The following is a 60,948-nucleotide window of genomic DNA, read 5'->3' on the forward strand; positions in this document are numbered from 1 at the left end:
TAAAGAATCAGTCCTGTAAAGGCCGCAAAAAGGGCTGATTGGCTTTTTAAAAATGGAATAGCGTGCTCATCGACAGGAAAATAAATGTGGAGAATCAACGAATTTGTACATTGAAAAAAAAGGGGATAAAGAAAATTTTAATCCCTTAAATTTGAATGAATTATTGATTTGATTTTTAAAATTTATTTTTTATCGGAATAATTAATTAGCTAGTGCTTATGTATGATTTGAAGGAAAAATAACGCCATAAGGAAAAATTATGTGTGGTTTTGAAATTTTATGAATTTAATCAATAAAAATTCAACTTAATAAATTAAATGATATTTAAAACAAATTTGAAGCACGAAAAATTTTATCATCTAAGCAAAACATGCCCAGTTCCAAACAGCAACAAGACCTTATGAGAAGCTTATTAATTATAAGATTCGTGCTAGCTAGCCACTGTGTCTTAGGCTCATGCCTGGATTCGCAATCTGAAATGGACATTACCCTTTCAAGTTATGTCTTTCTCTTTTCTTTTTGACTCGAAAATCGTCTATTCTTCAGGACCTCCACACACACACACACACACAAGCACGTTTCGTCCTACTGTTTACCACATAACTACTATTTCCAGGAACGCATGAGAACGAAGTTCAGAATTCTGCAGATAACAAAGAAAACGACGCATGGTTTGATTCTTGGATAAGTCCATTTTCTTTGTCCCTCATCCTCCTGCTCTGAAAAGGATTAAACGATCTCTATTAATATTGGATAAAAAAAAAAGATACTCTTGGAATAAGTATCTATTATTAGGGGGGGAAAGCAACTGATTTTGCGTTTAATTTTTCTAAAATGCTCCGTGCGGGTATATGATGGTTCATAAAATGAAAAATTCAAGAAAATAATTAGAAATGTCATATTAACTAGAAATACTTAATTATACAAATACTAGGAGTCATTTTTTTTAACCAAAATCCCCCCGTTTATCTATTTAAGATTTTTGAATAAAATATGTTAACTGATTGCTGTATTCCAAACTTTTAAAAATTATGATAATTTATGTGATTATAAATATTCATATCAATATCAAGTGTATGCTGCTATTTCTCTTTGCTCGCTATAATGGAAAGCAATGGAATGCATTAAAGAAATAAAGATAAAAATAGAATTATTTCAATGTAGAGGGAGAAATAAGTTAATCATGTTCATGGGAAAAAAAGAGTAATTTAGCTCATCAAATTGAAAATCATAATTTATAATATTTGTAATGGGTATAATAATTTTTACATTTGTAGTTTGTATTACTGAGTTTTAATTTATCATGTTTATCATGAAAGAACAGGTAACTCAGTTCATTTTTTTCTTACTTTTTTATTTCGCTCAATTTCTATCATTTTTTAGCAACCAAACAGCTCCTTAATATATGAGATGAAGAAACCTGAACTATTATCTTGGAACGTTAAAATTTTATCTGGCCTATAAAGTTATTAAAAATGCCTATATTATACACACACATATACGTATATTAATTAGATCAAGCTCAATTTTAAAAACATATTGCTGTTCGCATTTTAATTGTATGAAAGTAATATTTTTCTATCGGAAATGCTTACATCACCCTATCTTGAATAAGAGAGCCTGTTGGGAGAACACTTGTATGTAAGGGGGAAAAAATAGCGTTTGTTTTTCTACAAAAAAAAAAAAAAGTGTTTAGTCTTCCAAAAAATAAAAAAAATTAAAAGACTGTAAAAGTACAGCCAAACAAGTTAAATGAGACGACCAATTCCAAAACAAAGGTTCACTTGCTATCTCTATCTCATGTACGTGGCACGGTGGAAGACAAGAATATTTTAGGTGGGCTTTACCGGCCTATTCACCACAGTGATGAGTAGCGTAGTGATATCTTATAATAAAATTTGAATCATTCATATTTTAATTTAAATAATTTAAATTTAAAATATTATTATATATTTTTATTTTATATTCATTAAAATAAATATCTATAAATTTATAAAAATTATAAAATAATTTCAATAAATTTTTTATTTTTAGCATGTTATAGATTTAGTTTGGAGGGTCTAATTTAATACTAAAATTTTTATAATTATTTTATATTAACTATCCAGATATATTTATACAATTTAGATTTAATCTGATGTTAATTAGACTACACAGAGTACATTTAAATAATCAATATACATCAATTAAAAAAATTTAATATTAAGTTAAACTCTCTAAATTTAATCTAGGCCATATTAAAATCTTAAAATAATTTCAATAAATTTAATAAATAATATATATAATAATATTTTAAATTTGAACCATCTAAATTTAAATGTAGATAGTCCATATCTTGTCATAGGGATGGGTACCAATGTGATGAGCAAGGACCAGTTCCATGGGCTTCAGGGCTTGCACATGACTCAGAAATTATCAATGCAAATTTTTATCAAAAAAGTTTGACCCTGAGATAAAGCAAGATATCTTAAATCTATACTACAAAATCCACCTAATATATACATTAATTATAATATTCGAGTAGTTCGGCTGATAATGTTGACGAGATCACAGCTTGTTGGTTCTCACTTCTCAGTGGTCCTTGAATGCCAACCTATCGTCAGTAATGACGATTTTGCTAAGAGATTATTAAGTCAAACATTATTATAGATTTATAGTTCATAGCATCTCCCTCCTCGCACCACACACCTTGCTGAATTTGCCATTATTTAATGCTAGGAGTCTCCTAATGCAGGCTATATGTTTCGTAAATATCATGGCACGTTTCAATTTAATGCCTCTTATTTATTTCAGTTCCGTGTAATAATTAACCATCAAATATATTTTATCGAAAATTAAATGTAAAGATTTTTTATAGAAATTAAATTGATAAAATTGCTTAAAAAATAAATACTACTTTTATTCTTTTTTATAAGAAAATACTACCCTTATTCTTATAATAAAATGTTTCAAACATTTTCGCGTAAATTACGAAAAGTTGATATACAGATTTATTTCTCAAAAAAATTCAAGTATTTCAATTACTCTCGGCTTTACATTATGTCTTTTGGAGTAATTTTTTTATATTACAGTAAATCTTTTTTAATAATTCAAAGCAGCATTTATGATTATTATTTTCTTCAATTTTATCCTTATTTGTTTCAAGAATTTTAAATGATGGGCAAGTTTACAAAAATAAATGAAGAATAAATTCGATCTGCATGTACGTAGTTAATGACCTTAGAAGACATGTATTGTGAAACGAAAGGAGTTTATATTTCTATTCATTTTCATTCTTTTTGAAAGAGATTGTCAAATCTTGACTCGAGTCATCAAACTACTAAAATTTTATTGAAAAGAAAAATCATTTAACATTTTAACATAATACTTAATAAATTTTATCAATTTTATCTTTTAGAATAAAACTTATAATTCAATAATATATACGGTCTGAGGGGGTATAAATTGCTAGTTGCATCCCAAATTTCAGCCCCGACAACGCTTATAACTTTCACATTCTATCCCCATTATTTCCCAGTTGCTGATCGAACACGTCAACTTAGGGCCTGTTTGTTTTCAATATTAAAAAAATTTTTTTTTTAAATTAAAACTTATTTGGATTAATGTTTTTGATTTAATTGTTTTTAAAAAATTTTAAAACAAAAAAAATAGAAACAACTTCAAGTTGTTTTTATTTTTTATTTTTAAAATACATTACATTTTATTATTGAAAATTACAGTTATTTTTATTAATTGTTATTATAAATTATTATCATTAACTGTTTATAATCATTACTATCAGTCTATTTTTTTAATTACAAAACTGTTTTTAAATTACTATAACCAAACAAATTTTCATTTTGTTTTGTTTTAAAAAAAATTGAAAATTATATCATGAAATAATTTTTTTAAAAAAAATGGAAACGAAAACCAAGCAAGCTATTAGTCACTTACGCTGGTGGTGTTGTTGTTGTTTTTTTGTTTTTGGTTAGGAGTGAAAAAAATAAATGAGACTGAAAGTCTATTAAAATTAAATCCTTTGACTTTCATATTGATGAATTTACACTACCACAAAAAAGAATATATACATATATATATATATATATAATAATTATTTTTACTTATATATAACAATTTTTAACCATTGTATATTCCAACATTATGTATTATTTTCACTAGGACAGGACGGCCAATTTTTATAGGGATCGGACTAATGATGACCATTGAGATTAGACGGCTGACTTTCACCAAGATCAGACCAATGGCGATGACAAGGACTAGATAGTTGACTTTCACTAGGCCTAGACCAACAATGACGATAATCAAACAGCCAAATTCCACAAGGATCTGGACCTACTATGACGACCGGGACTGAATGACTGACTTTCATGGGCCAGTCTCGATGGAAGTTGACTGTTCGATCCCAGTGGAAGGCAGCCATCCGGTCCCCATCATTGCTGTCAATCCGGTCCCATTGGAAGTCAATTATTTGATCCTTATCGTAGCGTTAGTCTTGCCCGATGGAAGTCGGTCACCCTGTCTCAATCATCACTAGTGCTATAGTTCTAGTTGACTTTAACTGTCTAATCCTAGTAGAAATTGGCCATTCAAACCTTTGACTTTGATCCATCTTTCAAGTTTCTTTTAAATTTAAATATAAAATTTGAAATTTGAAGTTTTACTTTATATTCAAATAAATAATTTTAATATTATAATTTAAAATTTTTTATATTATCTAAATAAAAAATTTAGAATTTATGAATTTCAAATATGAGATTTTAAAATTTAAATTCTCAACTTAAATCCACCCATCCAAACACAATATATAGGTAGCTGCAATTATTTAAAAGTGCGGACAAGCCTTAGACTTGGACAAGCTTTAGCAGAAGAGAAAGAACAAGAGAAAATCGCAATGGCCACTTTAGATTTGGTAGGTGCAAGAAACTTCAACAAAAAGGGAAGCATGGACACTTCAGATCTGGATGACTTCAAAACCTTTGGCTAATAACTAACCTTTTTCCAAGTGTAAAAATCCTTTTTCCAAGCTGTATAATGACTAAATTGGAGGACGAGAAGATTGTAACAGTGGAGGAAAGAAAATGCCAAATTGAGAAAAAATAGAAGAGAAAGCTTGACGAGCAACAATGGAGGGGATTGGTAGACGTCAATGAGCCACGGCATGCGAGACCTAAGCTTAACGACAACAGCAAAAACAACGAATGGCACATGGTGTACTTTCAATAGTTAACAATGGGGATTGGGTGAAAATAATGATTCTCGGTGAAGGGGAATGTCTTTGTGATGAATAAGAGAGGTTATGTGGGAGGAAGAAAGAGCCCTAGGGGCTTCGAGATATAACAATGCATGAAAATAAAGGAAATTAATTTTTTTAAAAAAAATTATATAATAATTATTTAAAATAACCACTATACAATCTTAAGACTATATAACAGCTATTTATAAACAACAGCTATATAATCTGTGGGTTTAATTTTAAAAAAAAAATCATGCGCAACTATTTCAAGTAATTGCTATACAGTTTCAGAAACTAAACAATTGCTGTATAATTTCTCAAAAAAAAAACCCAATAAGATCATATAATAATGATTCATATTAACCGTTATATAGTCTCTTATGTAAAATCTCTCATAGAATGGTTTTTAAAAGGGTGTTATATGTACAATATTTTTTAATAGTATTATGTGAAATTTTCTTTTTTAAGAGAGAGAAGATTTTATGTTTTATATTTTATAGTTTCAAAGGATTTGAATCCGTATAATATATATGTATATACTTAGCTGTGTATTTCTTCGTGTATGCGTTGCTTTTAAACTGTTTGATCACTTTCGTGCCGTATTGGTGAAAGTTAGTTCACCTATAACCTGGAATCCAAAACAACGTGCTAAAAAATATTCATTAATAGTATTTTTTATTATTAATTTGTAGGAAAAATTATACTCCTTCATTCATTGATACCTGCTCAAGTACACAATGACCTTTTTTTATGGGAGAATTTCAATTAAGGACATGAGAGGAGACTTAATTTTAGATGAATCTAAAAATATTTTAAAATTTTAATTCAATCTAAGGTAGAAAAGGCAAAAGAATCTCGATCGTGAAAAATTAAAATACCCTTCACATATTATGCAAATTCATTAGTTGTTAATTTTTTTATTATGTTTGTTAATTTATCAATATCACTTGTAAATTACATCCATTTGTCAGACAATTAATAACATTAGTTGTTAATTTATTAATTTTACTTATTAATTTACTAACATCAATTATAAATTATAAGATACTTAAGTAATTCACAATTGATATTAGTAAATTATATAACATATCTCCTTTAAACTCATGCTACACGAGCGGTAGAGCAATTATGTACACAACATGGTAAAATATGCCGCAGCTTATCACCATTAATAAACCAAACACAATTCAGGAAATTGAAAAGGTTAAAATAATTAACTTATAACGATATTCTAATTCTAACTATTAACTCGCTTTGGAAAATATTCTAACCTAACTAGTTTAACTACCCTTCACCTTCTATACATTCACTCTATTACGAGAATAATATTAAAGATATACTTAATGGTCGGCTTGTGTATTAGATACATTTTTTTATAAATATGTACTGACAACTCATGAATAATTCATGTTATTATATATTATATATATTGATCTTATAATATCCCACCTCATATATATAGAGACATATACATATAAAATTATTTCATAAACCAATAGACACACTCACCTTTTAGTCATTAATAATTTACTACATATACGAATATTTCAAAAGTTTTATTAAATAAATATATATCCATCTCATCGTTAAAGTATCTACATCATATTATTCATTTTTTGGGGCCACTTACATCAAATTGTTCGCTAGTGAATAAGTGGAAAAAAAAAAAGTTCATCTTTTGTAACAGAAGTAAGATTGTAAAAATATATTTGCTTTTACAAAAAAAAAACACATTTAAGTCTCATTGGTTGTACAAAATTTTAAAAATGAATCACATTATTCATAAAGAATAAAAGTACAACTTGTTAGCATTTTTTATTTTGATAAACACAAAGAATAAGTTTCATCCACGGTGGAGAATATCTTTTTCAAGATATAACCTACTAGAATTTTTATACTGCATAATAATATGATAAATATATAATTATATAAATTAAAAAGAGTCCTCTTTAACTTTAAAATAAACTAAATTTATATTAACAATAAAAAATTTAAATTTAAATTTTTTAAAATTAATGAATTATATTAGCACCAAGTAGAACAATTAATATTTAAAGGGTAAAGTAGTAAATTTGGCTACAAATTATTTTTTGAGAAGTATCTAGTAACCTAAACTGTCAGATGGTGCAAAATAAACCATGAATTTTTAAAAATGGAGTATCAATAGCCCGCCGTTAATGTGGGGCCCACAATGACACGTGGCACAACACGTCAACATGGTAAAGGAGTAAAGTTAGCCATGAATTATTTTTTAAGAAGTATTGGGTAGCTTCTACTATAAAAAAAACTATCTAACACATTCTCCTTAATTTTGACCAAACACCATTTATTTTCATACTTATGAGGCCCACAAAGCATTAATCTCTCCAATCTTCTTGCCTTCATTCTCAATATAAATTCCAAAAGAAGAGGTTCAATGAGTTCTTATCTGGAAACAATCACAAGGACGATGCTAATAAAGTAGAAGCTTGATTTTACTACGCATAAGAAAAGCTTGATTCTAGCTTAATTTATTTATGAATTATTTCTTCTACTTTGTTAGCATCGTCTTCGTGAATGTCTTCAATAAGAACTCTTTGAACTTCTTCTTCTCGAGCTGAGATTGAGAACGAAGGTAAGAAGATTGAAGAGGTTAATGCTTTATGAGTCTCATATGTATGAAAATAAATTGTATTTGGTCAAAATTAAGGGAAAGGTGTTGGGATGGTTAGCTTTTTTATAATAGAAACTGCCCTATGCTTCTCAAAAAATAATTTGTGACTAAATTTGCACCTTCACCATGTTGATGTGTCGTGCCACGTGTCATTGTAGGGCCTACATAATGTCCGTTAGTTGAAGTTAATGGCGGGCTATTGGATATTTTATTTTTAAAAATTCGTAATTTATTTTGCACCATTTGATAGTTTAAGCTATCAAATACTCCTTAAAAAATAGTTTGTGGCCAAATTTACACCTTTACCTATATTTAAATTTAAAAATAAATCGAGTGCATGTTTTAGGCATAAGGTTTTACTTGTATCATCTCACTTCTACTTTTACCCTCCATTTAGAAGGAAAGAAATGTTAAGAGGAAAGAAAATAAAGAGAAAAAAAAATTAGAAAGAAAATATTATTAATTCTCCCTGTTTGGATAGAAAAGAAAAAATATAAAGAAAAAAATGAATAAATATCAATAATGTCTATAATGCCCTTCTATATCATGTTTCATTATCTTTTTAAAAATAAAATAAAAGCATAAATTATATTTAAAATTTTATTGTCATATTATTATATTTTAACATCAAATAATTTACTAAAAATATTTCATTTTTATATTTTAAAAATCAAAAGTGGGCACTTTTTAAAATTAAATATAATAACATAAAAATATATATTATCGTAGCATTTAGATAAACAAAATGAAAATATGATCTAGATAAACAAGCTTGCTATGTGTCTCATCTTCCTTCACCATATGGCTCATCATCATCATCATATTCTTCATTGAGGTCATCTAGTCAAAGATGGGTCTAGCAGAAAAATAATTAAGAGACAAAGGAAAAGGTAAATAGAGGGAAAAATATTTTATTTTCAAAATCTCTTCAATTATGGAGAGAAAAATTGAGAGGAAAGTATAATAAGTCTCATACCTTATTTTATTTTCTCTCCCATTTTCTTCATATGTTTTCTTTCCTCCCATATTTTCCCCCCATCCAAACAAAGTATTAGTGAGTGAGCCATCCTCAGGCACTAGAAGTTCAATATTTTTTGTTTTACTGGGTTTGTGGAAAAATTAGGAAAATATCAGTCAAGAACCATTGTAAAAAAATTTATATCAATCAAGGATCATAAAATTATGAATTTCAATGTATTTTTTTAGTCCTTATTTGAAATTAATTTTTTATGTGAAATGACTAAATTTCTCTAAAATTTAAAATAATAAAAAGAAGTCATCTCCACTATCACTAATGTCAGCCACTAAACCATTGCTGGAGACCTTGTTGGCAATGAGATCACTAATGCCCCAACCACTAGAGGGTTTACTGGCAGCTAGTCATCAGACCTCTAGTACTAGTGATACTTTATTCAAGGATAATTGGTAAAGGTAACAAAGAAAGAGTTTGTTCTTATAACCTTTTGGCCACTTATAAAGCTTAATGGCCATTAAGCCTATCTAATTATATATGGAATATATACATACTCTGTAACATCTAAAGTTTTAATTTCCTAATTAATTAAATCTAATTAGGGTAATTAAGTAAGTCGAAATAGTGTGTGGTCAGAGAAGTTTAATAATCATATTTGATACTATTTTAGCCCTAGTTGTGGGTCCAGTAATGAGGCGAGCCACTCGAGCATTAAAAGAAGAAGAAAAGGAAGAGGTGAAGTTGTTATGCCATACGCCACAGTGCGTAGATCGTCCACCACAGCGCACAGCCATCTCTGAGCAAGGGAGGACCTCTCTGTGCCATGCACCGCGGTGTATTGTGCGTTTCCATAGCGCATGGCTATTTTCTACAATTTATTAGACGCAAAATGAGACAAAAATAGAGAGAAGAGAAAAGAGAGAAAGAAGAGGCACGCTAAAACTTTATTAAGGTTTACTTGGGGATGACTATAAAAGTATTTTGGATAAACACTTAAGACAAGTATCATACTCATTAATCTCCTTATTTCTTTCACATTTATGAGTTTATGGTTAGGAATTGATAGTGGAAGTAGGATTTCGGTCCATACAGGTTATCGGTCCAAATTTATTGACCCAAATGAAATTAATAGGAGAAGATTAGAGTATTTAAATCTAAGTATAATGAGTTTTGATGTTTTGAGTTGTTAGGCACTATAAATACCAAAAAATCTCTTTTAATTGGGTGGTTGGAAGTTTTATGATGCCATTAATGGGGATTTAATAGCTCATTAATGCTATTGGAGGCTAAAGGTAATTATTAAACCCAATGGTTAGGTTTCCCCTCTTATAGAGTGAATGTTGGGCAAATTAGAAGTAGAGATTAAAGGCTTAAATGTTGAGTTGGTTATGTTAATGGAATTTAACTTGATTGATTGTAGTTTTACCTCTTAGTCACCTGTTTGAGTAAAAATTCAAGCTTAGAAGCTAGTTAATTAAGGGGTAAATCTTTGACCTCTCAAAAGTTTGAGATAACTGGGAAAAAACTCTACTTTGAATAGTTGTATGTTAATTGATTGTTGAACGTGAATGGTGAATATTACATGCATGAGATTGATTTTTATGTAAAACTATACATTAGTTTTCAATGAATGTATGAAAATTTGATTGAGCATAATGCTATTTTGGCTTAAAATGCAAAATACAAAGTCAAAAGGATTTTACTATGAAAATGCTTATGTTTTGAAAAATGAATGTGATGATGAGTAGAGATATTTATGTGTTAATCATGAAGTAAATTTGAGAAAATGATGAGGTTACATGCTTGGGTAACGTAAAGTCGTGAGCCCAACGTGGTTGTTATAATAGTAAGTAAATTAAAGCGAAAAAATAAACTTAAGTAAGTAATGATTAAGCATGATCAGTGAAGGGAGTTTGCCTAGGGATTTGGGAGTAAAGTAAATCCATATGGTAATTAGGTTGGCCTTCAATGCACGGGGGCTATAGCCTTGTCCTATTGTTTGTCGAGGGACTGTCATATATTTTGTTAAGGGACTAAAACCTAACTATCTCCACTGGCTCAATAAGGAGAATAGCCTAGGGTATGAGACACCCCAGGGATTTGAGAATGGGAGAAGCCGTGGTCCAAGAGTGAGTCTTGTAATCTTTAGCCGGGTCACACCTTACAATTGGTGAGTTTGGGTGGTCCAGTCACACGGACAGAGCCCTGATCAGTATTATAACCCACGGTTTCAGCCTGAGGAAATAAAAAGGATATAAGGTTGGGTTGATCATTATCTAAGTAAATATATGATGTGTCACACGTGTTTAATGGTGGCAAGTCGCAAGAGTATGGGTCATGTCACATATTTAAGAATATGGTGACAATGCACCTAGTTACGTGAGTTAAAAAAGCTGTAAGTGATAAATGATAAATTATGATACATGTGAATGTGTTTTGCATATTTGATTTCCTTGTACATGTATTTGTTTTATAATTGATATATATAACTGTATAAGGTAGGTTTAACCTGAGTTACTGAGTGGCTAAACTCATCCCTCTTATTTAATACTTTTCAAGCTCTAGCTATGGTGTTAAGAGGGAGAAGACTAAAGAGGTAAGGAATTACCATATTCTTACGATATGCCTCTAGTTTAGTTTTAATTATGTAATAGTATATGGCTTGCAAATTCTAAGATGTATATTACTACACTTGCACTATTTTTTATTGCTAGAAACGTTAGAATTGTATTTTAGGCCCTTAACCTTTGTGTATGTTAATATATATATATATATATATGTGTGTGTGTGTTTATATGACTAAAATACTAGTGCAAGTATAGAAGTGAAGGTTTGAGCATGTTTTGATTGATTTGAGTTAAATGTAATGGCAAATTACCTCCCCCTTTATTTTTTTAGTAAATTAGGGTTAAGGAGTGAATTTTAGTTATATTGATATTTTGATGCTTGTGACGTGTTGTGCTAGTAGTCTTAATTTTATTGGACATGGTCTAGGTGTTAGGAAAAGCTTTTGGCACTTGTTGAGGGTTTTAGACACTCATTTTGTGTAAAAGTGTTGAAAAGTGGTTAAAATATATTTGGGTGTTCAACTTCCTAATGTGACTTGTTTTGGAAGTGAAACCCATGCCATTAGCTAGTTCATATAAAAAGCTTTTCGTAGACACTTAGATCACATCATTCGGACGGCAGACAGTCAAAAGTTTCCCCAATTCTACTGTTAAATGGCAGCAGAACCAATGAAATTTTGTGCAACACGCTGTGGCACATGGCGCCTGACACAAAGAGCAACACGCCGCTGCGCATGGCTCTGAATCACAGCATATGTTTTGTTTTTAATTGTTTTCAACCTCTTTCACTTCCCTAAGGTATCTCATGCTTTCAAAACTTATTTTTACTCTAATATGAAAGATTTTAATTAATTTTGACTCGTTTCTATTTAGAAAACTTGAAATCCCTTATTTTTAAATTGAACGTTGGTAATTAACTAGTTGAGCTAAGTCTCTGATTATCAGGTGTTTTATTGGATAATTTTGTTTAGTGGAGTGAGAATGTTACCTACTCTTTCGTTAAAAATATAAGGCATTTTTAACCGAATCTCACCCTAATAAAGCAGTTACTTACTTTTAAATTAACCCTATCTTTTTATATTTACCCCTATTAAATACCCTACAATAAATATAAAGTCATTGTCAATAGGGCACTTTTGAAAAAAAATACAATGATTACACCTTAAAATGCTAAAAATGTCTTATATTTTTGAACATTCAAACATTCAACTCTTCAAAAAATACTTTACATTTTTTAACGGAGAGAGTATATAACAACTCAAGTTTCTAAAACTTACATGTTATAACATAATGATGTATTGTTAATTCTTAAATAACATTTGTTATTTTACTAACGTTACTTGTTAATTTAACATAGTCAATTACAAATTGAGAACTTTAAAACTTCATATATTTTACTTGTTAAAAGTCTAAATGGATCATTGTTAATCACATATGTTTTGTTGTCAAAATTAAAATTGATACTTATTGATGAAGAACTGAAATATACAATTATGCACATCCTGTTAATTTTTCTAACTTGTTAAAATCCAAATAAATTATTGTTAATTTCAAATAATTTTGTTATTGAAACCTAAATGAAAACTTATTGATGAATAATTAACACATACAATTAAGCACATCTTATAAGTTTTTCTAACTTGTTAAAACCTAAATAGATTGTTGTTAATTTCAAATTAGTTGTTATTAAAACTTAAATGAATATTTATTGATGAAAGACTAACACTTGTATAATTAAACACATCCTATCTATTTTTCTAACTTGTTAAAACCCAAATGAATTATTGTTAATTTTAAATGAGTTGTTGTTAAAATCTGAATAGATATTTATTGATGAAAGACTAACACTTATATGATTAAAGACATCCTATCCATTTTTCTAACTTGTTAAAACTCAAATGGATTGTTGTTAATTTCAAATGAGTTGTTGTTAAAGCTAAATAGATATTTGTTAATGAATAACTAATATGTACAATTATGTCAATCCTATCCGTTTATCTAACTCGTTAAAATTCAAATAGATTCTTATTAATTTCAAATACATTGTTGTCAAAATCTGAATAAATGCTTGATATTGATAATTGAAAGCATAAGTTTAATGGAACATTTATATAAACAACGATTCATGCATTCAAGTTTTGACAACTAGAAATTGACAATAATTAATTTAAACCTTAACAAGTTAGAAAAATAAATAGGATGTGTTTAACTATATAAGTGTTTGTCTTTCATTAATAAGTGTCCATTCAAATTTTAACAATAACTTTTTAAAATTAACAACAACTTATTTAGTTTTTAACAAGTTAAAAAAAAATTGATAGAATAGGCATCATTGTACAAATGTTAGTCTCTTATTAACAAGTATTCATTCAAATTTTAATAATAATTTATTTAAAATTAACAATAAAAAATTAAGGCTTTAATAAGTAAAATATATAAAATTTTAAAATTTTTAATTTATAATTGACTATATTAGATCATCAAATGATAAGGATAAAATAACAAGTGTTGTTTTGAAATTAAAACACAACATTATGTTACAACATAAAAGGTTTGTAAGCTTGGGTTACCATGCACACACACATATTTGCCATATAAGATTAAATGAGCTTGGTAATCACCAGGATTTTTAGGTGTTCAAGTGGTCATGGATCAAATCCCTCATTGCCCATATTTACCAATTATCCTCCATTAATAAAAAGTATCACTAGCATCGAAGTTTTGGCAAACTCGCCACCGACAGAGCTCCATGGCAGTCCGATGGCTAACGTTGGTGATATTGTGATAGAGGAGGGTAAATTTTTTAATTATTATTTTAAACCTTTGAAGCATTTCGGTCATTTTATATAAAAAAATTAATTTTAGTCAAAGACTGAGAGATTGCAGTAAAATTTCAGGTATGATCATTGACTGATATTTTTTTCAAAAAATTATCCCGGCGCCGGTAATCTGCAGGGACGCTCACTGATTCCTATAAATACTGATCGTGGCAGTAACATTTGTCTGTAGGTCACCTTGTTTGTTCAAACCCACCAAGTTATTTGGAGAGGAAGCCAAAGCAGAAGCGCTAAACGAATCTTCAGTCATACACTTCCAGCTTAATTTGTTCCCAAGAACTAAAGTCGCTGGGGGGAAATTATGGATGGGGATCAGGAAACAAGCGTGGCTGCATCATTGGCTCCTAAGAAGAAGAAGAATGGGTCCATTAGATCCATTTTCATGCACGCCGATAGATTAGATTGCTTCCTCATGGTCCTAGGCCTCATTGGGTCCCTGGGCGACGGTTCCACCACCCCTCTCGTCCTCCTTGTCAGTGGCCGCTTGATGAACAATATCGGCTCTGGTCCTACCCTCGATCCCAATGCTTTCATCCATCCCATTAATAAGGTCAGGTTATTCTTTATATATATATATATATATATCTCTTTTCCTGTCTCGCACACAGAGACAAATAAAGGCCTTACCCAGTTTGTTTGGGTTGCAGAATTCGGTGGCCTTGCTATATTTAGCTGCTGGCTCCTTTTTCAGTTGCTTCCTCGGTGAGTTCTAATAATTCATATCTATGATTATGAGTTTTGGATCTCTCTGCTACTCAAGTTTGGAATTCCACAGCCAAGTAATGATTGTGTCTTGGCAATTTCAGAGGGGTACTGCTGGACCAGAACAGGAGAAAGACAAGCTGCCAGAATGAGAGCGAGGTATTTGAAAGCGGTGCTCAGGCAGGATGTGGCCTACTTTGATCTGCACGTGACAAGCACGTCGGAGGTGATCACCAGCGTCTCCAACGACAGTCTTGTAATTCAAGATGCTATTGCTGAGAAGGTAACTCAGAAAGACCAAAACAAAAACGCTCAATATCTCTTTGGATTTTCAAACACTGAGATAGCTTCCTCGGATTTTGATGAAAACTAGGTACCAAACTTCTTGATGAACGTGTTCATGTTCATCGGGAGCTACATAGCTGCCTTTGCAATGTTGTGGAGGCTGGCTATTGTGGGGTTCCCATTCGTGGTGTTGCTTGTGATCCCTGGTTTACTCTACGGTAGAACTCTAATGGGGTTGGCGAGAAAGATCAGAGAAGAGTATAATCAGGCTGGTACAATAGCAGAGCAGGCAATATCTTCCATAAGAACTGTGTATTCCTTCGTAGGAGAAAGCAAGACCATAGCCGCTTTCTCTGAAGCTTTACAGGGCTCTGTTAAACTGGGGCTCAAGCAGGGCTTGGCTAAAGGCTTAGCCGTCGGAAGCAACGGCATCGTCTTCGCTATCTGGTCCTTCATGTCCTATTACGGCAGCACCCTCGTCATGTACCACGGCGCTCAAGGCGGTATGGTTTTCGCCGTCGGAGCTGCCATCGCCGTCGGTGGCCTGTAATTTCGTCTATCCCCTGCCTCTCTCACACTTTTTTTGTAATCAAAAAAAAGAGCGTAAATTGAATAGACATAAGGATAATTTTCATTTTTATAAAGTTCACCTATGACGTTGTTCGGTGGAGCTTTATTACTTAGTTTACTTTAATGAGATGGTGAATGAACCCAGAAAGATATATGAGGAAATGATTAACTAATCATTTTTATTTGTGATAAACTCATACCATTCACTTTACACAAAAAAAAAAAAATCTTATAGTTTTAACAGTGAGATAGTAATCTTTTGATTGCTTGGAACAGATCTCTAGGGGCCGCTTTATCGAACATGAAGTACTTCTCGGATGCGAGTGCTGCAGGGGAGCGCATAATGGAAGTGATAAAAAGAGTTCCGAAGATTGATTCGGACAGCATGAGTGGAGAGATTCTGGAGAGCGTTTCAGGGGAAGTAGAATTCGATCACGTACAGTTCGCGTACCCATGCCGACCAGCAAGCATAATCCTGAACGATTTCTGCTTGAAAATTCCAGCAGGGAAGACGATGGCTTTAGTGGGTGGGAGTGGATCAGGAAAATCAACAGTAATATCACTTTTGCAGAGATTTTATGATCCACTTGTGGGAGAGATAAGGCTTGATGGTGTGGCCATTCACAAGATGCAGCTCAAGTGGCTGAGGTCACAGATGGGTCTGGTCAGCCAAGAGCCTGCTCTGTTCGCAACCAGCATCAAGGAGAACATTTTCTTTGGAAAGGAGGACGCTTCCATGGAAGAGCTCATTCAAGCAGCCAAAGCTTCCAATGCTCATAATTTCATTTCACACCTTCCACTGGGGTACGATACTCAGGTACGCTCACTTCTGCTCGTACGGAATAATTTTCCTGGAAAATATGGAATCTTCATAGCGGGGTAATAATGATAGTAATTTAGTTGGTAAGTTAGACACGGTTTTAGTTAATTAAAATGAAAAAAGTAGGAAAGTTAAAATTACAATGAAAGTACCTTTTTCCCGTATTCCTCCAAACAAAGGAAAAAGAAATGTTCTTTGCCTTAATGATATCATTTCATGTCATCTATCCACAGATAATTTGGTCGTCCACATACACAAAGAATCTCCCTTTTTTTCTGTTTTTTTTTTTTTTTCAAATTCTGGTTACAAAATACCACCCCATTGTTCTTTCAAAACCCCATGCGGCATCTTTCCCCTTGTCATTTTCATGACAAATTTCTGTTTTTAGTTTATCTAACAATTATAGATCAAAATAATTAATTTTATTTTATGTAATTAGTAGATATGCTCATACTAGAAATATTAAAATAAATATAATTTTATATTTAATAATATTTTATATCATACTCTTGTAAGTCATTTTATATGTCACCTTGTAAAAGATTTTGAATGCCCTATTTATAAGATACTATACAAAATTGAATCAATTAATGTTTTTGATAACATCCTCAATATTAATAAGGATATTTATGTTGAAAGGAAGAGTTAGAAGAGATAAGTAAAATTAAGTTAGAATTTATTATATATAATTAGTAAATTAAAGATAGTATTAGAAAGATGGGATAAATTTAAAAACATCAACTAAATTTATCCAATTTTCTTAAAGTTAATAAATTAGTTAGAATTGATTTATATATTAAAAATGAAGAAGTAATTGAAAAAAAAAATCTAACTATATATATAACACCATTGCTCTGTGCATACCCACCATAAAAGATAGTTCTAGATTAATATAAAATACAGGAATTGACGCATATACCATACATCATAAATATGTACATAGAAATCACGTAAGCATTTAGTAAATTAATCCATCCTAGCAATGAAACTCCCCCAAATGGCCTCTTATTTTTGGACTAGACCCCATACACCCTTATATTTTTCATTATCATCATTTTCGGAACTAACCAGTGACATACAAACCTGCATTGATATGTACAGGTAGCCCATCTCCTTAAGCAAAAAAGCCGTTGACTTTGTTTCAAATATAACACACAGGCCAGGGTGCCCAACATGACTTAATCATTGACTTTTTTTCGTCCCATGCTTATTATGTAAATCATGCTCACAATTTACTCTACTATTTGGAAAGTTACCGACACTATTTGCTCTGAATGGCTAATGTTAATGGATCAAAATTAATCACACGTTCAGGTTGGCGAAAGAGGAGTTCAAATGTCAGGGGGGCAAAAGCAAAGGATCGCCATTGCACGAGCAATAATAAAGAAACCAAGACTGCTTTTGCTAGATGAAGCAACCAGCGCGTTAGATTCTGAATCCGAGCGAGTAGTTCAAGAAGCTCTGGACAAAGCAGCCGTGGGTCGAACCACAATCATCATTGCCCACCGTTTATCCACCATCCGAAACGCCGATGTCATTGCCGTCGTCCAGAACGGAAGGATCATGGAGATGGGCTCGCATGACGAGCTCATCCAAAACGACGACGGACTTTACACCTCTTTGGTTCGTCTCCAACAGACGGAACAATTCAAAACCCAACAAGAAGACATCGTCTCCGCGCCGTCGTCTATATCAAACAGAGACATGAACAACACAAGCAGCCGCAGGCTTTCCCTGGTGAGTCGTTCTAGCTCTTCCAATTCAATGGCGCGAAATCCAGCTTTAGTTGCTGATGAAGACGGTGACCATCGCGTTACAGAAGATCAGAAATTCCCAGTTCCTTCGTTTCGGAGATTGTTGGCTCTTAATCTCCCAGAATGGAAGCAGGCAACTATGGGGTGTATAAGTGCTGTTCTCTTTGGTGCGGTTCAGCCACTGTATGCATTCGCAATGGGGTCTATGATATCAGTGTACTTTTTGACGGATCACGATGAGATCAAAAGGAAGACTAGGATTTATGTTCTCTGTTTTTTGGGGTTGGCTATCTTCTCTTTGCTTGTTAATATAAGTCAGCATTATTACTTTGCTTACATGGGCGAGTACCTGACCAAAAGGGTTAGAGAAAGAATGCTCTCCAAGATTCTCACATTTGAAGTCGGATGGTTCGATCAGGACGAAAATTCCAGTGGTGCTATTTGCTCTCGACTTGCCAAAGATGCCAATGTGGTACGTTTTTCCAACTCTCAAAATCTTACTGATGCATATTTTTGGGCTATTGAAGTCCATGGGGTCATCATGTGGCTAGTTGGCCATGTTCATTGCACGTCTTTTAACTATTTCACGATTGCAATTTAATTTACAGGTGAGGTCTTTGGTGGGTGATAGAACGGCTCTACTGGTACAAACTTGTTCGGCAGTGACAATAGCCTGCACAATGGGGCTGGTCATTGCATGGAGGCTGGCCATTGTGATGATAGCCATTCAGCCTCTTATCATTGCTTGCTATTACACAAGGCGGGTCCTTCTCAAGAGCATGTCTAGCAGAGCCATCAAAGCCCAAGAGGAAAGCAGCAAGCTAGCTGCCGAAGCTGTTTCGAATATTCGAACTGTCACCGCCTTCTCTTCACAAGATCGCATATTGAAAATGCTCCAAAAGGCTCAAGAAGGCCCGAGCCAGGAGAGCATTCGTCAATCCTGGTATGCAGGTATTGGACTCGGATGTTCCCAAGGCCTCATGACTTGTACTTGGGCTTTAGACTTTTGGTACGGTGGCAAGCTTATCTCCCAAGGTTACATCACTGGCAAAGCACTGCTCGAGACCTTCATGGTTCTGGTCAGCACAGGACGAGTTATCGCTGATGCTGGAAGTATGACCTCGGACCTCGCCAAGGGAGCCGACGCAGTGGGCTCTGTTTTTGCAGTTCTAGACAAATACACTCAAATTGAGCCACAAGACCCAGATGGGTACAAGCCGGACAAGATAACAGGCCAGATTGAACTCCGCGATGTTCATTTTGCTTACCCAGCTAGGCCCGATGTGATGATCTTCGAAGGATTTTCACTCAAGATAGAGGCTGGGAAATCAACAGCATTAGTGGGTCAAAGTGGGTGCGGCAAATCAACCATTATAGGCTTAATAGAGAGGTTCTACGACCCACAGAAAGGAACAGTGACCATCGAAGGTAAAGACATGAGGTCGTACCAACTCAGAGCACTGAGGAAATACATAGCATTGGTGAGTCAAGAGCCGACGTTATTCAGTGGGACCATAAGAGAGAACATTGCATATGGAGCGTCGGATAAGGTAGGCGAAGCGGAGATCATAGAAGCAGCGAGAGCAGCGAATGCCCATGATTTCATAGGAAGCCTGAAGGATGGATACGACACGTCGTGTGGGGACAGAGGGGTGCAGCTATCGGGAGGGCAGAAGCAGAGGATAGCGATCGCGAGGGCGATATTGAAGAACCCGACGGTGTTGCTGTTGGACGAGGCGACGAGCGCGCTGGACAGCCAATCGGAGAAGGTGGTGCAAGAAGCGCTGGAGAGGGTGATGGTTGGGAGGACCAGCGTGGTGGTGGCCCACAGGTTGAGCACCATACAGAGCTGTCATCTCATTGCTGTGTTGGATAAAGGGAAAGTGGTGGAGAAAGGGACCCACTCATCTTTGTTGGCCAAGGGACCCACCGGAGTCTATCACTCTTTGGTCACTCTTCAGAGAACGCCGCCGTCGAACGCCGCCGAGGGTCGAGACCCAATCCTGCATTGAAGATAATCAGGAGAAAGTGCGGAAGGCTTTTCCTCTACCCTACTTTTTCCAGCAAATTTATCCTTTCTATTTAGGGCAAATTACATCTAAGATCCCTTGGTAAAATTTTTATTAAAAAACTTGGAAGTTAAAATCATTTCTGAAAGTCTAATTGTTATCAAAATTTAACAGACTTGACTGCCAGATTTTAAAAAAATTTATTTGAAGCCATAATTTTTTTGTGAGTTTTTTAAAATCTGGCAATGAGTTTCCAAAATTTATTAGTAATTCTGTTTTCATAAATAGCTATAATTTTAGAGATTTCACATTTAAATATTACAAAATTTAGCTGCTTAAATGTAATTTTCCCTTCCACTAATCCGAGGATACCAGCCGGCGATGAACATGACAAGAGGATGGTATTTTCTGGTTGCGTTGCCCATTTTCATAATCTGTAAATGTATATATGCAAGAACTTTTGAGCTAGCTCGAGCTGTCCTGCAACATCCAGCGGCTCAGGTTAATATAACTGATCAGCTTATTGTTTCTTGTGTGTTCAACGCTTGAATGATCAAATTGTACATATTGTGCGAAATAAGTAAGCTAGCGTAAGGTTATATAGCCTTCTTTATTGGTTTATTTCTTCACGTTATTTATATGAATTATTTTTTTTATTTTCTCAAGAACATGGCATTATCCAACTTAAAACATAGCATCACATTTTCATGTTGATCCTCTACATTATATAACTAGAAATTCACAAGATTTAAACACAAATCATATGATATGGAACTATCAACAATTAATTAATTACCCTACTTTAACTTAATTGAGGTCTTTGTTCGGCTTTTAGTTAGGAGTATATAAATATAAATTATAAAAATAAAAAGCGTGGTTATACAAGTCAACAATAGCAAATGGGTTAAATGGGCTGGCTTTCTTGTTGGGCCAAAAAACTGTTAAACGGGTTGGCCCATTTAATTTGTTGATTAAACAAGTTTGCATGAGCTAAAAAGATCGATTTTTATGTGGGTTCCATATCCCAACTGGCCGACAGAATATGTTACAGGGGCCAATTTTGAATTACAAACGTAAATGGTTATAATATGTCAATTAATTATCAAATTCATGCAGTTTAAGTTTTATTTTAGTAGTAATATTTTGTTTTGAAGATAATAAGAACAAATTTGAAGTAATTCTTATCATATTTTCAGCTATGCTATGTTAATAATAATAAAAAAAATACACGACAATGGAACTTGGTTATTATCAGCTATCAACGTTAAATATGAAATTTCTGATCAGTGAGATGTTTGGTTGTGAATTGTTGACCAGTTCTTAAGATTCTTAGGTCCATTTAGTTAAGATAGAATGGTCAGATTATTTCCGTTTCACTTAGTTACTGTCAGATTTTTTAATATGAATATACCAGGGGAAATCACAAAGGTCCACTGAAAAAATATATGTACACTGTAGATCCAATAGATTTTGATATTTCTCTACAAGCCCCAAGTCCAATTATTTTCAGAGGTTAAATGACTAAGCTACTTTTGATTAAACTCACATTTGACTTGTGCAAACAAGTAGACTCCTTGTTTTAAATAATTAAACTTTTATTGTTGTGTACAGATCTTTTGCTATTAATTTTCTCTAGCTAACTTGTAAATTTTCTCATTCTCAAGTATAAGCATAAACCCACATGAATTCTTGAAGATAAATGAATTTCTTAATGTAAATAATTGGACTCTTTTAATTATTTTATATAGAAGTGTTCATGCTTGTTTCCATCCTAATCGACCTGGTGTCATCTTGATCATGTTCAAAATGTGTTTGAAACAAGATGAAACACGAGATCACCAATGCAACGTCTAATCCCAAATATGTTATTATATATTATTGTTTCCTTTTATTAATATTTAATATTTTATTTATTCAATTAGAGTCAATTATACATTTTATGTTCTTTTTACATAATCATATTCTCACTTAATTATGCCTAACTTAGTGATTCTGCTATTGTTATAATACTCATAACCCTTATTTTTTCCTCCTAGCATAAAGTTCCCAATACCTTAAAAATAAGGTAACTTCACTCTCCTACGGTAGACAAAGAAGGATTATTAGACCGGACTATTGCAAATGACCCCATCCCTTCATCTCGCCACAACACAAGCTATGGTATAATCCATCTATACCTCACTTTATTCTGTAAGATATGATTTAATGTGTGAGGCCTCACTTCACTAACAAAAACTAGAAAGATTAATAGTTACATGAAAAGGTACGTCCTGTCTAAACGAAAGGGAAAGGGTTTCACCCGTTCTCGAAAGTGATTATTTTTTTGAGCACAGTTATCATTTAGAAAGTCTAACCAGCTCCTATTCTTTTCGCCGCCCCTGTTTAGTGAAAAAGATGGTTTATTTGCTATGTTATACACCTATCAAATATGCCTTAATTATGGAATTCCTTTAGTAATTATTCTTGCAGTGGAAAGCATGGAAAATAAACAAACCATGGGAAGCAACCTAGTGTTTCTATTCTAGTTTTATTGATAACCTGCCCTTAAGGTAAGATTTGTTATTTGTGGTTGTAATAATTCTCATAGCTTAGAGGTTGTTGAAAATAATTGTTTTTTTCGTTGTTATTTACTAAACTTTTGTTAATTTTATTTGGTCAACTTATTAATTTTCTCAAGTATAAGTATAAACTCTTGTGAGTAAATGAACTTATTATTGTAAATAAGTAGAATTGTTATTTATGGATCTTGTACTGTTAATTTTATTTTGTTCACTTATAAATTTTTGAAGTACAGGTGTAAGAGTTAGAAGCTTGAATAAGCTCACCTAAATAGCCTGATTTATTGAAAAGCTTGAATGGTCAAGTTTGGCTCAAATTTTTTTGAGTCTCAAGAGGTTCAAATATCCAAATTTTACTGTTAAAATTTTTTATAATTAAAATTCTCACTTTAAAATTAATTATTTTATTTTATATAAAATATAAAATATTTTTTTATATTTAAGTGATATATATAGCTCAAATTTTCTTTAAAAAATATACGAGTCTTAAAATCTAAAAGTTAACATTAAAACATATTTTAAATATTGTTTTCAGATATCTTATAGATTAAAGAGAGTAAAAATATAACAATATAAATACTTTTATTTTTTAAAAAATATATCTAGTAACACATTTAAATATATAATATTTTAGTAGAAAATAATTTAAAACTTAAAGAATTAATAAATATTTATTATATTATGTATATTTGTAAATATAATTTTTATTTGGGCATTCGGGCTAAGCCCGAACCCTATTGAGTTTAGCCTTAATTTTTTGGACCAATTCAAGTTAATCTAGATAGGTCCGAACATAAAAAAAATTATTTTACTAAGTTTTGTCCTAAATTTTTTTAGACTGCTCGGGTCTAGTATGAATTACCAGCTCAAGTGTAAATCGGACTCTTTTAAACAAATAGACTTCTTATTGTAAATAATTATACTTTTTGTTATTTACTTATTTACGACCTTTTATTGTTAATTTTCTTTAGTTAACATGCAGTGCAAATATTCTCATTTATTAAGTGTTATTCAATTTTTTTTTATCTTTGAAAATAACTGCATTTGAGGCTTTTGGGCATTCAAAACAATAAAATAAAATTTATTGTGTCCACAGTGTTGGTATACCCCAGTTATCAGGATCCACTGCGCCTGCATTGTGAATATATTCGTTCAGTGGACTTATATCAATTCTTATGGATATACCTATATATATAATGTCTAACAAGTTAGCCTACTCAACTAAAAAAGGCCCCCAATCTAATCAGTACCAATCCAATCTAATCTCATTGCTGATATGATGGTTTAAATGATATGTAAATATTTTTTTAAGTGTATTTTAAATTTAATGATATGTCTAAACTTTGGTAAAGCTGCATGACCAACTCATGAACTTTTTTTTTTTGGGTCTAAGGGCAATTTTTATTCTTGATAGCATAACAATAATTTTTTTAAGGAGTTGCATCATTCATAATTGGGTTAAGACTTATTTTGCCTTTTAAATTTTATCATTAGGGTTTGCAAGTACCTTAAATTTGATTGTGAGTTATTTTTATCTCTGCATGTTTGAAATTTGCCCTATTATTTCAACATTAATGTACCTAACAAACATTATTTGAGCATAAAAATGACTTACAATCAAATTTAAGATGTCTACAAATCTAAAGGTGAAGTTCAGAAATAAAATAAATCCTTAACCTTTTATAATTTATAGCTTGCTAATAAATGTTGATCTAATTAGTAAATATTTGACTTATAACTATCAAGTTATGAGTTCAAATTTTGCTGTCAAACAAATATTCTTTAAACTTGAAAACATGCCACAACTAAACCTTTGATATTTAATTTACCTAAATTTTTATTTATATAAAAAAATAAAAAACAAAGAGGAGCTTAACTCAAAAGGGAGAACAAAGCTCTACTCAAACTTTACAATAAGGAGTAAGTCTTTCAAATTTTACCCATCAATATCAAGTACAAAATTTGCCATAAATATTTCTTTTAATAAAAACTAAAATATATAAAATATATACAAATCAAGAGCACTGGATTTGATATAAAATGTGATATTAAAAAATATAAAGAGATATGAAGGCTTAAACATGGGTCTTGAGTTGACTTCATGGACATGCATAAAAATATTTTATATAATATTTTAGTTGACCCCAATAATATTTAAATTTAACTCAGATAGTTATATAAAAAATATACAAATCATATAAAAAATCAAAAAAGACGAACTATAATATAGATTATATTAATAAATAATCTTGACATGTTTATTGTCATATGCTCCAATGAAAATTCAAGAGGTGGATGATTTTCCAATAATATCATGATAAATAACATGAGCTTTGGATTTGAATATTTGATTCCTGAAGACGCCCCATTCCTTTCCTCATGCAGGGCGTAGCCGCATGAAGGCATTTGTAAATTTTTGAACCGAGAGTCTGAGAGGGTGCTTTCAAAATCTTGCTTTTTAGACTTGGAATCTTGAGTATTATTCCCACGTACTCTATAGCCTCCTTTTCAGGTTTCACTAGCTAACTTCTTTGATGCCAAGATGAAGAGAACAAATGACTCGTAAGTTCTGATTTTGGCGCTCTTTCTAGAACTGTTTATTCATATTTATTTTCGTCTCCAAACTGGAAGAATTTGGCGAGTATTTCTCGTCAAGTTATTAGCTTTCGCTACCTCAACGATGAATTAGAACATGCCCGGCATTAAGGGATTTTGGATTATATTATTGATACGAATTTCTGTCAAGTTTCCTTGATATTTGTCTACTTAAATTAAATACTTCGAGCTCTCCATTAGCAGCATTAGATAATTGGGCATTTGTTAGTAAATTTGTTTCATTGTTTTCACATATACAAGTATAATGCCTCGTTGAACAATGAGTTACACTTAATCTGTGCACCTGAATATTTCTTTGCATGCTGTGTGAAGCAATGGTCAATCCCATGTCCACGGAGGAGGCGGAATGGCGGCGGTAATATAGGTGGGGAAGGACGAGCTGCTTTGCAGAATTTGCTTAGCAGCCATGCCAGATCCTATATAAAGTCAGTGAAACAAAACTTTCAGAACCAAAGAGAAAAATATGATATGTTCCTGGCGATCATGAGAGATTTCCAGGCTCAAAGGTAAATTCTGCACACCTTTGATAATTTGTCATAAATGCTTTGCTTAAAGGAGTTATATAAGTATCAGTATGTCTGCTCTTTTGCAGGATTGACACTGCTGGTGCCAGAGAAAGGGCGAAGGAACTATTCAAAGGGCATAGTGAATTGATTTCTGGATTTAATGCCTTCTTGCCCAAAGGTTATGAGATGACACCTGATGAGGATGAAGCTCCTCCAAAGAAAGTGGTTGACTTTGAAGAAGCTTTGGATTTTGTACATAAGATAAAGGTGAGTTTTATATTTTCAATCTGAGTGATTCTTCACCAAAATTGTTGGTTATCACCCCTTTGATTGAAGGTTTTTCTCTTCCAGGAACGATTTCAAAATGATGATCCTGTATATCAGTCATTGTTGGACACATTGAATATGTTCTGCACAGGGAGCAAGGATGTGAAAGAGGTCTATATGGAGGTAAATGTTCTGTTTGGTTTGGGACACTTTCTAGAAATGTTTTGTTGTCCTAAAGAACTTTCACGACAGAAAATGTATTAATAGCCTTTCTTTGGCTGTCAATATGAAAAGTCATTTGGCACTAATGGAAAGAGATGGAATAAAAGAAAACACATTATAAAGATGTAAAATGAACCTCCTACGACAACTTTCAAAAATTTGAAAATTGGATTTATATTGTTGAGTGATCACTATAAAAACGTAATAAACATTCTGCAGAGAGGATACGCAGAGATTGAACTCTTCATTCATACCAAACGTTCCCTAAAACCTATCTTATTCACTTCCAAGACAGTTATATAATCATCAGACAATCCTTTTTACAAGCCTACTCATGAAAGGGTAAAACAATCACCTTGACTAATCAATTAGTCAATGGATCACTAAATTCTTTTGGACCAACTCTCATATCATGCACAAATTTTGGCGCCCTTTGATGAAATATCTTGTTCTAAAGAACTTTCATGTTATAAAATGCACTGGTAGTTTTTTTTCCTCTGGCCATCAATGCAGAACAATTGTCATTCACTTGCAGGACAATCATACAACTATTGAAAGTCTAAGCCAACCATTGAAAGTATAAAACAGTCAGCTCAACTAAACAATTGCTAAACAAATTGCCAAATTCTTTTTAGCCATCTCCCATGACATGTACTAATTATTTTAAATAATCTTATGCCTTTAGGTTTCTTCCATATTTGGCAACCATCCTTGACTTACTTGAGGAGTTCACCAGATTTTTGCCAAATGATTCTATGACACCTTTTATACAGTATGCACCATATGGCCCCAATTTAGCTCAGTGTTTTCACGAGCAGTGTTCTACAACAGCCATTAAGCAGCAATTGCAACTGGACAAGGCAATTTTATAAGCTTTTAGTTGATTGGATTATAATTTTTTCTTCTCTCTTTCCATAGTGAATTTTAATAGCTTTTTGTTGATTGCTTTAGAAACTACCATCTTTTCAGCAACATCATCAACGAGATAAGCTTATTACTTCTCATGATCACAATCTCAGTATTCATTCGTCTAAGCTGGATGATGGCAAAACAATGATTAAAGAGCACAAGAAGAAGGTTAAGGAAAGTAGGGATGGGAGAGTTCATGATCGGAATGAGAGAGAACCTGATCTTTCTAACAACAGGGGCTCAAAATGTGTTCCTGACAAAAAAAAGTCTGTCAAGAACGCTGAAGGTCTTGGGCTAACTGCTGACTTCCCTTATGATACAACAACAACAACAACAACAACAAGCCTTTATCCAAATATATATTGAAGGGTAAGCCTTCATACTGTAAGTTGAATGGATGCGGTGATTGGATACATGATTCATGCTTGTATATTGCATTAATATAATTGCTTTGGTTAAGAAGTAACTGACCTCTTTTTCCAATTTTGTTTGACTAAAATGTTGTCATTTCAACATTACTGGTGTTGTGGGTTGTTATGTATTTATTTCTATGTGCAAAAGCAATATCATGCTTTGATTACTGAAGCAATCGCCATCAAGGGGGAAAAAAACAGAAAGGAAGTGTAGATTACATTAGTTGGGTGTAAAGCTGTCTGCACTGCAAAAACCAGTGCAATTGCTTAAATTAGTTCACCTCAATAAATACTGTTGAATGTGTATATGGACTGATTGTTATGAAATTATTAGCATGGCTTACTTGATATTTTCTTCTTTTCACTTCTTGATCTCTTTTTTTTGAAAGGCTTGAGGGATAAATAGATCTCATCCTTTATATGAGTTTTGGTATTTAACTTAGAATCTAATAGCTTCTTTGTGCATTTAGTATTTTTTGTTGATTCCCTATGTAGATGTTTTTAATTTTCAAAATATATAATAAAATTGGGAAGCTGAGGGAGGAGGGATTTGAACCCGTACCATCACATTATCCCTTTTAAATTTTGAAAATAAGGAAGCCCTGCATTTCATTAGATTTTAATATCCGTAAGCATTCTATATGTTACTTTTAATGTCTGAGAATGTTTAAAGTTCATATTGAACTGTGTATTTTTGTAATCTGTTAATTTGACTTCATGCCAGGCATGTATGACCAAGCATTTAGTTTCTGTCAGAAAGTCAAGGAGAGGTTGGGCAGGTCAGATTACCATCAGGCATTCTGGAAGGCCTTCATTTGTTCAGCAGTGGAATGATAAAAAGGCATGATTTAAATGATTTGGTATGTGATGCCGTTTTGCTTTTTTGAATCCTAGACATGCAATGTCATACCGGAAAACATTTGTTTGCTTGTACCCCTGATTTTCAGTTTTCAATATTCTTGAAATATCAATTTGTTTTAGTTTTGCTGCTCTTAATTTTCAACAATTATGAGGACTTCACTAGCAGTTGTTTCTCACAGTTTCGGTAGCATTTCCCATCCACTGGTCCGTTTGTTCTTGATATTTTCGGCTGTGGTGTCAAAGTGTTATTTAGGCGGGTACATCTAACATCATAATATATTATGTATATGTTGATTCGATGCTACACTTGATGCCTTTGGTTTTGTAAGATCCTAATGCTAGTCTGTGGTTTCACAGCCTGGTTTATGATGCATAAATTTAAATAATTTCTATCAGTTACCTAGGCTTTTACGCCCCCCCCCCCCCCCAAAGAAAAACCAACAAAAAAAAAGAGAGAGAGAGTTACTAGGCTGAAGACATTACTGCTCCTCTTTTGTAAATTTGAATAACACTCGAGGGTAAGAAGGGGGTTGGATTTTTTTCCTTCTATTTTGCATGTTACACGTGTCAAAAGCATTAACCTCAAGACCATCTGAACAATACATTAAAATATGTCGTTCCATCAAGAGCCTAGGGATATTTTGGTGATGATAAACTTTTTGTTCATCTCAAGCTTCAACGGTTTCGAATGAAGCTTTCATGTTTTGAGATTATTAACTTTGACCTTTCTGCTGCCGCTGGTATTAATTTTTTTCTGCCAAACTCTGAATTCAAGTGGTCACTTTACTTGGAAAGTATCCTGCTCTTATGGATGAATTCAATGATTTCGTGGGCCAATGTGAAAATATTGGTGATTGTTTTTCAACTTTCTTACTGTTTATCTTTTTATTTTCTTATTACTTAACCTGAAGGATGTGCCTGACATAATTGTTATTGCAGATGGGCTCCTTGCCAATGTCATGAGTAAAAGTATGTCAAAATATTATACAGCTTATTTATCCTCCTTACTCTTTCTTTTTCCTTTCCTTTTTCCCTTTTTACCTTTGGCAGGTTAGCAGTTATATTCAAGGACCGAGTTCTTTGTATGATTTTGTTTTCAATTATCTTTTCAATTTTTTTCCTTTCGAAGATTCATTAAGATATTTATGTCGCTGAGCTTCCTGGACTTATTTTAAATGGTTTTTCTGACCTTTATCTCATTGACCAAAAGTGATGCTGCAAGAGTTGTTCGTTTCAGAATCATCGAGTAGTGATGGTCAATAGTTCAGATCATCAAAGTTGGAAGACAAAGATGGAGACCAGAAGTGTGAGGTGCGTGTGCTAAAAGCGAGAAAAGAAGACCACGAGAAATACATGGGGATATCAATTCATGAACTTGACCTCAGTGAATGTGAACGTTGTAATGCCATCTACCGGCGTCTTCCTGAAGATGTACAGAACCCCTGGATTTTTCTTTCTTGTTTGGCCTTGTCAACATATAGTGTCTTTGTGAAAATAATTCGTTTTATTTACTATTGCAGTATCCAATTCCTATTCCTAGTCAGAGATCTAAGCTTGAGACTATAGTATTGAATGATCACTGGGTATCTGTAACTTCAGGAAGTGAGGATTACTCTTTCAAACATATGCGCAGGAATCAGTATGAAGAAAGCTTGTTCAAATGTGAAGATGACGTACAATATTCTTGTCTTGTTTATCTTTAGTTCTTTTATCTCATTATTTCGGTTTGGCAATTCCTTTTTGTTCAAGCTGACATGATTTTTCTGTGATGTCAAATAATCCTCCCTTGCCTTTTCAGGCTAGTGTTCATTCTCAATTTCTTTTTGTCTAGTCTCAGTTAGAATATTTTTATGAGGCAAATGATGACGGTATTACTTCCAATGTAGATTTGAGCTGGACTTGTTGATAGAGCATGTGAGGTCAACTGCTAAACATACAGAGGGGTTATATAATAGCATTGTCAGTAACAAAATCAATATTGAGGTTCCAATGCGTATTGAAGAATACTTTAGTGGTATGAATTGAAATCATCTTACTTTAAAATGTTAATCTGAAGCCTTCTATTTCTTATTACTGTTAGAGCATTATGATAGACTGATTCTGTCATGCGGGCTTCATATTTCAGTTTTACATTTAAGATGCATCGAGCGTTTGTATGGTGACTATGGTCTTGAAGCTATGGAGGCATTACGTCAGAATCCTACTGTTGCTTTGCTTGTGATGTTGAATCGACTAAGGCAGAAACGAAGGGAGTGGAGGAAGTGTCGTTCAGAATTCAACAAGGTCTGGGCTGAAATTTACGCTAAAAACTACTACAAATCACTTGATCATCGTAGCTTCTACTTCAAGCAACAAGACTCCGAACTTGAACCCAAAATGTAAGTGACTTTTTAATGAAGGATGAGAATAGATTGGAACATATAATATTAATTACTTGTAAATTAAAAACTATAATAAGTATATAAAATAGGATGCTAAAATAAGATTAACATGATTTCAGTTAAGAATAAATTATAGACTTTAATATTTTAAATTTGGACCCTTAAATTATAGGTTTAGAGATGATTTGAATCGTAAATTTATATTTAAAATATTTTAACTTTAAATAATTAAATTTGTGGCCCCTCCGTTAATTTGGGCCTAAGAATTTTCTCTCTCTACTCTCTCTGGCTTCCTCTCCTCCCTCCCCCCCAAAAAAAAAAAATCACTCTCTCCTCTCTTGCTCTGGAAAAACCACGCTGAAGCAAAAGGACGACATGGAGCCACTCTGCTCCCAAGCTATCAGCGCCATGTCCCAAGCTTCTGTCTTTGACCCTCCATAACGCCGGTGGAAGTAGAACATCACACTGTCATGAATATTGTGCCAGTTGCATCTATGTCAACAATCTGCCCCTTTGGCTTCTTAGTCAGACCACATGCTACCTGCAAGAGGACATGATATAAGGACTCAGAAAACACTAAAAATAAGGTAGCCCCATATGGTTTAGAAACAAGCAAGGAGGATTCCCCCCCCCCCCAAACCTTGCTTCGAGCAGTAAGAACTGAAGTAAGAGTGCGTGATTTCTTCTTAGAGTTTGCATCTCCTGCCCTTTTCTTGTTCGCAGGCTTCTCTTTCTCAACTTCTTCTGAGCTTATGTCAATGACTTCCTATCACGAGTACCACATCAGGGAGCCTCACAAGTATTGTGTGGTTTATAAATATGAGGGGCTCTTCTACCCAACAAGCTAGTCTTTTGAGATGGCTCTCCTTTTGGGCTTGTGCTCATCACATTGGTGCTTTCATTGAGAGTTCAGTGTCACAGAAAGGACTACCCATGGAGGGTTCTGACCGACAGAAGGCCGAGTAAAGTGCCATGGAGTGAAGCCGTCGGGGACGTCGGCTCTTGACGGGGTGGCATTGTCATGAGTCCCACATCAGGGAGCCTCACAAGTATTGTGTGGTTTATAAGTGTGAGGGGCTCTCCCACCCAACAGGCTAATCTTTTAGGATGGCTCTTCCTTTGAGCTTGTACTCATCACACTTCCCTTTGAGCCGATCGGTGGATCATAAGTAGAGAGTGAAAGGACGTTGATGTACATGCGATAGCTGCAAGAGTTTTTTTTTTTGGGGGGAAGAGTAGAGTTGTGCAAATGAATTGTGAGCCAGCCCACCAAAATAAATGGGCTAAGAAAATTCAACCTAACTCACATATTGGCGGGCTAGTGAGCCTACGGGCCAACCTGCAAAATGCAATTTTGTATTTTAAAATGATTTAAAATTTATAATCAACATATTATATATGTAGACAATGATTTTTCTTATATTATTTTTTGAAATAAAATTTGAATATAAACTCATTATTTTTCTCAACGAATTTATATTTGTTATTTCAATTAATAGATCTTATAAGATTAACAAATAATATATATTCAAAATATTTTTATAAAAATTAATAAATAATTGATTTACAAACTATAACAAAAAATTCATTTGCAAATTGTATGAAAGATTGACATTATCTTTCAAATGTAAAGAATATATTTGGAACTTATAAATTATAAATTTGAGAAATATTAAACAAATAAATTTTTTAAAAAATAGGTTAGTTTACGAGTCAGCCCGTTTTAACTTGCCATTTTTGCAAGCTATTCTAGCTTAATCCATTTTAAAATTAGGTTAATTCTTTCAACTTAACTCGTCAAAGTTGGCAAGTTGAACGAGCTAGTTTGTGAATTCAACTCATTTTTCCAACTCTATGGAAGAGAATGTAGACCTACTATGTTTAAAGAGATAGATGTTAATTTCAAGAGAATGGCGAGAGTGAGATTATTTTAAATTTAATTGTTTAGAATTTAAAATATATTAAATATGAGTTTAGAGTTTAAATTGTTTTAAAACTTATAATTCAAGATTTAAATTGTTATTTAATTCTTTAAAATTTCCTATTTTCTTGCATTTTTAAATGTATCCTTTAGGCTTTGGTTAAAGTCTCTAGTAATTAGGGTTGGGATAGCCTATTTGATTGAGACTATTGAAGTTATTCTCTTGGCTTGTTAGCCATTCTTCTCCCTCTTCTAAATCTTCGTTTTCTTCTCTCCTCTTCTTTACTTCTTATATATCTACCTTATTTTCTTTATGTTTGCCATTGGTCGAACATCATTTCTTTTACTATGTTTGCAGAACACTTTGGGAGGCCCAATCCAAGTTTTGCAAACCCAATTTTCATTGAATGCTTGTTGGTTTGCTTTTGCCAAGTTAGGTTTTATTCATTAAATCTTAGTTTTCCCAATGCAAGTAGAAGGCTGCTTTCGTAAAATCACATCTTCTAAACTGAGTTTTCTCGACACCATTTTCTTTGACAATAGCCAAACATCCACTTTGTCTGCTTTTGCGTGATGGCACTATTTTGCTTTGACACGGCGTGAAACATGAACATGCATCAATTAGACGGGGTGCAAGTAGTGTAACCCCAAAGTCACACGTGTCATTTCCAAATTCTTGGGTTATATTGTATTTTAAGATAAAGCAGCAAATTGACAAATTGCTTAAAAAGCTTAATTTGAAAGAATCATATAAAAGCAATTCTCAATGAAAGTAAACTTTGCCTAGGTTTTGCAAAATTAATTTGACATGTAACTTGATGAAGATATCCAAAACGGAGAATTAACAATATTTTGTGTGTGTGAATAAAATCAAAAAACAGATTTTCATGACAAGCCGGTAGAACAGCTCCCATTGAAACTGGCATTTCTTTTTTAATTAAGCAAGATAGATCGTTAAACTCTGCAGATCCAGAGATCCTTTTCTTTCTCATGCTTAGAATTATTTCAAATAAATTAACAAACAGTGAAAGGTCCTTTTCTGTCTCATTCCTACTTATATATTCCAGATATTCCAAGCAATTTATTTATCTGAACCCGTGGACCACAGACATGTTAAATCACATAAGGCATTTTCCAGGCCAAAAAATATAGTCACACAAGGCATTCATCACGGGAAAAAAGTCTTCGTCGTCTTCTGATTCTGCTAGAATTTATCAGTGGTAGTCTTGTTGAAAGCTTGCTATTGTATTTAAGCTCTCAGTATGTTTCACTTTTCAGTGTTATTATCTCGATAATTGCTTTTACAATGTCATTAATTAAATGCACAGCTTTGGTGGCTAAGATCAAAAAAATCAAAGAGAAGCGGCAGAAACAGGATTGCCTTGAGGCCACTGCTGCTGGAAATAAACTATCTCTGATACCACATATGCAATTTGAATATTTAGATGTTGGGATTCACAAAGACCTATATAAACTTGTTTGTTATGCCTGTAAAGAGATCGTTGCAAGTAAGGGGTTGTTAAATAAAATGTTAAGAGTCTGGACTACCTTCTTGGAGCCGATGCTTGGTGTTTCCTCTAGGCTAGTAGTTGTAGAGAAAAGGAGAGATGGGCATTATGTTCCCAAATTCGATGCATCATATGTTGGAGATGTTGAACACCCTGGAGGTGATTCTTTGTTAATGAATTATAGGCAACCAAAATTCGATAATGAAGCTGATGGTAGAATGACTGAAGTCAAGAAATTTGACCAGATTTTCTTTGTGGCTAGCAATAAAGTAGCTGGATCTGTTGATGGTGATTGCCCTTGTAAAGATGATGCTCTGATGGGGAAAGGGCAAAAAAATGTGGATTGTAATGCTAAAGTCGATGACTTTAGTAAACAATTTGCCTATGATGCACAAGATCATCATGACTTTGTAGCCAAGTCTCAAAGTGGTAATGCATCTATGGTGGAGGTATGAGTTGTGACTTCTTGGAGTAATAATGATCTAATCGACTAATTGTAACCAAGTGTTGCGTGATCATTTTCCAGCATTTTCATTTCTACTTTCATTTGAATCAAGGGGCTTTTTAAATTAGTATTAATGTGCCTGTCTGTTAACTTGGTACTTCAGCATTGTGACGTGGCAACTCCAGTTCCTTTGGCCAATGGAGTTCTAATTCGAAGCAATAGCCAAGAAGAATTTGCTGGGCATTGCCAAATTGAAAAGGAAGAGGGTAAATTATCTCCCTCACTAAATGGTGTTTCTGAAGAGGATAACTGTGTTGGCAATGGAGATGCCACTATGCAGGTAACGCCCAGCTCAGAACTCAATCCCGCAAGAAGTAAATATCAATCAAGAGATGGGCAGCAAGAATGCCCTCTGGAGGTTGGGATTCATAACAATGCAGATGTTGATGATTGGGACATTAAAAATGCATCTGAAGGTGGTGGAGATGCCTCAGGTGGGGAGTTAGCTGGTCACTAATTCTCTCAGGAAGAGCATGAGGGGCAGGGAGATATGGAACATGATGATATTGATGATAAAGGTGAAACTGAAGTTGAGAGAATGTGTAATGCACAATCTACTGTAGATGGCTCATTGTCAGAAAAGTCCTTTTTGTCAGTGAAACCTCTTACAAAGCATGTATTGCCCGTTTTACTTGAAGAAAGAAGAGAATCCAGGGTTATCTGTGGAAATGATGATATCTATGTGCTTTTCAGGCTTTATCATGTAAGGATAGGTATTGTTAATGTCACATTTTGTTCATTGGTGAAGAAGTTAATAATACACTCGTTAATCTTGGCAGATTTTGTATGAAAGGATCTTATCAGCAAAAACAAATTCAATGAAGCGTAGAATTGCAAAGGATGCTAATTCTCCAGATCCATATTCAAGGTATCTCTGGGCATCTTGCACTGATCTTTTTTTTTTTTTTTGTTAAAAAAAAACTCCTTTTGATTTTTTTTTTTTTTTGTTGTTGGTCTAGATTTATGAATGCACTTTACAACTTACTTGGTGGATATGTTGATGACGCAAAGTTTGAAGATGAATGCCAAACAATTATTGGAAACCAGTCGTACACGTTATTCACATCGGGCAACTTAATCCATAAATTGGTTAAACAGGTATGTTTGTCTCTTATTCTGTCTTATTTTTCACTAATGACTTGTTTTACTCCTAAGGTTCTAAATGTCCTTTTCTTTTCCTGCAGCTTCAAGTGGTTGCAAATGTTGAAATAAACAACAAACTTATTCAATTATTTGAGTATGAAAATTCTCAGAATCCTAGTAGGCTAATTCATTCAGCGTATCTTGCAAATGCACATGTGATCCTCCCCGAGGAGAATATATATAACCTATAAGACTATGTTCCCCCTCTCCAACCACTTGGGAAAAGAAACAACAAATGAAAGAAAGAAGATTCAGACAGAAGCAATGCCTGTTTATTTTTTTAATGAATTGCTAGTGTTATTTAACTTCTTATTTTTCATTTTTTTGGCCAATCTGGTCTTATTGCAGTCATCTAACCCTTCCAAACTATCCATTCGGCTTATGGACAGCACGAATGAAATGCCAGCAGGGTTTACCCTTGATCCAAATTTTGCTGATTATCTTTACAATGATTTTCTGTCAGTCTTTCTTGTCGGAACCCCGTGGCTTTATGCTAGAAAGGTATAGATGCTGCAAAGTGTAATATGCGTGTTTTGGTCTGTATAAAACAAAAAAAATACATATATGTAGGTTTTGGTAAAAATCATCTTTTCCTGATGATGGAAGCAAAGTCATCAAAACTATATTTTCTTTTTCCTTTTGTTCTGGTTATAATAAGAGCATGTAGGTTTAAAACTAAGGCATTCTACCAAATGATTCAAAGCCCTTGCAACTAGCCCTGTCCATGGTGGCTTATGTCCTAGATTTGTTACGTCCAAAATATACCAATGTAATTCTTGTTTGAGTCCAGGCCAACCTCACGTTGATTCTCAATTTGCCAACAGTGTATGCTGTGTCTAGATGTTCTCAATTAGTAATGCATATCTTGATGCTCTTTCCAATGATGTGTGCAGGAACAAGCGCAAACATGGTGCTTCAGATGACTTTCCAGATATGAAGGGTGTTAAAATAATTAACAAATTGGACCATGTGATGGCTTGCAACTCAGCCGAGGCATGTAGTTATTTTTCTACGTTTGCTGGTGTTCCGTTTCGATGGTTTAAATATTATCACTTTTTCTTCTGAGACCGCCATTCATCTTGTTTTACTATGTTTCGGGAGAAGTTATTAAGTTCCTTATACATGAATTATGCTAGATTTGCTTGAAGGTTCCATTAGCATTCTGCTATTCTTTTCCCTCACTTGGAGGGTCTCATTTGCAGATAAAGTATGCTCCGTTCACAGAAGACGTCTTCTATCGTCGCCGAAAGAAGCGAAGAACATCGCGGGAGACTGCATCTACCAATCATAACAAAGCTAGAGTAGAGAGATTCCACAGGTTTTTATCAAACTGCGAGGGAACAGCTCCATGGTAAAACTAACTACGGGGTTGCACGGAGGCCTACTTTGGAACTGCTCCGAGGCAATTACAAGGCTGTAAAGTGGCCTTACTTTGCACAGCCAAGCAACTGTATCTTTAAAACAGTAGCCAATGCTCAACTTCATCGACATTTTCACATGAGAAGGAAGAGAGTAGACACGGGACTGTATAGATGTGGGGGTATTTTTTTTTTTTTTTTGAATTACAACTAAGATCAAGAGCTAACAAAGCTTGCAAATAAAATCAAGAATCCCCTTATCATCATCCACTACCTTCAAACGGTTGTATTCAAAAGATAAATACTCACTTGCTCTATCTTAAGCAAAGTTAGCCAGAAAATGAGAGATGTGGGGGTTTTTAGGGTGTCATTTCTGTCAACCCATTTTTGTTTTTTGTTTTGGCTTTTTTTTTTTTTTTTGGGATTGTCATAATTTCTGCCGATCCTTTGTAAAAATAATTTGCTGCTTTCCAGTCTATATGTTTGTTGACCGCAAGCGTTTCTCCCTTTCGGCATCCTTTGAATTTGGTTGATTTTTTGGACCTTCCTATGTGTACAGGACAAATAAAAACATTATGATATAATTTTATGTTAATATTAAAATAAGTTCTAACTTATTTTATTTTTTAAGGAACAGCTGTAAACGACAGGAAAGAAATGTCGTAACACAATCTTTATAACAAGTACACTGCAAGTAATTTCTAATTTCAAAATTCTAAATGAAGTTTTCGTTTTTACACTTGCAAACTATCCATTGTCTTCTCTCGATGGCTATGTAGTTGAAAGGGAGGAAATTGATATTGTAAGTTTTATACCTAATTATGAATCTCATACATAACTACATTATATTCAAATGTATCTTCTTTATGCACTTATTAAATGGAGAGGATTTTGCAAATGGAGTGTTTAAAACATTCCAGCCATCTAACTAACGTGTTCACAGGGAACGGGAGTGGACAGAGGACCATGTCAATTTTGAGCATCTAATGTACATCTTATCAAGATTCAAATTTATTTTAAAAGGTTAAAATATTTCTAAATATAAATCATTTATTTTTCAAGTTAATACTTTAAAGATCAATATTATTGTCTGTCTTCGTTTTTTTAAAAAAAATTAGATTTAATGTTGATAAAAATAAAATTTTGTAATAGCAGCTTTAATAATATTTAAATCATTCGAATTAAATTTAAGTACGATATACACATTTTAACTTTTTAATAACGTACGTCATGCAGAAAATACAAATGATCATATTTTGCTGAAGAGAGTGTTTGGTGAATTTTTGCTTTTGCTCCCCCCCCCCCAAAAACACGTGATCACTACTAATCAGATTAGTCCATTATAAAATCAAAGTTTTACTTGTTCATTTTAAATACACGATTACCATTCAACAGGTTGACATGAAGCCTCTAGCAACTCTAATAAACGTTTTTTTTGCCGAGTGGAAGGGCCTTAATTCAGGTGAAATATATGATTCGGCCAGCCTAAGTATCGCTCCAAGAGAAGTTTGATCATGCCAGCCACACACCAAATAAAAAAAAAGGAGCTTACCTAGAAAACTCGGGGAGGTCTATGCCTGAGTGATACGCGTATCGGAAATGCATGTCATTTTGGCGTTTCGGGATAATATAAGGATTGGGAGGCCAAATGAAGGCATGCTCTTTTTTGGTGCACCATGGGAAATTTCACGAACAGATGGCAGGGGTTATGATAAATCAGGATATGAGTGGTGAAACCAAGGAAGACGAGCAATTATTCCCATTTTTTTCATTGAAGAATATTAATGTTATAATAGAAATTTGAATAGGAAGGAAAAGAATATACACGCTTTTACCTTCTCTATAACAACCCAACGGCACAGCTTAGATGCAATCTGTTCTCCAAGCCTCTTAAACGATGACCCAATAACATACACCTGCCAGTGGAAAGAAAATCTCAAGATCACACACCCCACAAGGACTCTACTTCACTAAAGGAATTGGGGCTTCGTAGGGAGAGAGACAAGCTTCTATGAGCAAGCACATTGTAAAAGGGAACATATCACAGGTACGGATGTGATTGGTTAGAAGATATAGCTCACTCAATTCCAAACCAAAATAGGTAGTGAGAAGTACTAACCAGAAAAGCAACTTTGCTAGATAATCACGAGATGTCTCTACTTTATAACAAAACTCATCATAACCATCTGCCTGATTATCTGAATTTCTTCCAACTGAGTGCTCCATAAAATTTGGGTTAGCATCATCTGAAAAGAATCTCCTCAATATGTTTTGAACAAGTCGCTGAATTATGTCTTTCACTTCCAATGACGAAGGCCGAGACAGCTCAGTCACCTGTCAAGACTCAAGACGAGAGATTTCAGCACCCACTAGAAAGAACAAGTGAAAACTGGGAAAATAGATGACGGTGCAGGTGACTTTTTTTTTTTTCTGGAGGGGGGGCGATTGGGGAGCCTGCTAATCTCTAGTTTTAAGGACAAAAATAAATTGAACGGAAGAAGTTTTGAGTCCTTACCATATCAGGATCCATAGACCGTAGATAATCCAACAAATCATTCCTGTTCCCTCTGTCATGCTCTATTTGTATTATTTCGTGATTCTGAGCTTTTAACTCCTGAAGAAAAATTGTTATATCACCTTAGAATGCAAGCCTCACTTTTGTGCTTTTAAAATAGCCTTAAATGAGTAATCGAACTCTTTAACTTGGGATAGGAAATTTTAGACTACAAGAGGGTGGTGCTTCAGTCATAGTTTATTCAGACAAAGGATTGGGTCACTCCTAGATTTTAGCATTGAAGATGGTATAATCAGATTACAAGGCCATTGGAAAGCACTTTAAACTAAAAAATGTAAATATCTCAGCAGGTATTCAAAAAAAAAAAATACGAAGCAAACTTCTCTCAAAGTATTAGGAAAACAAGAAGTCAATAGAAAAAAATACATAATTTTATCAAAACCAGATTAAAAAAATCTAATGGCATACTCCCTTCATTTCTGTATAAAAGAGAAAAAAATTAAGAAAGTTGGTTAATCATAATAATTAAATCTAAAATCAAAAAAATTGGACTAAAATGCCCTACTTTAGTCAACATAAGCATGCATTAATTATTTCCCGTTAATATAAAATATGAGGGGTGATTTAAAAAATGTGTAATAAATGCTTATTGAAATGAATGATTTTGCTCATATAAAAAACAAATAAAAAGTGATAGTTTTTCTAACAATAAGCGGAGGAGTATAGAACAAACAGCATCCACTGAAAAACCAATAAATGAAACCAACTTAGGTAACTTCAGAGTCCCAAAAGCAATAGGAAATGTAGCAGAAAGCCATCAGAAGTGAGCAGACACAACAGAGACATTTCATTGTTTCAATGATTAACTTTCAAGGTTGTGCACGCAAATCTCATCATCAGGCTTTTCATTTTGGAACAGCCTTCTAACTCAAAAGAGTGACATGAACTCCAAGACTCCAAAAGTTAATATCTTTTAAATATGGAAACCAACTAAAGTTGGTGTGAGTAACAGAGGCTCTTGTTATTTAAGCAGGTGATTGGGGTTCGAACCCCAGCCCTTGTGTAGATAGCACTTATACTTACCCCCAAAAAAAAAAAATGATTCAGAGATAAATGACTTGTTAACAAGACAACAGTCCGGGAGGAAGAGAGCATCTAAAGAAAGAATTGAGTTCCGACTTCTGAGGCACTTCAGCGTTAAACTTAATCACTCAACAGAAAATACTCTGAAATCAGGTATACGTTGTACACATACAAAAAGCACATCACACAACTGAGAAGACTAAAACTCATTGATCTGAAGTCTCACTCCCGTTTTAACATATCATCACTCAGAATATGACATTCATGTGAGGCACTATAATTTCGGAAACACAAACAAGCACTGCATTAAATTTGCGAATCAAAGAGAAAAGTTAGGATTTACTTTTTCTGCAAATGTTAACTCAGACTGCAACTTCTGAATGTAATTCAGAGCTTCAGGAGGCAGATCTGCAAACAAGCGAGGGATGCAAGGTTCCGAGTCTTTGAACGGCAAATGAGGACCAAATTCAATTTCCCTATCGTCACCGCTTTGCTGCCCCGAGACCTCCATCTCCGTTGGACAATTGGACCCCTTTCCATCATAAGGTGTCATATCGAAATTTCTCATTAGGGACATCCTATACTCAGCATTCCACAGAGTGTACCTTAAACCAAAGTAAATGAACCATTTATCACAAAAGGCTCATTCACCATTAAATGCTTGAGGTTAAACATAAGTAATAGCTCTAATCCAAAAGAAAATAATACCCGGTGATGATGGATGAGACAAGAAGGCGATCAAGAGGACGCTTTGAAACCGTAATGGTAACGGACAATTGATCAGACGGTAGCAAACCTAACATCGTAGAAATGGTCTGTTTCATGGAATCCTTCGCGGAAGTCGAAACACCCTCGGAGATAACGGATGCGTCGAGAGGCTCAATTCTCATGAGCATGTTCTCTATGACAGTGAACCCACGGTCAAAGGATTTCTGAGTAGAAACAAAGTCATCGGACACGCCTCCGCCATCAACGCCGGAGATTAAGCACCGGACGAGAGACACAGACGAAGCCAAACGACGGCGCCTGAGGGAGACGGAGAAGGAAGGAGGAGGGGGCGGTTTGGTGGGGTGGAAAGGGTTGGGTGAAAGGTCATTGATGCGGGAGAGAATGAAAGCTCTAGGTGAGACCGCCATGAAGGAGCTCAAGCTGTTGGAAACAATGAGTGTGCGCGTGTGCGCCCCAGCTTGCGCGTCTCGCGCCCACAGGGCCTTCAACAACGATGAATCTGGCTTCAACTTAGCCCATCAATTTTGTTTACATGGTTGTTTTGTTCGCTGTTTGATTAAGGATATGCCCTCCCAATTTGTCTGAATTACGCATTTGTATTTTATAAATTAAACAAATAAATCATATCACATTATTTATATAAATAATAAATAATCTGATTTTTTATATATATAAAAAATTGTGTAACGTAATTAGAGAAAGTCATACAGAGCGTAAACTCATATTTTTACAACAGGAGAAACTTTAGAACATGCTCCATAGTGATTTCCTAAACTTTTCCCTGATCTCTATTTTCTCAGACAGAAGTCATCCTCATCGTCCCATACTCCCACATTCATGATTGATTATTTTGTGTCCAATTTAAATTCTCAAGATCGTTATCACAGGGGCAATGACAATTCATCTTTATTTAATATTCTCAAAATCTTTGTTTAGATTTGTGCAGCTGGTGAGGATGAAACGCTAATGATTAATAATTATGGCCAACCTTTTTTGTCTGTCATCGATAATTATAGTTCTTACTGTAAAGATGCTTCCATTAAAAAAAACGACTATGAAAAACATTCTGCACTACGCCACTATAGCACCCCAATTAAAGATAAAAATGCTACGCAAGCTTCCTTCAAGCGTTAAAGAAAGAACGGGAAGGCACCTAAGTAAAGGCAAAAACACAACATCCAAATTAAGTTTAAGTCTAAGCATGGAATTGAGGAAAATAGGTGAATCTCAAAATTTCAGTGGTGGCAGACGGCCCAGGAAGCAAGGGCTTGAAAATTTAAAACGAATCTAAAGGACACAACAGACCATAGAATAGAAGCTGCGCAGCCGCAAAGAACGAATGGGCCATATAGGGGACCTAGTGGCGCGTCTTAGCGGCTTAACACCACAAAAATCCCAAGATTCTTTCGGAACGACGTTCCTCAACACCCTTGTTTATGAATGGTGACCCTATTTTTCATCTCTAAAATCCCATTTAATTTCAGGTTGTCGTGCCTCAATATCTAATTCTGTCCAAACAAACAACGTCCATCGCCTATCACGCATCCTCATTTGTTGACAACTGCGTTGCACTTTGGATGTGACCCTCCTGTACTGTTCGTTATCTGCAGTTATAATCTTTTTCTCATGACGTTCTTATTACTAAAATATGATAACCAAACAAAATAAGCAACCTTCGTAAATTAGTTATTTACATTTATTGTGAAAAAAAAATTAAAAATTAAGATAAATCATTCACCCATCTAAATCAATACGAACTAATAAACATAATCTGTACGCGTATGCTGTATTCAGGATAAATACATCTTACGCAATAAAACTAATCAAATGATTTAAAAAATTTTGGATATACTTTCTCGAGAAACGGGCAAAAAAACCCTCTTAAGAACAATGTTCTTTTTCTTTTTTCTTTTTTACCTGGTCGTACTTTAATGTTTAATATGTTTCATGATTGATAGATAGTATAAACGACAACAAATTTTAGTCTTTTCATGAGAATCATAAATTTTATTATACAATATATATTGATGATTAAACATCCCCCCCTTTCCAAAATAAAACGAAGGAGCCATCATGCAGTCAATTCTGTACGTAAATGACAGCGCGTAGGAGAAATCAACGTTAACAACCAGAGGGCAATTCTCGGTCTCAGGCATCTTGAGAAACGAGAAAATGTGCAGTGCAACGAATGCTATCTACTCATTTCATTGAGAAAAAATGAACACGTATATTTCACTCTGGGGGTAAAAAGTGGAACATCGGTATATGCTAATGAAAAGTTAGAAAATTCACCCCCCATGAATGGAGATATCTGTCGCCGCGCTGCTGCTTCAACAAGCCACGACTTACACGCAGCAATGAGCAAAGAGGTCGCTCACTCACAGCTGTCACGCCATCAACGAACTCATCCCTTACAATTGGGTCACTGCAATGGTTTAGAGCATGACACGAGTCATATAACATGCAGAACAACACTTTGATAGTTTGACTAGTATTTCTACTGCATTCATTGTAAGTATATTACCATAAGCTGAATTTCATGCATCTAGTGTCAATAGTTTTCAAAAAATTGAGATCAGAACAGTATAACTAACAAGAGAGCATGACACCACCAATAGAACAAGTACAACCGCCACTTAAGCAAATGAAAGAAGTGGATGCACGTCGTGATTCTTTCAGTGAAGTGCGATACAAAATTTCAAGTGAAACGGAAGCACAACTCAGGTGAGCAGATCATAGTCGACTTTCAACTGCACCTTTGTCCAGGATAAAATGACCAAATATTTCCTAGTTCTAGAGTTTAAAGGACGGAAGACTTCTAACCACATAAACCAGAGTTTACAGGGCACTTTCACCTCTTCCTTCTCAGACCTCAATGAATAAGAGTAAGTGAAAGAATAGATCAGTCAAATCAACAAGTACTGGCTTTAATTTGAGCACGTATACAGACCCCCTTCCATCATATAATCAAATTAATTATGCAAGGCAGAGGTAGATTTTAATGAACGTTAGAACATGACATTTAAAAATCACCTTGTTTGTGATACTCAGGGCGATATTTAGAACTCATCGTTTCTATGTCATGAACCTGCCTCATATGTCTGTGCTCTGGATCTTCTCTTCTAAACTTGACGGGAGCAAATGGGCCAAAGTCTATAGATTTTGAACTGCATTTAGGAGGGTGCTCCAACGTTTTACATCTGTATTCATTTTCCAACTCATCTTGTTTTTTATACACTGGCATAATCTTTTCATGGGTCCGCAACTCGATTGAAGGATCTGTTTTATTTCTCTTTAAACTGTAATTTGTAATTTCCGCTCCAAACACTCTTTTCCTGGATGCACTTTGATCCAAGATGCCGTTAGATTCTCTGCTGGCTTTTCCTCCCAACCACCTATATGCTGTTTTCCTATACTCGGGATGATTGGTCTGCACATGTTTGTTTGGGGGGAAAAAAAGAGCTTCAGCCAAGATATGTTATCACAATTTAGGCTCGCCTTTATCAAATTTTGGGAGCTTAAGAAGTATTTGTGGCTTGTTTTACCTTCTCAATCAGATTAATGGATGAAAGAACATTCGCTATGTCATATAAACGTCTGACTTTTGCTGCATATCCATATAAGATAAAAGTGATAGTGTTATTCATTTTGTCCTTCCTTTAGTTGACAATATAATGTGAGATGAATCACTTCAAGGGTGTAAGTGTAAAGCCAATTACTTCTCAAGGCAGTTGAATTCTGGGCATCACCCGGCATTATCTTTGCAGCATCTTCAAGCAAGATAATTTCAACCTGAAAGAAGTGATAGCAGTGCCAAACCAATCAAACAACTAGGCAAACAAAAATTTAGAACATGACACATAGAAATATCACATACATCTGAACAGAGGAAGAGCTTTATGAAATTCTCCGTCAAAAGTGCTAGAGATTTGTCTCTTCTGCAGCCGTCTATAAATAGGAATGCTCTATACATAAGTCATTACCAAAAAATAATAGAAAGAATCTTGCACTATCATTGACCAGTCTGCAACGGAAAATTTGAGGCATATTTTACAAGGACAAGAGATATTAAATGTTCATAATTGATTTTGCAACCTGTCGAGTGAGAACAGGGAGGAAGAAGAGGTTACCAGTTTTGGGCAATGTCATTGCCAAAGGATCGGTTTTGGTTTCAGAACCACTGGTTTCTTTGTCCTTCGATGCCTGGTAGGTTTAACTCAAGGGTCACAAAAAATTCCAAAATGATAGTATGAAAGGAAAGAAACATGTAGATGCACGATTGAAACACAACCCATTCCACCAAGTTTCTCGGAAGGAAGTTCCCAAGATTCAACTAAATCAAAAGTTGGATCCTCAGCTTCCCGTCCTCGTGTGTGTACCAGTGTAAGTATGGTTAATTTGCCAGCAACGGAGCAGCCTTAAAACATTTAAGTCACCAAATTAAAAGGCCAAACTTACTTCAGCTGGCCTGCAGTACGCTGCATCAAATTTTTCTCTCATACCCTCTTCCTGCGCGTATAATATAGCACAGGTAACCTCCGAGTTATCGAGTTCAAACAAAACACTCATAAGAAGGAAGGAAACGTCTGTTTACCTTAAGCTCGTTCAAAGCTCGAGGAATTTCGCTGAAACCTTTCCATAGGTATAGATTTTTCCCTTTTCTTGCCACGATCTAGAGATTTGCATGGGGGAAATATCAATGATCACAGTGGTTCAAAATAAACAACGAAAATATCATCTTTTTAAGTAAATCATAAGACATAAAACTGCGCTTACTCCAACACTCTCCAATATGTTGACTACATCATACATGCGGCGACGCTGAACTCCTGGAAATTCAAGTGAGTGGTTAATACCAGAACCGGGATCTCGGAAAAAGCAGGACCCATTGGACAGTCAGACTCTCATCTTGCAGCTTCTCAGCAGCTAATAAATATTCAAGGAAAAATGGAAACAAAGTGGAAGTAAGAGCAAATAAAGACGTAAACCTAGTCGGGAAGCAGCATCGTCGAGTCCAATCGTCCCAATTCCTTCGCGATTATATAGTTTGAAGAAGCTGAATGCAAATAAATCATCTTCAAATTAACATAAAAATCCAGAAAAACGAAAAGACAATATTCAAACTCCAGTGAATCCAACAGATGAAAAAGGGGGTTTACTTAGAACAAAGTAACCCAAGTGACTTGTCTTTCCGGGAGTAGATCTGTGGGGTGGAATCAGAATCTTGAGGAACAGATGAAGACATATCCACCGAAAGAGTGGAGCAAGTGGCTAGCTGAGGGAGATCCTTCGAACGACGCAATCGGAATAGCGGGACCGTTAAAAGGGGGTGGGGAAAGCGGTGGCTTGGCGGGCTTTCAATTTCGAAAACGTGGTTTTGGAATTAGGGTTCAGAATTTTAGTTCTAGATTCGAAAGCGAAAGAGACCGTGCGGACTCACCCATATATTATGGAATCGGAGCGTTGTCGTCATGGACAACGCGGGAATTCAAATTCAGATAAATGGCGCCTTTGCTTCTGTTGGATCTATCAGATGCTGATGAGAAAATTTACATTTACATTTGCAGTCAAACTATGTTTAGCAAAAATTGCACGACTTCATTGTATTTTTCAATTTCAGTCAAACTATGTTTAGCAAAAATTCACATTTACTAATCTATCATGCAATTAAAATTAAAAAAAAAACTGTTGCACAGTGGCAGTATATTGAGCCAAAGGAAACTTTTTTTTTTTTTTTTGCGTGGGAGAAACTCCTTGCACATCATCTTCGTAGATATGGAATTAAAGTATTAATTAAATTCATTGGAAGATAGGTTGTTGCGAGAGAAAGAATAATTTTGATGTTATCTTTTACTTTCTTTCAACATATTATGACTTGTATAAGTATTCATTTGGTCAAGAGAAAAAGTGTGGCTATTTACAATAAGTGATGACTATCTTTTAATATAATTTTTTCTTTAGCCTTAAATGTTTGCAGAGGGACAAGAGATAATTTCTCGCATCAGAGTATAACGACGTGAGACAATCCTGTTTGTTTTCTCTTATCTAATGATCGCATTATACATTTTTTAAACTGTAATTTTCCTGCAACTTCAAGCAAGCAAGTGGTGGGAGAAAAAGCAAGGGGAAAAAGTCAACTGTGTCACTGTATTACTGCCTAGAGAAAGTAAAATATGATCACATCCTTTTTATTTTATTTTATTTACAAATACATCTTATTTATTTTTAAAACTTTTATTAAAATCTATAATTACTACACAAACGGTTAAGTTATATATATGAGATTAAAATATCCATTTTTTAAACTTAAATGGTATCCAAAATTAGTTTTTTTGACCAGTGTTATCTAAAGATCATTTAACTCATTCAAAAACCTTGATGGATATATTTGCACCCTTTTATTCATATTTTAAATTAAAATTTGTTTCGTGTGCAGACTTATTTATTTAGCATTTTTTTAAAAAATTTTAAATAAATAAGTTAATTGAAATAATATTTTTAACACGTATCTGCAAAAACACTTAATATAATGAAGTCAAGAGAAAACAAAAAGGAATCAAATTTCATGAACTTAGTATTTAGATGTGCGTGGAATGATTTTTGATGAAATAAGTGTGGGATACGTGAGAAAGTAGGAACAGGAATAAAGGTGAGAATGAAATTTAAAATCTCGTTCGATATGTCAATGAATTGATGGTATAATTTTTATTGAATATTTCATATGATAATATTTCTTCTTATGTAAGTGTTTTTTTTTTTTCTGGCAAACCAAACCGCATTGCTATGAGAAAGCTATGAGTTGTACATTGGTATTTAAAATAAAACACAAATCTAAGGCTACAGCCAAAAAATAGGGTATAAGTTACCATGAAACTTATCACGTGTGGTTAATGGTAATTGTTAGGGCTATTTTTCCCTTGCTGCTTAAAATGATTGAAATCTTTATTGAATGGATGTTCATAATGTCTTTCACCGAGGTGATTGAAATGAGGAAGTTTATATGTAGCTTCCCTGATGGCTTGCTAACGAGAGGGAGAACAAATCATGCAAACTTCAGATTTGTTTGTTTTTTATTTTTAAAAATTATTTTTTGTTTTTGAAAACAGGAAAATTAAAAAATTTGTTTAATTAAGTGTTTTTTATTTAATTGTTTCTAAAACTGTTTTCATTTTTATTTTTAAAAACAAAAAATTAGAAACAACTTCAAATTGTTTTTATTTTATTTTCTCGTTTTAAAATACACTATACTAGATTATTAAAAATTATAATTATCTTGATTAATTTTTATTATAAATAATTACCATTGACTTCCTATAACTATTACTATCTGTTTTAAAATTTTAAAACTGTTTTTAAATTAACATAATTAAACAAATTTTTATTTTATTTTGTCTTGAAAACAATTTTTAAAAACAAAAATAAAAGCAAAAACGAAACAAGCCCTTAATAAGTCCCTGCATTGCTCAAAACAAGCCTCTAAGCACTAAAACACTGATGGTTTCCAATAGAGTAAAAATAATTATTCCTTGTTTTTTAATGCTACTAGAGATGATAAAGTGCCGGTATTGGTCTTTGCTGATTATTTATTAATAACTAAGACTTCCTTAATAAATATACAAAGGATAAAAATATGGACGAATTTAGAGGGGGCAACGGCCTGCTCCTATATCTCTTTGAAAAATTTTAAAATTTTAATTGTAATAAATATTAAATTAGATTTTGGCCTGCTTACTTCATTTATATTTTCAGTGCAAGGTGACTAAATTGCCTTGATGTTTAAGAATAAACAGTGCGAGTGACACAGAGAAATTCGCAATCAATGTTAACAATTTTTTAAGTAAAATTAACAATCTAATGAGTCATGATAAATAATTTTTACACAAATTAAATAATGTACAAATAATATCATGGATTCTATGAGTAACATGAGAAAACTATTACAAGTAATGTTAGTAATTTTCTATGAAAAATTAATAATTTGACAAGTTATGATGAATGGACGAGTAACATCATGAAGTATAACAAGTAACATAAGAAAATTAATACATAATGTTAAAGATATTATAAGTAAAGTTGATAATTATCTTAAATCATTCAAGAAGAACATTTTGATCACTTTATTTTAACATTTTATTTCACTTAAGTCCCAAAATCCCATAATGTAATTTTAGATTTTTTTTTTGTTTGATTTATAGATAACTAACTACTATGGTCTTTAGATGAAATTCTTCCCAAAGCAAATTCCCAACATCCGTAATAAGAAAAATTTAAACAACTTGATGCTTATTGTGAAATTATAATTATATTTAAAAAATTATTTAAAAAATGTACTCCTTTTATTAAAAATATAAGACATTTTTAATATTTTAAGATATAATTATTGTATTTTTTTTAAAGTGCTTTTATTAAATAATAATTTTATATTTATTTTAGAATGAAACATCCTATTATATAGGGATAAATATGAAAAAATATTGTTAGCTTAAAAACAAGTAACTACTTTACTGAGAAAGCGAGATTTAATTAAAATGCCTTATATTTTTTAATAGAAGAAGTAGCTTTTTATTTTTTAATAATTAACAATCACAATAAAACCTAGAAATCCAAATCTTAATAAATACTCCATTCGGTCATATTTATACTATACATTATATAAATAATTTTTGATCTAAAATATATGACACCTTGTAATAACTAAATCATTTTTTAAATTTTACCCCTTATTAATTAGCGTGAAGGTATTTAATATGATTGTATTATTATTTAAAGTTAATGATAAAAATAAAAGTACCTTTCACTTTTTTATGATATTAAACAAATTTTTAATATGCGTGAAATTGTTAAAAGTTTTTTATAATAAGGGCTCGAGGGATTAAGTGGTAGAATTGAAAAAAATTAAATACTCTACATATTTTTCTCCCCAAAATCTTCTTTATATTGAAGACATGGAAGAGTTGTCTTAAACCTAATACCTCATTTGGTATATTGAAAATGATTTTGATGGGAGCGGGAATGGATATGGAGTTGGAGATGGATATGGAAATGGAGTTAGATATAAAATTTTAAAATATGTTTGGTATATCGATAAAATTGAAAAATTATTTTTATTTGATATTGATATTTAAAATATAAAAAAATAAAATGCTCTCATAACTCGGTAATTGAAGCTTGGCTAGCACTATTAAAGTGGGATGAAGAAAAGCTATTGCCATCTTTCTACTATCAAAACAACAATCAACCTTCCAAAAATTGTAATAAATTAAAACTCAACCCTTTAAATCTGTGAAGGCATGAAATAAAATAAAAACAAGAAAAAAAAACTAAATGAAACCATACAAAACCCAAAACCTAGATTTGAAGGTTGTGGCTATAACGAAGAAATGAAATCACCCAAACTCCAAATGCACTATAGAGAAGAAATGAAATCAAATTTAAACAAGAAACAAAAAGATATATAGATCACAACCCAACAATCAATTAACTAAAAACGGTAAGAGATTGTAGATCTAAGAGATGAAAGAGAGAGAAAAGATCAAACTAGTACTTATGCCTTAGAGGATTCGCTGATCTTGCTATTGGTGATGATGATAGAGGTCAGAGGTTGCCATAGAGATGAAGACCGTGTACGGTTGGTCGTCGATGGTGATTTCATTGTTTCAAAGCTTAAACACTCCCTCTCTTCATCGATGGAGGTCTTGAACGGTGATAGGAGTGATGAGACAATGACGGGTATCAGGTTTAGAATAAGGAAAAAAGACGGAGTCAGAGAGGATCGTTAATGAGGTCACCGATGACTGGTGGTGAGGTAATTGAGGGTGTCGTGGAGGGGTAAAAGAGACAGATGATTTAACTTTTATGGAATTTTAGCCATTTTCATAGGTTTAATGGCGGAACCCAATTCCACATTTTGGTAGAACTGAGTTCCATATGAAATCAAAAATCTGACATACCAAGCGGGACAAATTTGAGTTTCATGTTCAATTTCATTTTCATGGCACTAAAATCCTTCATACCAAATAGGCCGTAAGAATTGTTGGAATTGGAATTCTATTTGACCAACTAGCTTACTTGCCAACTTGACTTTAGTTACTGCAATTAGATAGAACCTTGCGTGTGCAGTAATATGTTATACATGTGGGGGTGTAATATATGCAATATATAGAGAGTATCTTTCCTTTTTTTTTAATATGTATTTTTTTTATAGTTTTTAATTCTAAATTAAATTGCTATAATTTATTTTATTTTCATAAATTCTTGTAATTTAATCAATTAAATATGCTAATCCCTAATAATTAAAATTCTTAATTTTTTTTTAAAAATGAAATTAGAACTTTTACATTTTTATTAAACTATTATATAATTTTAAAATTAATTATATAAATTTTATAACTCAAAATTTATATAATTAGATTATGTTTTCTAAATAAATTATATATTTATGATTTTCATAATAATTAATAAAAATGAACATATTATAGTAAATTGTTTCTTAGCTAAACATTTTAAATTAATTTTTTGGTAAATTTTTAAATTTTTTTGAAAAAATAACCATTTATTAACAATTTTAATTTTTAATAATTAATATATTTAATAGATTAAATTATAATAATTTAATTAAGATAAAATAAATTAAGGGCTTTTACATGTCATAAGACTAAGTAAAAAAAAAAAGCATATCTTTTCTTAAATTTGAAAATTAGCCTTTTAATATTTAATTTATAATTAATTTACAAAATTATCGTTTTCATATATGCTTTTTGTAAATATCAGAAGATTCAAGACATAATAAATCTTTGAAATTGAATGTAATGAATATGAGATATATAATAGAAAATAACTTTTTTTAAAGACGAATGCTAGAGAGAAGAAAGAATTGAATGCAAGAGAGACGAACGCAAGACATTATAGCAATGTGAGCAAGCTATAGTCACAATTGTGTGAGACAAATACAATATGAGATACATCGATGGTACTCGACGAAACGGAGCACGTCAATGGAGAAATGGAGCAATAGATTCATATTTTTAATTTATTAGTTTAGGTATTTGACTTTCTATGATAAACTAAGAGTTCAAAATTTTTTGTGAATTATGTTTGATTCATTTTGAACAAATAATTATGTGTTTTTTGTATCACTAATTCGCGATACCATATCATTAATATATTGCTGTATATTATTGATATACTGTTGTAAATCAACATAATTAAATAATTAAATATCAATTTATTTATTATTAATATATATATGTATATTAATGATGTAGTATCACAAATTAACAATAAAAAATACATAATCATTTACCTAAAATAAATCAAACACGATTCGCACAACATTTGATGTTACCGAGAGATTTAAAGATGGTGAAAATCTGATGACAGATAATAAATTTTAGCTTGGTCTTTTGCTTCCAGAAATAAAAATTTCTCTTTAATGTTTAATATTCTCTTCATAGTGTTCTTTAAAAAAACAGAGAAGGAGAGAAAAAAAAAATTCTGCGATGAAGAAAGGCACCGACAATTTTATATTTAAAAAAAGAAATGATTCAGAGGAAGAAAAAGAAAGATTTGGTCAGTTAAAAAGTGATTACAATAAATATATTATATTTTAATAATAAATTTAATTTAAAAATAAAAATATAAAATATATCTTATTGTTTTAATAAATGGATCATATTTTAAAATATTTAAAAATTTTATCTATAATTTATAGCAGCTATATTTTTTTAAGACTATTAAATTAATTTCTTTAATAAATTATGAAGAACTAATTCAAAATAAAAAAAAATTAGAACGACTTATAAATTAATTTTTCTTCGGTAAAAGGAAAAAGAAAGAGGAAAAGTAGCCTTCTCTTCTCCCTCCTGCTGCACCACCTCTAGGCGATTGTCCGGGCACCAGCAAATCTGATATGATCGTATGAACACGCTGGAGTAGAAACAGAAACAAGCATTTTTCAAGCTTTCATTTTGGAGGCAGAGTCATGCCCTTCTCTTCCTACATTAGCCCCGCAAGGCGTGGAGCCTGGGTTCAATCAATGCTTCCATCATCCTCAAACACCAAATCCAAGCTTCAACCTAGAAAGTCACGCAGGCGAGCCGCTCTCAAAGATTTCTTCCTTGCTAATTTCTTCACGATCGGCCTCGTTTTTTCCCTCATCCTCTTCATCTTCGTCCTCATTCGGTTTGGGGTCCCCAGGCCTGTTGCTTCTCACTTCAAATACCGCGCATCTCGCTACCGGAAAAATGTCCGGAGGTCGATATTGGCTAACCGTGGGAACTACTCCCATTTGGTTGCTAGTGTCGACATCACGACGAAAGGCTTGTATGATAAGATTGAATTTCTGGACGAGGATGGTGGGGCTTGGAAGCAAGGTTGGAAAGTGTCTTATACAGGAAACGAGTGGGATTCCGAAAAGCTGAAGGTCTTCGTGGTACCCCATTCCCACAACGATCCCGGTTGGAAACTGACTGTGGAGGAGTACTATGAACTGAAATCTCGTCATATACTTGATACCATTGTGGAAACACTTTCGAAGGTGAAATCTATTTGCTCGTTTGTTTTTTATCTTCCTTTTCTATTTAAGGGTTAGTTTGGAGGAGGGGCGTAAATTTTCTTGATCACATCAGTTAACTTCCCACTTCAAAGTTGCACAACGTATAAAGATGCACTGCATGAGATAACAAAAATTTAAAATGTCGCTAACTTTGTTTCCCTCACAGTTGAGTCCATCGTATATCCTTAAGTATATTTTAAATGCAGGGGAAACCTTTCGAGTTTAAGCCTGTCAGTTCGTTAGATCGTTTTTGGACTTCTGTTAATAGCATTATTAGGCATCAATTTGAGAGCAACTTGGCCTATTATATGGACTGAATTGTGGGTACCTGGATATGCAGGATGATCGTCGCAAGTTCATATGGGAAGAAATGTCTTACTTAGAGAGATGGTTTAGGGATGCGGCTGACGAAATGAAGGAATCATTCATCAATTTAGTGAAAAATGGACAATTAGAAATTGTTGGAGGTGGCTGGGTGATGAATGATGAGGTAATGCAGGTCTCATGAGTGATGGCTCTTATCTTATTGACAGCATTTTTTTTATAAATGCTGTAACTCCAGATTTACTTTTTTTTCCCCTTTACTAGAAAGGAGATACTCATGCATGGATGAAAAATTAAATTGAGACCTGCCTTAAGCTTTACAAAACAAAGGCTATTTGACATACGAGTTCATCCTCCTGTTATTAAATTCGTTCTCTATAAATGTATTCATGTTTGGAATGCTTTTTTCAATGTAAGGATCTTACAAAGCTTCCCTGTTCATGAAATTGACCTGTGCTGGACCCAATGGTCTATTGGTGGAAATTTGGCTCATGTTTAATTTTTCCCCCTTTCTTGCAGGCGAATTCCCACTATTTTGCTATAATTGAACAGGTATCCTAAGGCTTTCTCTATCCTAAGCATTGGTTGCATTGCTTTTCTGTCTTGCTTGGAACTGTTTTGCTTATCTGTTGTATTGATATAGTAAAATGATGTTAAGAATCCCTATTAACACATTTTGTCTTGCATGTCTTAGAAATGGTTTCTTCCACCCTCCTTTTAGCAATATAGTAAAATTATATGGAAAATGTTTTCTGAGGATACTAGAAATGATACATTGAAATTTGATTAATTACTTAATCAAAAAGTTGATATGAGAAACTGTTGTTGATTCATGGTTAGTATTTTGTGTCTTTATTTTGGACATTTTTTTGCATCAGATGACAGAAGGAAACTTATGGTTGAATGACACCATTGGGTTTGTTCCTAAAAATTCTTGGGCCATAGATCCATTTGGTTACTCATCTACCATGGCATACATTCTACGTCGAATGGGTTTTGATAATATGCTTGTCCAAAGGACCCATTATGAGCTGAAGAAGGAACTTGCATGGCATAAAAATTTAGAATACATATGGCGTCAAAGCTGGGATGCCGAGGAGAGTACTGATATTTTTGTCCATATGATGCCCTTTTATTCATATGATATACCCCATACATGTGGTCCAGAGCCAGCTATATGTTGCCAGTTTGACTTTGCACGCACTAGCGGTTCTATTTACGAACTATGTCCATGGGGACAGTATCCTGTAGAGATCACTCAGGAAAATGTTCAGGAGAGGGCACTTAAATTACTGGACCAATACAGGAAGAAATCTACTTTATATCGAACAAATACTCTCCTCATTCCTCTTGGAGATGATTTTCGTTATGTTAGCACCGACGAAGCTGAATCCCAATTTAGAAATTACCAATTGTTATTTGATTATATCAATTCAAACCCCAGTTTGAATACAGAGGTGAAGTTTGGCACTTTGGAAGAATACTTCCAAACCCTTCGTGATGAAGCAGATAGAATAAATTATACGCATTCTGATGAAACAGGGTCTGGCATAGTGGTAGGTTTTCCTTCTCTGTCTGGGGACTTCTTCACTTACGCTGATCAGCAGCAGGACTACTGGAGTGGCTATTATGTTTCACGACCATTCTTCAAGGCTGTTGATAGGGTGCTAGAGCAGACACTTCGTGCCACAGAAATGATGATGGCTCTAGTGCTTGGGTTTTGTAGGAGACAAGTATGCGAAAAGCTTTCAATAGGGTTCTCCTATAAGTTGACTGCAGCCAGAAGGAACTTAGCTCTTTTTCAACATCATGATGGGGTAACTGGTACTGCAAAAGATCATGTAGTTTCAGACTATGGAACTCGAATGCATACCTCATTGCAGGATTTGCAGATTTTTATGTCAAAAGCGATTGAAGCACTTCTTGGTATACGCTATGACAAATTGGATCATAGTATTGCTCGTTTTGAGCCTGAACTGGTGAGACTAAAGTATGACGCTCAACCAGTGCATAGAGTAATCAATACTCATGAGGGGACATACCAAACTGTAGTCTTCTTTAATCCTTTGGAACAGACAAGAGAAGAAGTGGTGATGGTTGTCGTTGACAGTTCTGACATTGCTGTGGTTGATTCTAACTGGACTTGTGTCAAAAGCCAAATTTCTCCTGAATTGCAGCATCATAAAAGTAAGATCTTTACTGGGAGGCATCGAGTGCACTGGGAAGTCTCTGTTGCTGCAATGGGACTGGAAACATATTACATTGGCAATGGTTTTATGGGTTGTGAAAAGGCTAGGCCGTCAAAGCTGATTTTTTTCTCCAAATCTGATTCATTTTCTTGTCCTACTCCATATTCCTGCTCAAAAATTGAAACTGATGGGATTGAAATCGAGAATCAGCATCAAAAGCTCACTATAGATGTAAAGTATGGTTTGTTGCAGAAGATAAGCTTCAAAAATGGTTCCCAGAATATTGTAAATGAGGAAATTGGCATGTATTCAAGTTCAAACAGCGGAGCATACTTGTTTAAGCCTGATGGTAACGCCCAATCTATTATTGAGGAAGGTGGACAGTTGCTGATTTCAGAGGGCCCTTTGATGCGGGAAGTATACTCTTATCCAATGACGGCATGGGAGAGATCTCCCATCTCTCACAGTACCCGTATATACAATGGAAAGAACTCTGTCCAAGAGTTTGTCCTTGAAAAGGAATATCACGTTGAGCTTCTAGGAGATGATTTTGACAAGAAGGAGTTAATAGTTAGATATAAAACGGACATTGATAACAAAAAGGTTTTTTATTCTGATTTAAATGGATTTCAGATGAGCCGAAGAGAAACTTATGATAAGATTCCACTCCAAGGCAATTACTACCCTATGCCTTCTCTTGCATTTATGCAGGGATCTGATGGGCAGCGGTTTTCTGTCCATTCCCGGCAATCGTTGGGTGTGGCAAACCTTGAAAAGGGATGGCTGGAAATTATGCTTGATCGTCGTCTAGCAAAAGATGATGGGCGTGGCCTCGGACAAGGAGTGAAGGATAATCGTGTAATGAATGTGGTCTTCCACATAACTCTAGAATCCAACACTTCCTTCACCTCAAATTTGGCTTCAGGTTCTTTACCTCTCAACCCCTCTCTTTTCTCTCACTGCGTTGGTGCTCACCTGAATTATCCATTACATGCATTCATTGCTAAGAAGTCACAGGAAGTATCTGTGCAGCCACCATCTAGATATTTTTCTCCTCTGGCGGCTCCCTTGCCATGTGATTTGCATATAGTGAACTTCAAAGTTCCCAGGCCTTTAAAGTTCTTACAGCGACCACCCGAAGACTTTAGATTCGCTCTAATCTTGCACAGGAGGCATTGGGATTCTTCATATGACAGAACTGGAAGATCACAGTGCAGTAATCTGGCCAACGAGTCGGTGAATATCTTCAGCATGTTCAGGACCCCTGCTGTTTTGAAGGTTAAAGCAGCTTCCTTAAATCTTTTGCACGATGATCCAGAGGTTCTGGGATTAACAGAGCAGTTTGGAGATCTTGCACAAGAGGGGCAGGTTGACATATCTCCGATGGAAATCCAAGCCTACAAGTTGGAGCTCCGACCACAACAGTTTTAAACACTCATAAATCAGTCACCATTGCCGCTGATATTAACGGGGTAAAATTCCAACAAACTGATTTTTGTTACTGCTTAACTACTGATGGGAATAAATTGTTCCTGTCTAAACTTCATTCTCATTTGTGGGTTGAAGTTTTCAGTTATGACTAAACGTCCATGGTGGTAGAGAAGTTGCAGCACCGCTTGAGGAAGCGTGTGGCGGGGTTTTCGTAAATTGCAATTCTTTTTTAAGATGGGTTTTTAACACGTGAGGCTTCTTTTTTAATGCTGTAGCATCTATGTAGATCTTTCCGAAACCAAAAGGCCTTCCGCTCTCAGGGGTTTAGATGTACATGTACATATTCATTACTCATATACATGCACAGCCACTGAACTCGTGTATTCTTTCCAATGCTTGATGCAAAATAGTGGAAACAGGAGCAAGAGACAATCCGTAGACAATTCTCAAGTGCCTATGGATTAGCGCTTATTGAATTGTCTTCCATAAATTATTAAATTTTTCGAAGAGGATTTGTTTATGGACGAAAAACTAAAATGTCTGGACCTGATCGATAAAAATTTAAATGATTGAATTTCACATGAGAATTTTATCTTATGGTGAATTTATGTATTCATATTTATCTTGATGCAACCAAGCATTCAAATATTCAAATTTATATGATAAGCCTATGTCATGGATACAATCTAAATGCCGAAAATTATCCAACTTTTGCTAGTTGGGCCTACCACATGTTTCAATTGGGTTGTGATTTTGGATTTTAAAAGGAGACGGGGCCCAATTTGAGTATGGATGGGACTCTTTAAGAAAGACAGACTAATGGGTTTGAATATTACAAAATTCTTATTACAGCACTATAATTAAGATACCTTATGTTTTCATCAATAAATTAAGATACTCTATTTGAAGATTGAAAAAAAAAAAAAATCAGACCATCAAAATTCACTTGACGATGAAAAAAATTTCTTCGCTGTAATACAATGAAGATTAGAAATTCTAGCCTATTAAGATTGTAGCTATAATGGGACTTTTAAAACTACTTTTATTTTCTTTTTTGAAGTGATCAATTTAAAACACACAATTTAGAAGACAGTAAAACCATTTGTATTAAGAGAAGAAGAAGAAGCCAGTAAAACTATCTCTTGCTAGCATTATAAGATCATTTCGTTTTGTACAGTGAGATAGTGACATTGAGCGCGTTGTTGGGAAGAACAAACGCTGCTGGTTGTGATCTTCACCACCTCATCTTCAAACGTGACCGCGAAACTTAGATAAACTTATTTCATGTATTTGTTATTAATTTTTATAATAAAATCTCTCGCAAAATGTTTTTTTTTTTTGGCGATTCAACTTTATAGTGTTGGGATGAGGTCTCTAATGCTTTTCTGAATCTCGAAGAGAAGGTCAGGGATAGGTACCATGTGAACCCTATCCAAGTGTCTATCAATCTTTGAGAAGCGCTCCGAGCAAAAGAGATTGGGTCCGTCATGTTTAGTGATGTGAACTTTCAATATTTAATTAGATAATTTATTAAAGAAAAATTACAAATTATACTTAATTTGGCCTTGAAAATATGTCAGAATGAAGCAAATGAAGTGATCTAAGAAATGGATCAGAATATCATGTATTTTTTTTTTTGTTACTTTCTTTAGTATATAAATAGTTGAGTATAGACTATAAGTACAAGCAAGCATACCTGAGGAGATAAGTACAATTCCAACCCGACTCTACACGCACTTTAATTAGCAAGTTAACAAACTCTCTTCTCTTTTCGCAAATAATACAAATTTGTTGATCAGTTGATCTCCTTCCTTCTTTACTCTCCTATACCTGAAAACCAGTGGACTCAACCATACCATCATCTTCAAATACAATTATACATGTATGTACGTATTAATGCATGTTTCACTTCTTGCTTTAGAAAAACCAAGGAGCAAGATTAGTAATTTTCTTGGTTTTTATATGTATGGCCCATGAGAGCAATTAATCATCATTGTTTTAGGGGTGAAACCGGCCTTGAGGTTGAGGGGGGCCAATTGTTTTTAGAAAAAATATGCGCAAGCATATATTGTTAATTTGAATTTTTACATTCTTTATAAATAATTTTTTTAAAAAATAAATTACAACTTTTAAAACTAATGATAATTATGTACAAGGAAATACTTACATATTTATCCTTATATATATATATATATATATTTCTTTCAATTAAATCAAAATAAATGGGTCTTAAAGTGTTAATAATGTTAATAATAAAAGTTTGTTATAGAATAAATAATATATAAAAAAATTCATAAGTCTTAATTTTCAAGTCATTTTCAACATATTTTATAACAAACTCTTATTATCACTCTCTGAGGTCCCATACAAGCAATCTAAATAGTAAAAGCTTCCTGAAATATTATCATTGAAGTGATAATTTTAAAAATGGAAATATTTTAATAAAGTAATATAATAAATGTTTTATTCTTACTTAAAATAAATGAATTAGACACTATAACTAACTAATATGTTTATAGTTTTACTTACAAGTCACTTCTAATATGTTTTATC

At 33.6% G+C, this 60,948-nt stretch overlaps 5 protein-coding genes and 1 pseudogene across 10 annotated transcripts; 4 read left to right on the forward strand and 2 right to left on the reverse strand.

Moving 5' to 3' along the window:
• Nucleotides 1-14,435: 14,435 nt before the first annotated feature.
• On the forward strand, nt 14,436-20,931 carry LOC129315460 (ABC transporter B family member 15-like). Its single transcript, XM_054959141.1, has 7 exons — nt 14,436-14,813; nt 14,911-14,965; nt 15,070-15,248; nt 15,339-15,796; nt 16,097-16,637; nt 17,955-18,866; nt 19,003-20,931. Exons 1-7 carry the CDS (start codon nt 14,565-14,567, stop codon nt 20,404-20,406), a joined length of 3,798 nt encoding a protein of 1,265 aa, XP_054815116.1. The 5' UTR covers nt 14,436-14,564; the 3' UTR covers nt 20,407-20,931.
• LOC129301830 (paired amphipathic helix protein Sin3-like 2) lies at nt 20,785-36,414 on the forward strand (annotated as a pseudogene).
• Nucleotides 36,415-36,582: 168 nt separating this feature from the next.
• Nucleotides 36,583-37,605, forward strand: LOC129314990 (paired amphipathic helix protein Sin3-like 1). The gene is made up of 3 exons (XM_054958486.1): nt 36,583-36,714; nt 37,107-37,206; nt 37,416-37,605. The coding sequence occupies exons 1-3, from the start codon at nt 36,608-36,610 to the stop codon at nt 37,566-37,568; spliced, it is 360 nt and encodes a 119-aa protein (XP_054814461.1). The 5' UTR covers nt 36,583-36,607; the 3' UTR covers nt 37,569-37,605.
• A 350-nt stretch (nt 37,606-37,955) lies between these two features.
• On the reverse strand, nt 37,956-42,428 carry LOC129314961 (uncharacterized). 4 transcript variants are annotated; one of them, XR_008594346.1, is made up of 7 exons: nt 41,878-42,428; nt 41,513-41,774; nt 40,087-40,185; nt 39,691-39,905; nt 39,407-39,487; nt 39,124-39,232; nt 37,956-38,114 (listed from the first exon to the last, which is right to left on the reverse strand). XR_008594346.1 is itself a non-coding variant. In XM_054958455.1 (6 exons), the coding sequence occupies exons 1-5, from the start codon at nt 42,303-42,305 to the stop codon at nt 39,412-39,414; spliced, it is 1,080 nt and encodes a 359-aa protein (XP_054814430.1). In that variant the 5' UTR covers nt 42,306-42,428; the 3' UTR covers nt 37,956-38,114; nt 39,407-39,411. The 4 variants fall into 4 exon arrangements, 2 of the variants coding, with proteins under 2 accessions (XP_054814430.1, XP_054814423.1); XR_008594345.1 differs by having other exon boundaries at nt 37,956-38,118; XM_054958455.1 differs by lacking the exon at nt 39,124-39,232.
• Nucleotides 42,429-42,990: 562 nt separating this feature from the next.
• Nucleotides 42,991-47,381, reverse strand: LOC129314980 (E2F transcription factor-like E2FF). Of its 2 annotated transcripts, XR_008594355.1 has the most exons (12): nt 47,058-47,381; nt 46,887-46,954; nt 46,675-46,727; nt 46,493-46,570; nt 46,357-46,407; nt 46,029-46,101; nt 45,776-45,846; nt 45,618-45,690; nt 45,444-45,505; nt 44,932-45,328; nt 44,191-44,323; nt 42,991-43,502 (listed from the first exon to the last, which is right to left on the reverse strand). XR_008594355.1 is itself a non-coding variant. In XM_054958474.1 (11 exons), exons 1-11 carry the CDS (start codon nt 47,141-47,143, stop codon nt 44,310-44,312), a joined length of 1,026 nt encoding a protein of 341 aa, XP_054814449.1. In that variant the 5' UTR covers nt 47,144-47,380; the 3' UTR covers nt 43,973-44,309. The 2 variants fall into 2 exon arrangements, 1 of the variants encoding a protein (XP_054814449.1); XM_054958474.1 differs by lacking the exon at nt 42,991-43,502 and having other exon boundaries at nt 43,973-44,323; nt 47,058-47,380.
• Nucleotides 47,382-53,636: 6,255 nt separating this feature from the next.
• On the forward strand, nt 53,637-58,838 carry LOC129302384 (alpha-mannosidase 2-like). 2 transcript variants are annotated; one of them, XM_054941266.1, is made up of 4 exons: nt 53,637-54,433; nt 54,792-54,941; nt 55,295-55,327; nt 55,654-58,838. In XM_054941266.1, exons 1-4 carry the CDS (start codon nt 53,879-53,881, stop codon nt 58,393-58,395), a joined length of 3,480 nt encoding a protein of 1,159 aa, XP_054797241.1. In that variant the 5' UTR covers nt 53,637-53,878; the 3' UTR covers nt 58,396-58,838. The 2 variants fall into 2 exon arrangements, with proteins under 2 accessions (XP_054797241.1, XP_054797324.1); XM_054941349.1 differs by lacking the exon at nt 55,295-55,327.
• The last annotated feature ends 2,110 nt before the right edge of the window (nt 58,839-60,948 follow it).

The sequence above is a fragment of the Prosopis cineraria genome, unplaced genomic scaffold, assembly GCF_029017545.1.
Source record: "Prosopis cineraria cultivar Desert tree isolate PC_DT_omini unplaced genomic scaffold, ASM2901754v1 PC1, whole genome shotgun sequence".
Taxonomy (NCBI): Eukaryota; Viridiplantae; Streptophyta; class Magnoliopsida; order Fabales; family Fabaceae; genus Prosopis; species Prosopis cineraria.

What these genes read in the sequence shown, in the direction of transcription:
- LOC129315460 (XM_054959141.1), top strand. Translation starts at nt 14,565, where the DNA reads ATGGATGGGGATCAGGAAACAAGCGTGGCTGCATCATTGGCTCCTAAG. An exon ending in AAGATGCTATTGCTGAGAAG is followed by an intron (nt 15,249 to 15,338) that starts GTAACTCAGAAA and finishes GATGAAAACTAG; the next exon opens with GTACCAAACTTCTTGATGAA. An exon ending in GCCATCGCCGTCGGTGGCCT is followed by an intron (nt 15,797 to 16,096) that starts GTAATTTCGTCT and finishes TGCTTGGAACAG; the next exon opens with ATCTCTAGGGGCCGCTTTAT.
- LOC129314990 (XM_054958486.1), top strand. Translation starts at nt 36,608, where the DNA reads ATGAAATGCCAGCAGGGTTTACCCTTGATCCAAATTTTGCTGATTATC. An exon ending in CGTGGCTTTATGCTAGAAAG is followed by an intron (nt 36,715 to 37,106) that starts GTATAGATGCTG and finishes TGATGTGTGCAG; the next exon opens with GAACAAGCGCAAACATGGTG. An exon ending in TGGCTTGCAACTCAGCCGAG is followed by an intron (nt 37,207 to 37,415) that starts GCATGTAGTTAT and finishes TCTCATTTGCAG; the next exon opens with ATAAAGTATGCTCCGTTCAC.
- LOC129314980 (XM_054958474.1), bottom strand. Translation starts at nt 47,143, where the DNA reads ATGTCTTCATCTGTTCCTCAAGATTCTGATTCCACCCCACAGATCTAC. An exon ending in GAGCTTTGAACGAGCTTAAG is followed by an intron (nt 46,408 to 46,492) that starts GTAAACAGACGT and finishes TTATACGCGCAG; the next exon opens with GAAGAGGGTATGAGAGAAAA. An exon ending in GAATTCAACTGCCTTGAGAA is followed by an intron (nt 45,506 to 45,617) that starts GTAATTGGCTTT and finishes ATGGATATGCAG; the next exon opens with CAAAAGTCAGACGTTTATAT.
- LOC129314961 (XM_054958455.1), bottom strand. Translation starts at nt 42,305, where the DNA reads ATGGCGGTCTCACCTAGAGCTTTCATTCTCTCCCGCATCAATGACCTT. An exon ending in GTCTCATCCATCATCACCGG is followed by an intron (nt 41,775 to 41,877) that starts GTATTATTTTCT and finishes CTTTGGTTTAAG; the next exon opens with GTACACTCTGTGGAATGCTG. An exon ending in GGTCTATGGATCCTGATATG is followed by an intron (nt 39,906 to 40,086) that starts GTAAGGACTCAA and finishes GAGTCTTGACAG; the next exon opens with GTGACTGAGCTGTCTCGGCC.
- LOC129302384 (XM_054941266.1), top strand. Translation starts at nt 53,879, where the DNA reads ATGCCCTTCTCTTCCTACATTAGCCCCGCAAGGCGTGGAGCCTGGGTT. An exon ending in GCTGGGTGATGAATGATGAG is followed by an intron (nt 54,942 to 55,294) that starts GTAATGCAGGTC and finishes CCTTTCTTGCAG; the next exon opens with GCGAATTCCCACTATTTTGC. An exon ending in ATTTTGCTATAATTGAACAG is followed by an intron (nt 55,328 to 55,653) that starts GTATCCTAAGGC and finishes TTTTTGCATCAG; the next exon opens with ATGACAGAAGGAAACTTATG.